Below are 61,445 nucleotides of genomic sequence, written 5' to 3' on the forward strand. Positions count from 1 at the left end.
TAGTCCTTGGTCTGAGCCTCCCAAGCTAGTGCTCACATCAAAGCAATTACCTGAGGTGTGCAAGGTATATTAACGCCCAAGACGAAGTCAGGAACACTTGTACAGCGCTTCATATATATGGCGTAAGTGTTAATAACTTTCTGGAAATTCGGACGCGTTCTGGATGCGCCATTGGCAATCGGTATTCGGACAATACTGGGTCATGATTGGCTATTGAGTCCAAACTTTCGACCAATCAGATCTCGGTTTGATGCCGTACCGGCAAGCGTTCCGAAGTTGTGGCCAATCTTGCATGGGATGTACTTTCCGGCCGTAGCAGCACCTAACTGCGAGCGGTAAAGAGGGATCCGTGTAGAATTCCGCCTAACAAATACTGTTATGGTTTTGTCATAATGTTTAAGTGACATGTTTCTTGTATCGTCCAAACTTGCGTGGGACGGTCCCGCACAACGAAGTTTGGAAGCACTTATTAGTAAACACGACAGTGTTTGTGGCTACGTATCCTCGGGTAAAATAGTGATAGTAATGCTACTAATTATTGTGGCTGGTATCACTGGTATGGCTCATTCAAGCAGCAAATATCATACCTGAACGCGTGTTTTTGTTTGTAGTGTGTACTTGTGCATGTCTGCCACTCATTACAGAAGTAGGATAACTTGAAATCTATGGACTGCTAACGCATTCCAACATGAAGTGAAATCAGCTGCAATGAAACTGGGTTTAGTGGGATCTTCGCGCCTTTCAAGTTAACCACTGCGTGTTTTTCAGACCGCTAATTTGAAAACTCCATAAGACTTAGCGCGAGACCTCCTATTGGAGAGGGATTTTTTGCACAGAATAAACGGCCGGGTGCGGGTTGTTGTAGATAACAAGATGGAAAGATTATAACCGTCTGGACAATCAATTAATTACTACGACAAACGCACTGGTAACCAGAGTTCCGGGGTAGTGTTCAGTTACTTCGATGTTGACTTGCGTAGTTGAGATAATCGGTCCAGCTAAACAAGTGGCCAAATCTAGGTCACCCTGGCGCTTGGTCGCCAACGTTTCCCATATTGCAACAGTGACGTTCTCTATAGTTCCCGTTTAGTGTAGTTCTGTTTCGTGGGCGAGTATAGTCGCAGATCGGCATTAATTGCTTTATCCACATTACCTATACCTCCTGATTTCACTGACATTTGGTAGTTACTTCAGGCATTTGACACGTGCACACTTCTACCTCCATCAGCACTCGCACAACTGGTACACATCTTGCTAAACAGTTGGTTTCTCTCTGTCATTCGGTGACTCGAACAGTATTTCCGGGGTGGATAACGTTCGATTTTACGGACTTGATCACGTGATGCTCGCGCATCAGCTTGTCTTCCGTGTACTGCGGCGTGTGCGTTTGTTCAACACAGCGATATACATGTGTAACGTACTTTACATACAAGCGTGTGTCAAGTATTTGCATAATTTTCCGTGGTCTCATGGTGTACGCTGGTGTCGAGTTCTTCCTTCGTCAGCTTCATCGATCCAAGCAACGGTACTGTGGAACTCACTTTTCACAGGCTATGAATTTCTCCGAGTAGATGGGAGCATTTGCGTCGCTGCTGGTGATTTCGACATTTTTTTAATAGTGGCCTTGAAGAATGTATTAACCTATATATGGGTTAAATTTAGGACTGGATGTTACGGATTTCAAGATACACCTCTTGAAAGCCACGCTTCTACGAATAAACGCCCCCGCCCTAGCGGAAGTGGTTCTTTTGTACAGAAATTCTTGTTATTTTCCCGGGAAACGGAGAGTAGCATGAGTGGCATGGTCTAAGTTGATTGGAATGTGCATTATTTCCGTGCTTGAGATTCTTTGGCTATGTGAACTTTAGATTGTATGCTAGCGCATACTGTCAGAGCACCACTGCTATCTGAGATGTAAAAATCCCATGGCAAGAAACCATGGATTTTCGGTCAAGTCAGTCTTGCAAAACAATACGCTGTACCCTTCAAATCTTTCTGGAATAACATCCAACGAACGGTCCCTCCACTCAGCTTTTTGGGTCAACAGATTGATGAGTGGTAGGTGGAATTCCACACTGATACCGCTTTACCGCTCGCAGTTAGGCGCTGCTACGGCCCAGAAGCCTATCTCGCACGCGACTGGTCAGACCACCGGGCCGCTTGCCAGTGCGACATCAATGTGGGCTTTGATTGACCGAAGGTCTGAACTCAACAGCCAACCGTGATCCAGTAATCGCCGAATGCCAGGTACCAATAACGCATCGGAAGGCGTCGGAATTTCCAGAATGCTTTCGCCGCATACACTCACACGACGCGTTGTACGTGTATTTTTTCCCTGGTTTGCAGCGTTGTACACCTTTAGTGGTTGTTTTAGCGGGAACGCTAGCTTGGAAGTTTCCAACCGAGAACTTCCAAACGGCGCATCGGAGTTACTGGAATATCAATACCAGCACAGTTTTGTTCACGACTGGGTCTTGCTGTAACATACTGGGGGAATTTTCCGTACGACGCAAACAAACAAACAGTCTGCAGGCAAGTTTTAACACGGGCTCATAAAATCGTTCGAAGTAACAGTTTGGTCGGTAGTTCTTGTAGTCCAGTCATCTAGTCACTTTTTGGGCTCGCTAGGTAATTCTGGTACTCCAGTCATCTAGTCACTTTTTGGGCTCGCATGCCGACCGGCCGACGGTGACTGTGAGTGGGTGAACTGAAGCGGGTGACTGAAGTAAGATTTGTATGCGATGAACTAGCATGTGTATTTCACCTGATCCCCTCATCAACCAAAAAAGCGCATTGCGGCGTCGTGGTTGGTTGGCCTGTGTTTTTAAATATGAACTAGCCTGGTTAATAAAGCGTCCGCCAACTTATGAACAATTGAAGCTAATATTTGTTTAGAGTACTCTATGGTTCCTTGACGCTTTTTTGCTGTTCATCAGATACCACTGACCCCACTGCGTCTACATCACAGTTTCACATCCTACCCAAGGCTCAAATGGAAGCCGATGTTCGCTCAGGTGCCTATGTGGAATGGGGTAAAGTCGGCGGTAACTATTATGGAATTCGGTTCTCTGCTATTCGTAAAATCATCGCTTCCGGGAGAACGGCCGTGTTGGATTGTCAGCCACAAGTGAGTGTGCGTAAATCAACACACCACATTTTTGCAGTAGTAGTCCTCCGAAAGAGGGATTTGCTGGTGCGGTGTCGCAGACACTTTTCCCCTTTTGTTTTATCAAACTATCCATTTCTGTTTCTCATCTTCCATCCACAGACTGTTCACCTACTTCACCAGCCGGAATTCAACCCATGCACGGTCTTTATCGCAGCGCCCAATTTTGAAGTTGCGAAACGGATGATGAAAGACGGTCTGGAGAACGGGGTGACGAAGAATAACCGCTCTGTAAGTGTGCGTTTTGTTGATACTCTGAGTCTATGTGAGTGATCACCACCTGACCATGCAATATTATTAAACAGCTGAAGCGTCCACTGCAGTCGACGCGGGTCCAATTTGTCACTATTAAATTTCTCTCCAAACATAAATTTCGATAGCCAACACCGAGAAACATAGAAGACACTCATTCCGATTTCCACCAATCTCTTAATGTTTTTGAGGCGATTTTGGACAAACTTTCGGATTCCAATCTTTTTGAACAATTCTTATTACCCTTCAGATGCATGCTCCTCACAGCGGTTGTATCCATTTCATGCAGAAAGTGCGTCTTTGGAACTGGAGGTCTTTAAGACATGCACTTGTTTACACCATTGTATTCACTGGTCCCAGCTGTTATTGGCATAATGGACGTCGATTTCTGGGAATCCTGGTATTTTACTCAAGGTGCCTCTTTTTCGCTTACTAGTGGCCATGGGACTTCAGTGGTTTGTTGTATCGGGGCACGTAGTCATGCCAAATGAGTCATTTCAAATCATTTACCGCGTGCCAAATCGACTATTAGTATCTATTCAACGACGTTGCTTGTCAACGGCCGAGACAGTCGCTATACGCCTGCGAAACCCGGTACTGTGCTGTCAAAGACGTTTCGTACGAACGCTGAGTCTGCCTTAGTCGTGTGACACGAATCAACCGGCCAAGTCACTCAACAGCCCTCTTCACTGTCTCACAGCACCCAACTAGATGCGAACTGGGGGGGGGGGGGCGCAGACAACCAATCGTTCGTGTCTCCACGTTTTTGCGTTTCACTAACCAACCTTCGTAGCGTACTTCGTTTTTCGCTCTTATTTAAACCATTAGATATGTGCTGACCTGATGACGAGATCCCGAAAACATTAATGTTCGTCACTGTGTTATTTTTCAAACCATGGGAATATTCAAGCAGTTTGTTGTATCGTATTCGCATGTATCATATCAGACGCATTGATTCGTTGATATTTGTGCAAACAGCTGGACAAGTTAACAGATCGTTAGTTGTGGGACAGTATACTGTAACTCGTGAACTGAAAGCTAGTTCGAGGAGGCTAGTTCGCGCGGTGAGGCTTGGATGGCATTTTTGTAGAGTTTACTGTTATGTCTTTTTAAGGTGATGTTCCCTGATGCAATTGCTGTGTTTTCACGATGAGTTTTGCGGAACGAAGTTTCCGCCCTCTTTTCATAAAAAAGCGGTGTGGTCTCTTCTCCCCGTTGCTAGTTTCCGTCAGCCACTCCAGCAATCATGTTTGGAGTGTCTTGCCTGAACAGCCTGGGCCCCGTCCACCATATGATGTCGTCCCATATGACTACAAGGTAACTCTCCTAACTCGGCAAATGGGTCTGCGTAGACCTGGAATGCTTTTACGCAAGCCAGGTGGAGCTGCACAGATGTGGTCAGCAGAGCAGTTGATTAATCACTCTGAGCGGATCTACCTTTTTCAAAATAATTCGATCGCTGTAGTGGGCAATTTATTCCCCATGTTACCCACGTAATATTGACCTTAGGACTCGTGGCATTTTTTTAGTCATGCTCAACATAGGTGTTGGGTGGGTTTTATGTTACTTTGGCGGGAAAGCGCAAAAAACTACTCAGATGCAAATTTACCTCAAACAGTACATCTTGTTGCTGTGTACACTATTTCGAAGCACATTTTCTTGTTGTCCTTCTGAACTTTGGGGACCTCATTCTTTAATGCTCTTAATGTCCTGTAATGACCAGACCGATCAAAATCGCTTGTGCAACTGCTTCTCTGTAAGGGGACACAGAAGATGGGTTTTCGACCTAAAGCTTCCACCTGACCTAAAGCTGTCACCCTGACGTGGTGATCACGCTTGAGTACTGCGACGATCCGGCGGGCTGCATTGGCTGTAACTTCGTCCCATAAGGAATATGCCAGGATGGCCAAAGAGGAGCAGTCAAATCAAGAACAGCGAGAGTAATCGTGCTGCAATGCGATCTGGGATAAAGTTATACTGTCTTTTACGACAAGAAGGCACAAAGCTGTTTCCCCTAGACAACCAGTATCTCCATATTCATGGAAGCAGCGACGCTGCCTTCCCCCGAGGATGGACGGGTCAGAAAACACTAGCCCTAATCACTACACAGCGGTTGACCGTGACCGCCGGCGCATTATTCATTACGGTCCACATACTTTTAAAACCAAAGCGTTTGTTGCTGGTTCAAAGGCACCTGCTGTGCGCGGCCGCAATAGGAGTGAGACATTAGTGAGTTACTTCCTGCGCTCCCGGGTTAGGTCAACTCCCTTCAGCCAAACAGGTTAGACTTTTGAGTCATCATCTACGGGCGGGGCCCCCAGAGACATCAGCTTATCCGTCAAGGGTCGATTTTAGAATGCTGCGGTGCGCTCCATATTATTATGCGAGTCAGACACCTGGCCGCTTCATGCTGAAGGCATCAAAATACTTTCAATGTTCGATCGTCGATGTCCTCGGAGCATTGCCCGAGTTCGGTGGGAATACTGGGTCAGTAGTGCTGCGGTACGGCGAATGGTATTTCCGATAACTCACCCAAGATAGGTGAACGGATCACACTTCACAAATTGTGCTGGCTCTCCCACGTGCTCCGTACGCCAGTCGACCGACTTCTCCGAAGGGCTCTTTTCGGTCATCCACGCGAAGGGTTGAAACGAGCCAGTAAAGATCAAACAATAGCCTGGCAATCAAGTATGAAAACCATTGCCAGCAAATTCAGCTGCGCTGGTCATTTCTGTCCCCCTCGATGGGGACACGAGACATCATCAGATATGGCTCAATCAATTCATAGCTTCCCTCCTATTCCCTCCAATTAAAAGTCCACCGACAACCCTGTATTTACGCACCAATTATAATTATATATTACCGCTTCCAATACGCACCTGTCTACCCCACTTCCTGATAATGATTTGCGCAGTCAGGAGCCAGGGCACGTGGATGCCCTATCACATTTTTGATTGTGGTGTGCAAAACAAGTTGACCGGATCTCGAAAAGCTCAGCGCATTGGTGAACTTTTCTGTTAGACTTCGGATGACCGGTTACGTCACCCTTTGGCTGCCATTTATGGAAACCACAGATTTGTCTAACAGTCTTTGACAGTTGGTAGTCTGATGTAGACACTTTGAGCCTCCATTTGCGAGCTACCTTGGTGTCGCTTGTGAGTGACCAGTTTGTGAAAAACTGATGATTATGGAAATCGGAATTCATTCGAGTATCGTTGAGATAGATGTGGCCGGATACTGAAAGGCTTAGTCCAGTCGTCGATGTAATGGAACAACTAGCTAGACGATTCAATCTTCCTGACGAAACTGGGATAATTCGCGCGCTGCAAATTTATTCAGATTCTTTAATTTAGACTAAATTAGCCGATGGACTCCGTCTCTGGAAACCTCTCATAATAACTTCGGCTTTGGTTGCGTTTCGTGCGATTGAAGCAGGCTCGTGTTTTTTGCGAATCACCGGACTAGATGAATCCATCGATGTTTTGACTATCGTAAACCCAAAACTGTAGAAGTCATCGACTGGATTTTGAACTACAAGTGATCCATGTCGACAACAGATTGGTCTCGTTTATTCGCTATATTTCCCCCAAAGTAATCGCTTAAATGTCAAAATGTTACCTTAGCTCTGCCGTTTACTTCACTATCGTATATGTATACGTATATATGTGTATCACCAGGATGAAGAACTACGCTGTTTGATTGAAGAATCGCAGACGTTTGCCCGCGACCATCGCCATCTGTATTTCCACAGCCTAACGAACTCCGACATGCGTGAGACCGTGGCCAGACTGAGTCGTCTGATCTCTCGCCTTGAACGACACCCAAGTTGGATACCGTCCGGATGGGCCTACGAACTGAGTGTACCTGGTGGACCAGGTGTGTAAAAGAATTTGTTATGTGCTATCTGTTTTTCATGCTAATTTGTACGTGCAAGTTGTACGGCGTTGGCGCCCTAGTGTCTTCATGCTGATTTTGTGCCCGTAATGGTTTAGCCTGCAAATAGCGTACCTGTCAGCTCGGGTTTTTGAGCTTTAAAAATGCTACAGCAAAACCTGTGTCACCTAGATAATTTGCACAACGTACTAACTTCCACCTTGCTTCGCTTACCTCTTTCAGTAGTCCTTTCACCCTAAATTCAATCTCGTGATCTCCCTCGAATTCCACCCACCAATGGTGCGTTTTTTAATGTTATTATAATTCACTAATACATGGGGGAAGCATTTTTTGTCGAGGTTATGCATTTGACAAGTGAATTCCCCGCTCAGCATGGGATTTTTCCTTTATCACCATTTGGGAGTGAAATCGCCAGTAGATATTGGTGTAGTGGCAGGTCTGGGTTTAAGAATTCAGCAGTGTTGCAACGTTTCTCAATGCTTTCTGCTTGTTGGAGAGTGACCCTCAGTTATGGTTCATTGTTACGTTGTGGATCCTATTAATTGACTGCTTGGCTGGTGCTATGTTTGGCCTGCTCTCCCCCCATTCAGAACTCGTCACTTTTGTTTCGTTGTTTGGTCAAGTTCGGCAAACAACTTTTGGACACTGCAGACTTTTATAAACATCGGTAAATTTTCCAGGAAAGATTCCGTTCACGTTTGCTGTAGCAACATTATGTTTAACATCATAACAATGCTGTGGTGCGCTTCGACCAGAATAATACGGAGGGAGAAATTCTCCTGTCTGTTAAACATGAAACAGTCCATCACACACTTCGTCACTATCCGAAACACTCGCGCGAAAACGAAATATAGTCGTCACTCTGGTGCGATACGTACTGAGAAACATCCCACTCCATCCTCCTTTAGACTAAACTACCTGCTTCGACTCACCACACATTTTCATGGTCAGGAAAATAACCTGTTAGCCTAGTGTTGATGTGTTCTCGTGAACGTTGTCTTCTAGCAGTACCACAAACCACTTGATTAACTTCTCAATGGAAGTCCGTCCAATAGAAAAGCTCCTTCTTAGATATGTTCAACACCACTGTTTCCCGTAAATGATGATTGTACCCCTGTTTGCAAGTTTGGTTCGATCGGCAAACTCCATGGAGCCAAGCGTTCAATGAAATATTTAATAGTTCCGACCCTATCCTTCAAAGTTCTTTTTCGGGAACTTCAAGTTTTCGGAACCGAGCTTCCAAGTTTGATTTTCGGATAGTCTGCATTCAACTTGCTGAGGCTGACTACTGCGAGGAGACGGACCACTTTCGGCTTGACCATCAACTGTTGGATTCGCGCAGACCCTAACCAAGCCTTGTCTCCAGCGGTGAGAACCGTAGACCAGAAATTTTTTAAAGCAGATTCTCCTGCATTGGATAACTTCGTCAGTTAACTCTCACGGTGGCAGGCTGTTGGGTTAAAGGTCTCGCTTACTCGTCGCCTTATGGTCCGCTTCTTAAAAATGGGCCCATGCCTCTGTACTTGACGTTTACAAATATTCTAACTCATACCATTTGTCAAATGATAACTCGGGAGAACGGTGTGGTCGTAAATGTTTGTTGATAGAACTCAAGTGTCCGGAAGCAAGTCCCGAACTAGGTGGTGATAGAACTACCATGATTTCATCTCACTGTCCGATCGCTGGCCCATTTGGCTGACCCATTAGAGTGAAGTCTCCAGATTCCAAGAAGACGCTGGAAATACCAATGATGAGGCTCCTCCTGCATATACAAAGCTGCCACACAGATAGATCACATGATTATTATTTCTTTTACATCGGATGATTTTGCCGGCCCCTAAAATGATTTCAACCGGCTTTTATGTTAAGTATGATGCTGGGAACATGTAGTGTTCCACTGTTCCTGGGAATGATATTCCTGGTTGAACACCAGCAAGCTCGGTCTACGGGGTCGATAGCTCATTTTCGCCGTTTATTCTTGTCAACCTTGTTATCAGCCTACGTTCTGAGGGTGAATACGCTGGGAGTACGGGGCAATTCTGGAACAACAACATGTGTGTTTGCATCGGCTTTCATTAACTTTAGCGGGTTCATTCAGGTTCGAATGACGGAAACGCTCGATCAGGCTGTTGCCCTCGAGCTCGGTCTCTCAGTATCAGTAAACGGAGTTTATTTTCTCATTTATGTTGAACATTAATGGTTCTTTTCCTCGCACTCTGGGGATACTTTGTTTTCAAAACTTTTTGATGAATTTGCGCGTCACTTGAAACAATATGAATACTAAGAACGGGGCATTGTAGTTGCCTTGGCGCCGTTGTTTTTGTGCCGCTCTTCAGTGACTTTTTATTCAAGCCTCTACACTAAAAGGAAAGCATTCAAAGTCCATTTCCCATCTTCAAATGTGATTATCTTGTCGCGTGCTTGCGTATCGATTGTACATCCTATTCCCCACTGGAAGATTCGATCGTTCATATGGGGAAAAGGCGTAAGTTGTAAACGAATTGTAAACGTGGATAGAGAGCGTCTTCGTTGCTCGTAAGCCGCGGTGCATGCTTGAGTTGGTCCTTCTGTGAATCAACGGAAGGGCGAATGCCACGTTTGATAGGTTTACGAAACTGATAAAGCTGTACCGAGGAGGACAAAATTCAGAGGTTTTCTTTTGTCCATGGATAGGGCGGAGTTGAGTTATACAGCGTACTGTTGGAGATTGACCGAAAAATATGAAGCATCGGGAAATTAGATACAATATTAGTTTCACGATTATTCAGCATAGTCGATCTAATTCTAACAGCAATCATTTAATCTCATTGTGATGTGGAGAACAGAAGCGTAAAGATTAAATCAGTGGCTGGTAGAGTGGGCAATCAGATCGCACTGAAAGCTGCTATGATGTTTTAGATGTTGCCTGAGTTGGCCAACTGCTTACTAAATGACCGTGTCTTTGTTTGTTTCCCTCATACGTAAGCTAAGCTTTAGTATCATGGCTACTCAGAAAACTTTCCCAAAATCGTACGACGCACCTGAGGTTTATTCTCTTCGATTTACACCTAGAAGTACGCGAGTTGTCAGTTATGTGTAGAAGTGTTCCTCAAAACGAAACCCCCTTGTAGTTACCGGTGTTTCACACAATATTGGCACCTTAGTCACCTTTTCCCAGGGTTTAACATGGTGTTGTTACGTTTCGCCCGGTCAATATCAATAGCAACTAGTTCAGTGTGCAACTCATTGTCTGTCACAGTATCTCTCAACGTTTCTCTCGCCTCATATCATTTCATCATCCCTTGGATTCGCTGTTCGAGGGAGGTTATTATAGATCCAGGTTTCCACTTGATGGAAAACTCTGTTGGTCTTTAATTCTGCTAGTCTCGAATTTTTCGGCCGAAGTGGCACTGACTTTTCTGAAAGTATTTTAGTTTCGTGTGTTAGCTTGCCACCGACGATTTTCAGTGGTTCAGTAATTCACATAAGACGCCGCTGTTTTGCGCCGGACTCGCATCACGACCTGGACAGTGGATGAATAATTTACCACAATCCACTGTGAACAGTATTTAAATGATTTTTTTTATTTAAACGGTATTTAAACGGTTAGGTAGGACTGCTCTACCCATGCGAATACAGTCACCCACTTTCCTAGTGTGCTTGTATAGCGCCGAGCTCAATGCCATTCGAATTTTGATGACTTGAACACCGGAGTTAAAAGGTAATGGCCATCAGGTACCTAGGCCTTTTCATATTTGCCGCATGATCGTTTGCTATAGCCATGGTGTTGTAAAATTTCACTGCGTTTCAAACAAAGAATTGTAGCAACTCGAATTCGGCAGTCATTTGAAAGTCCGGAGTTGCTGGTATTCACACTGGAAGATGAATAATCACAGATAATCGCAGGATCGGTGTCTCATTCTTTGGTTCCAGTAAAATGCTATCGTTTTATCCAATTGATGAAGGGCTGCATATTCTGGCATTGTAGTAAGGTTCAAACACACGTGCTGTTTCCGGCAACTAATTGCGAAAGTTAAAACCTGTTTGTTGAGCTTGGAACTACTCCCAGTCACTCTGTCACTCCTTATCATTCCGTCGAGTAGCTGGCGTTTGCTGTATAATTATTTCAAACAATATTTGATGAGAGAAGAATGTGCCCAGCACCAAAAGCTGCGGTGATTTCGTCACGCATAGCACACGCTGAGTCTCCATTTTCATGTGCCTATTCTTGTGTCCACTTGAGGGTGGCACAAGCATAGAGAAAGCTCTCTTCTGAGTTCACCACACCAAGTGGTGTCAGACAGGCCTTTCCTCCTTCACCTTTCCTTTTCAACTTCGTCACTGATACGATCATTGAGGACTCACTATCAGCCTCTAATGCCTGTGGGGTCGAAGGGCTCCATGGGCCTCCGCTCACAGATATCGAGTACGCAGACGACATAGCTCTTCTGGGATCTGATCCCGTTGTAATGTAAACAATATTAAATAATCTAAATAATTCTGCCTCGCGGTTCGGCATGCGCTTCACACCTGCAAAGTGTAAAGTGCTGCTACAAGACTGAGTGGGCTCAAACCCTAATCGCATGCTTGTGGATGAGCCGATTGAGGTAGTAGACAAATTTGTTAACCTGGGTAGCTGTACCAGTTCCGGTGGTCTCGCGAAAGATGATGTTTCTATCGGGATTTGGAAGGCCAGAGCAGCTTTTATACATCTGCCTCATCTGTGGCGTAGGCGTGACATCACCTTAACCGTTATGGTTCGAGTTTACGATGCTGCGCTGCGCTCCATACGGATCAGAAACCCGGTCACTGCGCGCCAAGGACGTAAAAGGCTTTCAATGTTTTGCCATCGATTTCTTCGGAGCATTGCCCGGATCTGGTGGGAAAACCGGATCAGCAATGTTGAAGCACGTCGAATGGTATTCAGAAGAAATAACTCTCCCACGCTAACTGAACTGATCGCTCTCCACAGGTTGCGCTGGCTTGGCCACGTATGCCAGTCGACTGAATTCCTCGAGAGGTTCTTTACGCACAACCACATGAAGGGTCGAAACGAGCCAGAGGAGGTCAAACAATGATTTGGCAGCAAACTATGAAAGCCGTTATCAGTAAGCTCAGCCACACTGTCATTGCCGTCTCCCTGGATGGGGACATCGAGCTGGGCCACATTAATGGTTAAAGACATTGCCAGACATGGTCCAGTGGCACCATCACCGGCGTTCGTGCACCAAACTATTTCCTTCAATTCCCAACTCCCTTCCTAATCCTCCACTTAACAGACCACCTACAGTGCTGTATTTGCGCACTGATTTATCAGCTGCTGCCTCCAATGTGTAGCTGCCTACCCCTCCTCCCCGAATCATCGGTGAACGAAGCTGTGTCAAATACAACCACTGTACAGCAAGTACGCGGTTCTTACAGCTGCCAATGATGATGGTAATGAAGCATAGGATTGGGTCAAGTTTGGACTTGGTATAGGTCTATGAAATCTATTGCAAAACGTTTGGGTAGTCACGGTGCTACTCGCCTTTTGAGATAGCGTCTGCGTAATCTACCCCGTGAATGGCTGGAGACGCTGCAAGGTATGGCCACCAATCGATGTCAGTGGCTTTCTTGTTTCCCCATTTCTATCCAGATTGCCTAAGTAAGTGTCTGGAGGTGCAGGTGCCTCGGACTGACTGGATAGACAACTAGAATTAAGTTCCTTCTCCGTTTACTTTTATTGCTTTCTTCCCAATAGAATATTCAGATAAACTATGACTGTATGACAGCGAAGCACCAGCGTTGTGCTGTAATGGTATCGATGATAATAATGCATTATGCTTCTTCCTGGGACACCACGCTTGACATTTGCGAGCACGGTTTTGCTAATCCCATGAGTCAATTGGCCTGGGGCCAAAACTTGCCAGTTGACGAGGCTGGTCGTAATTGGTCGTCAGGACTGGGGTAATAAATTCAAGCAAGAAAAATCAGATCTCAAAGTTTCACTCAATTGCATTACGATTGATGCGTAACCTTCAAAATAGAACTCTCGCACCGTAAACGTACTCCGTTTCCAGTTGCTGCTGTCCAAAACTAGGCAACTCGCTACTCTTTCCTCCTTCGAATTGCATAGCATCTGAACAATGTAGCGGTTCGGCTCCGCAACAGTGGTTGGTAGCACTCAGGAAAATTCGTTACAGACGGCATCGCGATCCGTCCGGGAAAGCCCTTTGAGGACGAGGATGTGCAATATCCTCAGTCTTCCAGCCTTTTTTCATTGATATGGGTGAGACAAACTTCCCCTGGTACTTCAGTTCGGGTGCGGATCATCTGTCGGTGCTGACCCTAAAATCTAGATTAGCCTGCAAATGTTATATTTGAAGACCATAATCGTCCTCCCACGCCTTCTCGGGCGCTCTAGCACTTACTCAGCTGTCACGCGCAAGTTACTCCACACGAATTTCACGTGATAGCGACTGACTGGTTGCACATGGTGCGGCAGACAACCAGCACTGCGACAGCTGATGCTTCTCACCTCTCCATCATTATTACCCTTTGAGTTTCCCCCGATACCGGCTAGTGATGGTTGCATTCGGTATTTCATTCAAGTGGTCGGAAACACCGTTCGTGAACTGCCGTGCATAGTGTGACTGAGGATGAAGGTAATTTGCTTACATGATTTATCTTTATCCAGGGCTGTGCCACTAATCTTTCAAAAGGTTAGAGGAGTAACGTATACTACAAGTGATAAAGTTCCAACTATTATCCCCCTGTTTCACTCTTCCAATACATATAACTGCAATCCATCTTGGAGTGATGTAAAATTTGTCCCACGTTTTCAAATTGAGGAAAGAATAATGAATGGAAGTTCTTCATCTCCTTGTACAGCCTCCTGAAAGAACGTTTTCTAGCTCACTTATTACCTTCAAATTTTATACCATTCTACACACCAGCAGTTACAGATTGACGTGTTTTACAGCTCTCAATTGCTGTTCATTCCGTATCCTTTTGGTAACCACTCAGTCATGCATACCGTAAAACTGCACATGGCCCGGGTCACCGTTGTGAGGACCCACGTTGGAACTCAGTTTTGGAGCGAAGCTAATCGTGGTCTCTTCTCGTCGCAACTTAGTTCGTACGGTTGCTTTAAAGATCAATAAATACAACCTTCTCGCTCCGTAACGGAGGTGCCCGGTTTCTGTCTCGCATTAATGGGTTCGTTATCTCGCTAAGATAAAAACCTAATTGGAAAAGTGCTTTTTTGCGACGCCAATTTGAAACGACTGATAGTCATATAACCGGTTTACCTTAGTACGTCCCATAAACGCATTGTCTTCTCGTTTCCTCGTGTGTGTGTGTGTACCTTTCATTTTGCTGTAGCTGTTGAGAGCTGAACGTGTCCTCCATCCATCAGCTCGCTTTGTTTGATTTCGTCAGATGGCACGTCGAATGCCCTCAGATAAGATACTCCTAAACTCTAACGAAGTCTTGTTCCATTTGTGACCCCACTGGTGTATCTGGCCAACTTATTTGAACTCCGGGTCTCGCTTTGCTTTGTATCAATGGGACATGCATGTCGTACTTCAGATTTATCCGGAAAACTTTTTAGCTTTCTAGGTCCGCGTAACTCAGCGCAAATGTAGCCTCCTCGTCTTATCCATTTCTCTACCTGTAGCTCCGAACTTTGTGCCTGGTTCCAGCAGCCTAAGTGCCCTTGGCATACCAACTCTTCCTCCGGCTCACTCATCCACAATCGCTCGATCAGTTTTGTCCGGAATATCCGAAGCTTCATCCGAATCTGCCAACCGCTTGGCCCGTCCACCCAGTATCTGCAGTGAAAGTGTGTTGAGTGAACGGCAGCCCGGCGGTTTGCGTTCCCCATGCAATCGACCTAACGCTGCTGCTAGCCCGATAACGCCCAGACAGCGTTTGTACGAGCGAAGGCGGAAACCACAGCACGATTTTCAACCCCTGTCACCTGCGATCCCCGAGCAGGATACGCCGTCCGAGTCAGGTGTCAGTCATTCGGTGGTAGGAAATCGTGTCATTGAAACACGCCACCATACAAAAAGATCGCACTCCGAACAGCCCAGTGCACCAAAACGATTTGGCGGAAGGGAATCAGTTCCCTCCATCGATCAGGTGAGTTTTACTTTGTTACCCTCCCGAACTTTATTGTTTGGGCGTTTACTCCGTTCAATAATCTCTTTATCTCCTCTTAACCACCTTTGGGCCATTTTAGCCATCGTGGCCAGGAAAAGTAATTGTGTTGGCGATCGCATTCTCTCGGTCGCTAACCTGAGCTGATGCCCCAGAAGTCAGTAGTATTGACGGACGTGGTCATTCCCTTTGTTAGTATCTATCCTGCTTCTAAGCGTAACAGCTCCACTCTCTTAGACAAGCAAACTTCAGTAGAGTGGTTGCACCTTGTTTACAGTCCACACTTGATAACCGATCGGTTAGTATCCTCTGTTGTGGTTGAAACAAACCTACCTCAGAGGAGCGGTCTATTGCTACTGAGCGCAGAAAAAACTGAACCGGCACCCGCGTGACAACGGGCTTCACCTTCTGGATCCAACTTACTGTTTATTTGTGGCGGTAACCACACCCCCGGATTATCACCTGTTCCACAACCCACGATCTGTTTCGCTCTTCTTGAGGCTTCTCAAAAAGGAGGCTATCATAAACGGAAGCTTCCGCTGGATTCAGTTGAGTCTCCCATCAAAACCATATGACAGTAGTTGGCGAATGTTTTAAACTTGTCCAGCAAACATTAGGTCTTATGAGTTCTATGCGTAGTAAATCAAAATTGATGGTAGGTTTTCCGGATGTCTGCCTTAAGAGGTTGCTCGTAAGCCGCGGTGCATGCTTGAGTTGGTCCTTCTGTGAATCAACGGAAGGGCGAATGCCACGTTTGATAGGTTTACGAAACTGATAAAGCTGTACCGAGGAGGACAAAATTCAGAGGTTTTCTTTTGTCCATGGATAGGGTGGAGTTGAGTTATACAGCGTACTGTTGGAGATTGACCGAAAAATATGAAGCATCGGGAAATTAGATACAATATTAGTTTCACGATTATTCAGCATAGTCGATCTAATTCTAACAGCAATCATTTAATCTCATTGTGATGTGGAGAACAGAAGCGTAAAGATTAAATCAGTGGCTGGTAGAGTGGGCAATCAGATCGCACTGAAAGCTGCTATGATGTTTTAGATGTTGCCTGAGTTGGCCAACTGCTTACTAAATGACCGTGTCTTTGTTTGTTTCCCTCATACGTAAGCTAAGCTTTAGTATCATGGCTACTCAGAAAACTTTCCCAAAATCGTACGACGCACCTGAGGTTTATTCTCTTCGATTTACACCTAGAAGTACGCGAGTTGTCAGTTATGTGTAGAAGTGTTCCTCAAAACGAAACCCCCTTGTAGTTACCGGTGTTTCACACAATATTGGCACCTTAGTCACCTTTTCCCAGGGTTTAACATGGTGTTGTTACGTTTCGCCCGGTCAATATCAATAGCAACTAGTTCAGTGTGCAACTCATTGTCTGTCACAGTATCTCTCAACGTTTCTCTCGCCTCATATCATTTCATCATCCCTTGGATTCGCTGTTCGAGGGAGGTTATTATAGATCCAGGTTTCCACTTGATGGAAAACTCTGTTGGTCTTTAATTCTGCTAGTCTCGAAGTTTTCGGCCGAAGTGGCACTGACTTTTCTGAAAGTATTTTAGTTTCGTGTGTTAGCTTGCCACCGACGATTTTCAGTGGTTCAGTAATTCACATAAGACGCCGCTGTTTTGCGCCGGACTCGCATCACGACCTGGACAGTGGATGAATAATTTACCACAATCCACTGTGAACAGTATTTAAATGATTTTTTTTATTTAAACGGTATTTAAACGGTTAGGTAGGACTGCTCTACCCATGCGAATACAGTCACCCACTTTCCTAGTGTGCTTGTATAGCGCCGAGCTCAATGCCATTCGAATTTTGATGACTTGAACACCGGAGTTAAAAGGTAATGGCCATCAGGTACCTAGGCCTTTTCATATTTGCCGCATGATCGTTTGCTATAGCCATGGTGTTGTAAAATTTCACTGCGTTTCAAACAAAGAATTGTAGCAACTCGAATTCGGCAATCATTTGAAAGTCCGGAGTTGCTGGTATTCACACTGGAAGATGAATAATCACAGATAATCGCAGGATCGGTGTCTCATTCTTTGGTTCCAGTAAAATGCTATCGTTTTATCCAATTGATGAAGGGCTGCTTATTCTGACATTGTAGTAAGGTTCAAACACACGTGCTGTTTCCGGCAACTAATTGCGAAAGTTAAAACCTGTTTGTTGAGCTTGGAACTACTCCCAGTCACTCTGTCACTCCTTATCATTCCGTCGAGTAGCTGGCGTTTGCTGTATAATTATTTCAAACAATATTTGATGAGAGAAGAATGTGCCCAGCACCAAAAGCTGCGGTGATTTCGTCACGCATAGCACACGCTGAGTCTCCATTTTCATGTGCCTATTCTTGTGTCCACTTGAGGGTGGCACAAGCATAGAGAAAGCTCTCTTCTGAGTTCACCACACCAAGTGGTGTCAGACAGGCCTTTCCTCCTTCACCTTTCCTTTTCAACTTCGTCACTGATACGATCATTGAGGACTCACTATCAGCCTCTAATGCCTGTGGGGTCGAAGGGCTCCATGGGCCTCCGCTCACAGATATCGAGTACGCAGACGACATAGCTCTTCTGGGATCTGATCCCGTTGTAATGTAAACAATATTAAATAATCTAAATAATTCTGCCTCGCGGTTCGGCATGCGCTTCACACCTGCAAAGTGTAAAGTGCTGCTACAAGACTGAATGGGCTCAAACCCTAATCGCATGCTTGTGGATGAGCCGATTGAGGTAGTAGACAAATTTGTTAACCTGGGTAGCTGTACCAGTTCCGGTGGTCTCGCGAAAGATGATGTTTCTATCGGGATTTGGAAGGCCAGAGCAGCTTTTATACATCTGCCTCATCTGTGGCGTAGGCGTGACATCACCTTAACCGTTATGGTTCGAGTTTACGATGCTGCGCTGCGCTCCATACGGATCAGAAACCCGGTCACTGCGCGCCAAGGACGTAAAAGGCTTTCAATGTTTTGCCATCGATTTCTTCGGAGCATTGCCCGGATCTGGTGGGAAAACCGGATCAGCAATGTTGAAGCACGTCGAATGGTATTCAGAAGAAATAACTCTCCCACGCTAACTGAACTGATCGCTCTCCACAGGTTGCGCTGGCTTGGCCACGTATGCCAGTCGACTGAATTCCTCGAGAGGTTCTTTACGCACAACCACATGAAGGGTCGAAACGAGCCAGAGGAGGTCAAACAATGATTTGGCAGCAAACTATGAAAGCCGTTATCAGTAAGCTCAGCCACACTGTCATTGCCGTCTCCCTGGATGGGGACATCGAGCTGGGCCACATTAATGGTTAAAGACATTGCCAGACATGGTCCAGTGGCACCATCACTGGCGTTCGTGCACCCAAACTATTTCCTTCAATTCCCAACTCCCTTCCTAATCCTCCACTTAACAGACCACCTACAGTGCTGTATTTGCGCACTGATTTATCAGCTGCTGCCTCCAATGTGTAGCTGCCTACCCCTCCTCCCCGAATCATCGGTGAACGAAGCTGTGTCAAATACAACCACTGTACTGCAAGTACGCGGTTCTTACAGCTGCCAATGATGATGGTAATGAAGCATAGGATTGGGTCAAGTTTGGACTTGGTATAGGTCTATGAAATCTATTGCAAAACGTTTGGGTAGTCACGGTGCTACTCGCCTTTTGAGATAGCGTCTGCGTAATCTACCCCGTGAATGGCTGGAGACGCTGCAAGGTATGGCCACCAATCGATGTCAGTGGCTTTCTTGTTTCCCCATTTCTATCCAGATTGCCTAAGTAAGTGTCTGGAGGTGCAGGTGCCTCGGACTGACTGGATAGACAACTAGAATTAAGTTCCTTCTCCGTTTACTTTTATTGTTTTCTTCCCAATAGAATATTCAGATAAACTATGACTTTATGACAGCGAAGCACCAGCGTTGTGCTGTAATGGTATCGATGATAATAATGCATTATGCTTCTTCCTGGGACACCACGCTTGACATTTGCGAGCACGGTTTTGCTAATCCCATGAGTCAATTGGCCTGGGGCCAAAACTTGCCAGTTGACGAGGCTGGTCGTAATTGGTCGTCAGGACTGGGGTAATAAATTCAAGCAAGAAAAATCAGATCTCAAAGTTTCACTCAATTGCATTACGATTGATGCGTAACCTTCAAAATAGAACTCTCGCACCGTAAACGTACTCCGTTTCCAGTTGCTGCTGTCCAAATCTAGGCAACTCGCTACTCTTTCCTCCTTCGAATTGCATAGCATCTGAACAATGTAGCGGTTCGGCTCCGCAACAGTGGTTGGTAGCACTCAGGAAAATTCGTTACAGACGGCATCGCGATCCGTCCGGGAAAGCCCTTTGAGGACGAGGATGTGCAATATCCTCAGTCTTCCAGCCTTTTTTCATTGATATGGGTGAGACAAACTTCCCCTGGTACTTCAGTTCGGGTGCGGATCATCTGTCGGTGCTGACCCTAAAATCTAGATTAGCCTGCAAATGTTATATTTGAAGACCATAATCGTCCTCCCACGCCTTCTCGGGCGCTCTAGCACTTACTCAGCTGTCACGCGCAAGTTACTCCACACGAATTTCACGTGATAGCGACTGACTGGTTGCACATGGTGCGGCAGACAACCAGCACTGCGACAGCTGATGCTTCTCACCTCTCCATCATTATTACCCTTTGAGTTTCCCCCGATACCGGCTAGTGATGGTTGCATTCGGTATTTCATTCAAGTGGTCGGAAACACCGTTCGTGAACTGCCGTGCATAGTGTGACTGAGGATGAAGGTAATTTGCTTACATGATTTATCTTTATCCAGGGCTGTGCCACTAATCTTTCAAAAGGTTAGAGGAGTAACGTATACTACAAGTGATAAAGTTCCAACTATTATCCCCCTGTTTCACTCTTCCAATACATATAACTGCAATCCATCTTGGAGTGATGTAAAATTTGTCCCCCGTTTTCAAATTGAGGAAAGAATAATGAATGGAAGTTCTTCATCTCCTTGTACAGCCTCCTGAAAGAACGTTTTCTCGCTCACGTATTACCTTCAAATTTTATACCATTCTACACACCAGCAGTTACAGATTGACGTGTTTTACAGCTCTCAATTGCTGTTCGTTCCGTATTCTTTTGATAACCACTCAGTCATGCACACCGTAAAACTGCACATGGCCTGGGTCACCGTTGGAACTCAGTATTGGAGCGAAGCTAATCGTGGTCTCTTATTGTCGCAACTTAGTTCGTACTGTTGCTTTAAAGATCAATAAATACAACTTTCTCGCTCCGTAACGGAAGTGCCCGGTTTTTGCCTCGCATTGATGGGTTCGTTATCTCGCTAAGATAAAAACCTACCTAAAAAAGTGCTTTTTTGCGACGCCAATTTGAAACGACTGATAGTCATATAACCGGTTTACCTTAGTACGTCCCATAAACGCATTGTCTTCTCGTTTCCTCGTGTGTGTGTGTGTACCTTTCATTTTGCTGTAGCTGTTGAGAGCTGAACGTGTCCTCCATCCATCAGCTCGCTTTGTTTGATTTCGTCAGATGGCACGTCGAATGCCCTCAGATACTCCTACAACAAACTCTAACGAAGTCTTGTTCCATTTGTGACCCCACTGGTGTATCTGGCCAACTTATTTGAACTCCGGGTCTCGCTTTGTACATTATCAATGGGACATGCATGTCGTACTTCAGATTTATCCGGAAAACTTTTTAGCTTTCTAGGTCCGCGTAACTCAGCGCAAATGTAGCCTCCTCGTCTTATCCATTTCTCTACCTGTAGCTCCGAACTTTGTGCCTGGTTCCAGCAGCCTAAGTGCCCTTGGCATACCAACTCTTCCTCCGGCTCACTCATCCACAATCGCTCGATCAGTTTTGTCCGGAATATCCGAAGCTTCATCCGAATCTGCCAACCGCTTGGCCCGTCCACCCAGTATCTGCAGTGAAAGTGTGTTGAGTGAACGGCAGCCCGGCGGTTTGCGTTCCCCATGCAATCGACCTAACGCTGCTGCTAGCCCGATAACGCCCAGACAGCGTTTGTACGAGCGAAGGCGGAAACCACAGCACGATTTTCAACCCCTGTCACCTGCAATCCCCGAGCAGGATACGCCGTCCGAGTCAGGTGTCAGTCATTCGGTGGTAGGAAATCGTGTCATTGAAACACGCCACCATACAAAAAGATCGCACTCCGAACAGCCCAGTGCACCAAAACGATTTGGCGGAAGGGAATCAGTTCCCTCCATCGATCAGGTGAGTTTTACTTTGTTACCCTCCCGAACTTTATTGTTTGGGCGTTTACTCCGTTCAATAATCTCTTTATCTCCTCTTAACCACCTTTGGGCCATTTTAGCCATCGTGGCCAGGAAAAGTAATTGTGTTGGCGATCGCATTCTCTCGGTCGCTAACCTGAGCTGTTGCCCCAGAAGTCAGTAGTATTGACGGACGTGGTCAGTCCCTTTGTTAGTATCTATCCTGCTTCTAAGCGTAATAGCTCCACTCTCTTAGACAAGCAAACTTCAGTAGAGTGGTTGCACCTTGTTTACAGTCCACACTTGATAACCGATCGGTTAGTATCCTCTGTTGTGGTTGAAACAAACCTACCTCAGAGGAGCGGTCTATTGCTACTGAGCGCAGAAAAAACTGAACCGGCACCCGCGTGACAACGGGCTTCACCTTCTGGATCCAATTTGCTGTTTATTTGTGGCGGTAACCACACCCCCGGATTATCACCTGTTCCACAACCCACGATCTGTTTCGCTCTTCTTGAGGCTTCTCAAAAAGGAGGCTATCATAAACGGAAGCTTCCGCTGGATTCAGTTGAGTCTCCCATCAAAACCATATGACAGTAGTTGGCGAATGTTTTAAACTTGTCCAGCAAACATTAGGTCTTATGAGTTCTATGCGTAGTAAATCAAAATTGATGGTAGGTTTTCCGGATGTCTGCCTTAAGAGAGTGGAAGCATCGTGAAACAATAGGTGGTCTTAATCTGAGTATTTGTGGCCCGGGTGAGTTGTTCAGCGGAGTGGAGTAAACACCCACCTACTCACGTACTGACGGTTCCATCGCGTTGGGACGAAACGTTTGCAAGCCAGTTGCCAAAGCCCAGCGGTTAGTCTGGATGGCGCTTCTGGAAACTTCGTCTTTTCATTACTTGTTGCTTCTTACACAGGGAGGAAATCCTATCATTCGTTGTTTTAGTAATGCTGTTTTCTCTTATCCCTTCTCTTTATGTCTGACCTTAGTCCGACGCTCGTGAAGCATTGGAACGCGCAGCCTGTGAAAACAGAAATTCAGCAGGTGTCGAGTCTTCCTTCCCACGGGACGTTCATGCTAACACAAGGAGGGATCCGCGTATCGCCCAGCAAAATACAACTCGAACAGGATTGGCTAGACAAGGTCAAACTCCGAAAACGGCAACTAATCCACCGGAAGATGGAGGTGACTTCAGCGAGACGTCATCGGAAGATGACCAAGATAATGCTGTCTAAGTTCCCCACGATTGCCGCCGGGCCCCCTGGATATATAGATGGTCAGCTTTTATGCCAAAATATATACATTATACAAATTATCTGATTCACACGGTCTAACCGATGGCAGCTTTTTGCTCACTATATAACGGACGCTTTTGGAACTGCGTTAATCCGATCAGATTTCCCTGCAACCCCCTATTAGAACGGTTGTACACATTCTCAACTGGCCCTAGTTTTTTTACACAGCTGTATCTATCTATATCAATGTTTACCTCAATTATTTTACTGTTAATTCTGACGCGGATACATATCAGTCAGTTGAACTGCTGTGATTCTTGTGCATTGTACGCGCTACATTTCTTACACCTTTTCGCCTGTTCATTATCCACCGCATTCATTTGCTATATTTTATAATTGCTGTTTTGTATCCTATTTTATGGATTATGATGAAATTCCGATTCCTTCATCCAATACATTAGCAGTCGAGTCTTTTTCTAGCAGCTGAGCGTTCTGTTCTTGGGATAGAAGGGGCCCGGAATGCCTCGCGCCTCTGGTGTGTAGGAGTAGGTATACCTTTAGTGGCCATTCGCAAATCCTATGCATATTTGACTGGATTTCGTTGACATAGTCAGCCGCCGGATAGGCCCGAAGGTCTTGCCACGAGTTCCAGATTGATAGGTCATTGGTCGAAACCCGTACCCTACTTTTGGTTCACCTCTTTGTATGCCTTTTCCATTAGAAAAGTTTGATAAATCTCTCAAGCTGACCTGACATAAACCCTAGAGGGTACCGATATAAACCTAAGGATACTGTTTGATTTACTTTCAGACGGCAGTTCTCTGAGACGGGATTTGTGAGCTTCAGAAATTTCGCGGATGCGAACTGCGTAGGTACGCCTACCGGCTCCCAGATTTGCTCAAACCGACATCCAGTGTAGGCTTAGTGATGGACTCCTTAGGCCACATGGGGACTACTAATCCGTCTTATCTGACCTTACTGGTCCAATTTTTCACTTATCCCTTGAGCCGACTTGATGTCAAGTTCAGTCATCCCGAGGGATGCAACCCTCCGGGTTTCCTGCACGGAGTTAAAGTAATTTGGTATCGAGCCATTCTTGGATTAGCATCGACACACGAAGATTCTTATCGGAGACCTTATAAAAATAACAGTACACCTTAGCAGGTATAGTAATCGAGGGTAAATTGGTGACACCTTGATTTATGTACTTTACCAAGGAGGCTCGGAGGCTACGCACTGAACGCACTTCACAGCTATGCGTTTTGCTTCTGTTAAAGCGTCCTAGAACTCACGTTGCCCTCATAAATGCTACGAGAGATGACATGCCGACGAGACAACGGTATTTACTGTGATTCACAGAGTTCCTCGTACATTTATGGTAGCTAATCCTCAAGAAGACCCAAACGTCATCTTATCGAGAGGAAATTTCGTTTAATAGGGGTGTGCTTGCCTTCGCCCACCTGCAGTTAGCGACAATGTCCGGTTTTCTCGGTCCGTCGTGGTTTCTTTTCACTTGCCTCTGGGCCAACCGGCTCTTGTGTTAAATCACCAAGCCAATGCAAGTCAAACTAATGTATGACAGTAGCGATTGGAAGCAATCAATGTGTGGTTCGGGAAAGGTGACTGAACGCTTAGCTGCAAAAGTACAACAGGCGTCTGGGCCAACCGGCTCTTGTGTTAAATCACCAAGCCAATGCAAGTCAAACTAATGTGTGACAGCGATTGGAAGCAATCAATGTGTGGCTCGGGAAAGGTGGCTGAACGCTTAGCTGCAAAAATACAACAGGCTCACAACGTTGATTACCGATCGGCGATACACATTCTACGTGGTGAGGTGATATCGGTCGGCTATTGTTTGTCAAGCGAACCGCTTCTGTCCTCTCCTCGGAACAGTCCTGAACTCTAGGAACGACAAGAACGTCAGCATCAGCACTCTAAGCATTCCCCTGCAAGTTTTTTAAAACCAGTTATGGCTCTACTGTGGAATATCCAATCGGCCAGGTGATTTTCACATGAGAGTATACTGACTGGTAATCCGTTGGATCATTAGTAGCTTGGGTGCATTCGTTGGTAAGTGATCAAGTGGACGTTGATCTTTTTGCCGAGCTTGGTAAATGATTTCCAGACGTTTCGTCACCATTGGAAGATACAATCAGTATGCTGTTGTGTGGGTAGTTGCTATCTTCGCTTACATAGTTTACAAAGCGCCGCTTTAAGTTGCAGCCTGATCGGCTATTGACACTCATTTCACTTGGAATCTGATTGGTTGTACTATGATGTGTGTTGCGTTCTGGTCTGTATATCATGCGTTCGATTGCTTCACCACATACTAAAGTTGTCGTCCATTGTTTCCTGCTCTGATTGGTCCACTCGTGATTTGTATTACTTCGTGACACATCTTCCAGTTCGCAGCTGGACGCTCATCGCATGGATTACAAGAAGCACAGATCGACCACGCATTAGCATTCCGATCGAAGCGACTTTGGACCCATTGTTATCCCTCGCACTCAAGTGGAGCCTAGGAGGTTGCTTGAACTTTAGACTGGACATGTCAAACACTGGCTCGAAAAAACTGGCTATTTTTTGTTGTTGAATGCCCTGCAGTCGTGATAGATTTTTATCTAATTCAATGTGGAGATATTAGTTTGGATAAAACAGCCAGCTGACCAGAACCTTTCACAGTTCCAACAATTTTCAGTTTGCTTTGGGCCTGACATTCACCTGGCCTCGGCATCGCATCAATAAGTGGCTGATGTTATCTCAAAACATCTGCGTACATAAGAAATTGTCTTGGTTTCAGTATGAAAGTGGCTAGGAAAGCTTCCACCTTCCTGACAGATTGATAGGATCTGTTTGTAAGAACCTCTGCCAAAAAGGATAATTAGCTCTGCATGCTAGAAGTCTCTTACAGATGTTTTGACGGAACACACTACCGCTGTTGTGTTCTAATGATTATAATCACTAATCACATCATCTTGGTTTTCAACAAAATAGGGCCGTTGAACGAAATCTCGTGCTTGCTCTTTAAAAATATGCTGTCAGTTCGACTTCCCAGGTACGATCTCTGTCCCGTGTTCCATCTTCAGCTTCGTTCACGGAGGACAAAGAGAACGGTGGAATAATAGCCATGTGTTGGAGGCGATGGACCGGTCAGTTCGCTGACTTCCAATGGTTCCTTTTTTTCTGGTATGATAGGGATTGGGAGAGCTACACAGTGACTGTGATAGGGTTATAAATACATAAAATAGTCGTTCAGCTACAGCATCCTTTCGGTGCCTGACTGCCATGCCACCAGAAGGAGGCACGAGGGCTGGGATACTGTCAAGTTGCCCAACCCTAGACAGGGGAAGTCGAGAGGCAGAGGTCCGGTTCGAACCACGGTTAGTTTATTCGCGCTCTAACTACTGAACCATCTCGGCGATAGCTTTGTTACAGCAAAGTCAGTGACCGCGTGCCATAAGCGTATCTCTCAGGATCACGGAACAGTTTTTGGTCTTGTCCCGGAGTTTTCATCCTAAGAGACGATATTCACCCATTGTGACTGGATGGACTGGTGGAGATTCTCGTTGCCAAGTTGTGGAGTGACCGCACTAGGTGGCCTGGTAAGTGAAGCAGACTACTCCGCGGGATCATTGACGACAGCTTTCATCGTCGTCGTAAGATCATCCGAACAAGGGCGTCTTCATTGGAGGCCAAGAGGCTGCGCTACCGAATCGGATTTGTGTCGAATTATCTGCTTATGCAACAACTCTTTGCGTACCCGTTGTAGCCAGCTGACTCTCTCTATGCTACGAAGACACCGGTGATCACGTTTGAACCTGCCCAACTTCCTAGGATCGGGGGTTGAAAGTCACAACCATCAATTAGGGCCGCTCTTGCAGTTGCCTTGTACACAACCTCCTAGCTTCAACAGAAATCGTTCTCACTGCCTTAAATGACGTAATTTGTTGAACTCTGATCGTGCCTTCACAATCCATACATGCACTTCATTTGTCATATCACATTCACATTCTTTGCAGCTGCTAAAACGCATGAACGGATCAACAAAATCAAGCTCTTCATTTTGAAGTATCAGATGATGAGAGAACAATGGGAAATCTTCAAATAAAATTGAATTTTTAAGCTGCAAAGGCCGTGCCGAAAACTGGTCTAGATGTTCTGTTTAAAGTCGTATGCAAGGAAAGATAGTCGTCAAACCAAAATACCTTGTCGTACGCAGAATCCAAGTTCACCGATCTGTTGCGAGACATGATTTAAATAGCTAGACTCGTGGTCCCTGGGCGTGTGCACTCCACGACAGGGTCCATGACAAAGTTTTGGACATGAAAAGTGGAGTAGACTGTTCTAACAATCTTCACTAGACGTCAGGAGACTTTCGTACGGTTGAGATATCGAAATATAGGGCGCAAAGATTGTTTACGAACTCCATGGGCAGCCCTTTCTGAACAGTGGTATTTAGAATCTTTCATAATCGAGGAAAACTGCGTTTTTCGGTCGGCGGTTGTCATGCCGCTTTTCAAGCACTTGACGCAACAGTATGTCACAACCAGTTCACCCTCAGTTGGGTTGAAATTATTCCGAGATTCTTGGTCTTACCTCACGTGCCGAAGTTAGACATCACAGTGTATAGCCGTGTTACGACAGGCCTGAGACTCTTATCTCAACAGTTGGGCATTATTCCTGAACACCGGTAGGACAGTTAAGTGGCCGCATTCTCCCGAAATTCTGCCATCCGGCAATCTATATTTTGGTGCTCCTTTTATCCGCTGTTTGCGTTTATTTAAATTAGGGTTCCTGATATCACAACTTCTTGGTCTCATTGGTTTCACTGTATATCTTTTTCATACCTGGTTCCATGTCACTGGCTTTGACAATGATTTAATTTAGGGACCGCATTCTAACTGTTTATTCCAATGTTGCAAACCTTATTATCGAACAGACACAACGCAAATAGTGATTCTGGTCTACTCCGTCCACTCACTTGAATCCGCTATAATTAGCGAGTTACGATCGATTTGAACAGTCTGCGTTATTTACGTCTGGAAACCAGACCTGGCATAAGCTATAGTACAACAAACCCTGCAAAAACCTTTCTTTCAAGCATCCCCAGGACAGTGAGGGGTGACAATTCCACTGAAAGCGAATTGTTCGGAAAAGGGCTTTGTACCCAGAAACGGTTAGAGAATGGAATCAGTCGGCTGAGTGCGAATGGAAACTATGTTACAAATCTATCCGATGAATATGATGATGATCAGTGTGCGCGCTGTCGCCAAAATGTTTGCAGGCTAACTGTCAGGTTTGGCGAGCACACTAACAATCACCTGATGGACCATTGTAAAAATATTACCAGAATTTCCCCATCTGATGAACCACAGTAATTTCCTCTCTGAAAATCGAGTTCAACTGAAGTATGTTTCACGTACATTTTGGGTCAGACAAGGTTTGGGAAATCGTTCCGCCGTGAGACCACTTTATTAATTTCGTCTTTCTTAAGACCACAAATCACAGTTAGATACCAACCGACTGGTCAATTTCAGATAATACTATCCTTGAACTGATGACCGGTTTCGGTGAGCGTCACAGTATCTCCGCACTAGGCAGTGCGCCACAGGGGAATTTGCTTAGAAAAGTATGGAGGGATTATATTGCTTCGCAGAAGCGGAGGGAGAAAGCCTTCTAGCTTGAAAATAACTGAAGTTTAGCAAGATTCTGGGTCAAATTTGGAGGTATTCGACGAAGCATCCGATGTCGTACACGATACAATAGTTGTTCCCCACCCATTTCGCTCAATGTGAGTATTTGCTTTTTTTGTGAATACTCTGTTCGCATGCCTTTGGTATTTGCAAAATCCGTATCAAGACATTGGATCAATGCTGTCTTCACTGTTTAAGCAGTAGACTTATTTTGGCAGTGGAGGGGATACTGTATTTTTAAAAATGTACCCCTCAACAACAGTCAGGGCCCAACATTTTCATATCGTGGTCTGCTTGGTTCTACCTCTGTTTGCTTCAGTTCCCTGAACATTCTCAGTTGTGCAATATGCTTCTGGTAAGTTCTCCCAGTGTACAAAATCCTCCTGAAAACTGAAAGCTTGAGAAAATGTTATTTTACTGGTAATTTTGAGTGAATCACACTGCGGTACAGAAACAAACAATGGAGAATAAGGAACGGTAAAATTTTGAAAGTTCATTGGTTAACAGTAAAATAATCGACCGCATGATCATCTTCCCGAGGATCCCTTATCGGTCTTGTCCAGTTCAACTGTATTGGGCTTTTATCCGCTGTTTGCGTTTATTTAAATCAAGGTTCCTGACATCACAACTTCTTGGTCTCAGTGGTTTCACTGTATATCTTTTTTATACCTTGTTCCATGTCACTGGCTCTGACAATGATTTAGTTTAGGGACCGAATTCCAACTGTTTATTTCAATGTTGCAAACCTCATCATCGAACAGACACAACGCAAATAGTGATTCTGGTCTACTCCGTCCACTCACTTGAATCCGCTATAATTAGCGAGTTACGATCGATTTGAACAGTCTGCGTTATTTACGTCTGGAAACCAGACCTGGCATAAGCTATAGTACAACAAACCCTGCAAAAACCTTTCTTTCAAGCATCCCCAGGACAGTGAGGGGTGACAATTCCACTGAAAGCGAATTGTTCGGAAAAGGGCTTTGTACCCAGAAACGGTTAGAGAATGGAATCAGTCGGCTGAGTGCGAATGGAAACTATGTTACAAATCTATCCGATGAATATGATGATGATCAGTGTGCGCGCTGTCGCCAAAATGTTTGCAGGCTAACTGTCAGGTTTGGCGAGCACACTAACAATCACCTGATGGACCATTGTAAAAATATTACCAGAATTTCCCCATCTGATGAACCACAGTAATTTCCTCTCTGAAAATCGAGTTCAACTGAAGTATGTTTCACGTACATTTTGGGTCAGACAAGGTTTGGGAAATCGTTCCGCCGTGAGACCACTTTATTAATTTCGTCTTTCTTAAGACCACAAATCACAGTTAGATACCAACCGACTGGTCAATTTCAGATAATACTATCCTTGAACTGATGACCGGTTTCGGTGAGCGTCACAGTATCTCCGCACTAGGCAGTGCGCCACAGGGGAATTTGCTTAGAAAAGTATGGAGGGATTATATTGCTTCGCAGAAGCGGAGGGAGAAAGCCTTCTAGCTTGAAAATAACTGAAGTTTAGCAAGATTCTGGGTCAAATTTGGAGGTATTCGACGAAGCATCCGATGTCGTACACGATACAATAGTTGTTCCCCACCCATTTCGCTCAATGTGAGTATTTGCTTTTTTTGTGAATACTCTGTTCGCATGCCTTTGGTATTTGCAAAATCCGTATCAAGACATTGGATCAATGCTGTCTTCACTGTTTAAGCAGTAGACTTATTTTGGCAGTGGAGGGGATACTGTATTTTTAAAAATGTACCCCTCAATAGCAGTCAAGGCCCAACATTTTCATATCGTGGTCTGCTTGGTTCTACCTCTGTTTGCTTCAGTTCCCTGAACATTCTCACTTGTGCAATATGCTTCTGGTACGTTCTCCCAGTGTACAAAATCCTCCTGAAAACTGAAAGCTTGAGAAAATGTTATTTTACTGGTAATTTTGAGTGAATCACACTGCGGTACAGAAACAAACAATGGAGAATAAGGAACGGTAAAATTTTGAAAGTTCATTGGTTAACAGTAAAATAATCGACCGCATGATCATCTTCCCGAGGATCCCTTATCGGTCTTGTCCAGTTCAACTGTATTGGGGGGGTTGAAAGATAAGAAAAAAGACTTTAGTTTCGTTGTGAGGTCTCTGGATTCCTCAAATACATTTCAAGTTCCGTTACCTTTCCAGTATACCTTACGCTCGTCCAACTGACGACACTGGGGCGCTTTGATGCCACTATCCTTGCAGTGGTGTTTCTGTCAATGGTGATGTTTACCGCAGAATCACAACAGCTGCCGTAATTCTAGACTCCCTACTCTTAGCACAACCAACAAGAAGTCAAGACTGCGCCATAAACCTGGAACTCTTGTCTAGAAGTTCTTATCGACACACACAAAACTGGAATAAAAAGTGATTTCGTGTTATGAGCCTTCAACTTGAACGTTCCTACTGACTATTAGAACGTTTTCACATTTTGTGATGGAGTTCGAGTGGAACTCAGTACCTTTGGTCGCATTTTGAGAATTTGATGTGGTAAGCTGTCTGATGTGGTTGCAGGGTGTTGGAGGATTGGTAGCTGGAATGCACTCATTGTTAGTTAACCAAGTGGTTGTTGATATGCCAAGTGAGCTTAGCAGTTCACTTTCACTGCCATCTTGCGAAAACTTTGCTTAATAGAACTCATGGATATTTATCTATCTAGCATAGGAGCCGCCGGAATATTGTTCGACACCATGGACCTGAACGCTTGGCTTGACGCTCACACTGCTGGAATGTGGGCTGCCAGCACGCTTTTTGTGGAAGTCATAAATAACTTACTGCTCACCACTGTTTTTCTTAATAAAATGAACGCTTTTTTACTCCCTCGTTCCCACTCTCCCACTCGTATCTGCCACTAAACCGGAAAATTTTATCAATCAGCACATACAGACACGTTTCCCATAAGCATGTTCACAAGTCCCCGGATTTGGTAGGTGGACATGTTCAGTCGGTGCGTTCAAATCCGTCTATGTATATTTATAACTCGACTTATGCTTACTTAACAGGTTTATGGAAGCACTTTTGGTAATTCAGTAGACTTACACTTCAAAACGGAACCGATAGAGTAAACACAAAATGAAACGAGGAATTCCAGAGGTCGAAGCTGAAGATTCTGATAGGGGATATGGTTTCAAATAGTTAACTCTAGAAAGCAGCCTTAAACGGGTTAAGCGCCTCATTGGCACTCATCAGAATCTTTCTTTGCGGATAGTTATTCTTGCTGCTCGTAGTACAAAGAAAGACAAATGTGTTGTTCTCTGAGTGGGAGAAAATGCCATCAGTTATGAAAGATCAGAAATGGGTCTTATTACGCAAAGACCTCATCTGAGGCTATCGTGCATAGATTGCTACAATTCACGACATAGGAAGGAGCTAATGGCCGTCGCGCTGTCGAGATAAATTAAATTTAATGTACCGAAAGTTTTGGAAGTTTACATAGGAAGCCAAGAGCGATTTCTATCAAGCAGCCCCTAGAAAATGAAGCCAAACACGTGTATATCAACCTGGATCCATACAGAACCGGGCAATCGCAGTGACTGGGGGAGTTGCGCTTCGACAGCTCATTCGAATATTTGACGCCAAGAATTCTTCGGCCACGTGAGCCATGCACGCACGTCCACTGCTGATACACACTAGCACATATTCAGTTTATCCAAATGGCGACAGGAAATTGATACCAATTGTCGTTTTTAGTTAGATAGGACGCTCTACTTATCGGCAGATGAAAGAGCAACTGAATCAAACTCGTCTACCTGTCATTGTTTTTTCTTCTTAACAGAAATTTCGGAGTTTAGCTAAGTGTTACACTGATCTGCCTCACGCAACCATACGCTCATCGGTTGGCCTAAAATACATCAACGGTTTAAGAGCTGACAGAAACAGTAACCATTTTCGGGCAAGTTTGGGAAACAATCGAAACAATCAAGACAAGCGACTAGGCTAAGAGGTTGTTGAGATTTGCAGCGGAAGAAGATTCAGTAAGTGACCAGTAGACATGGTCCAAATGAAATTCAGAGGTGAAATGCCTCGAATATCTGAAGATAACATTAAAGTCACAGCCATCATAGCCGTATAGGATATCATTTGAACACTAATTCTTCATTAATGTTTGCTTTGCAAAAATCGCTTGGTCCCTATGGGCCCGTTAGTGGTAGATCCATTAGTTGCTCAGAGTGCACTAATATATTAAATAAAGCATCTTATGGTGGGAATGTATTTCTGTTAAACGAAATGACTGGTCACATTCTAATGGAATTCCACATTTTGGGCATCTGCGAGAGTTCGCCAACGCACTATTTTCTTTTGAGTGGTGCTTGAGTTTCTTCTCCGTCGCCATAATAGTTTCTTATGTACTAAATAAAAATACCAATACTTTTTGAACCACGTGAATCTAGTTCGATACTTGTAAGCAATTTTTGGGTTGCACAACAAGGAATTCTCGAATACCACGACACTTACGTTTTATCAACGTTCGTGCGGCGAATATTCGCAGTTCCGTCATCGACAGACTGTTCCCATACATCTGATACTTGTGATTACCAAATCGGCACCCTGTACGGAAAAGTCATAAAGAACTGACGGGGAAGCGTACGTTTCACGGGGTTGAATGTGAAGTGATGGATGGAGTGAACAAGAGGGAATCCTCGACTGGTTCGTTGATCAATGAACTCTAGCTGGGAAAGTTTGAGAATTGAACCCATACCCACGGTTTAAACTAACTAAAGGATGTGGATTGACCTCAGGATCTTCAGCGTGCAATGTGCTGAAAAGTAATCCATCCACGTTTGTAGATTTTAAGTGCCGTGAAAGGTACTAATGTTGATATTATCTTTCCTCTTTATAGTTTCTCAAAGATACGCTACAGATGCTCCATCCAAGTGGTCCAGTTTGACCTGAAACTCTCGTGTTCGCTGTCCCGGGAAGTTTGATTGTAAATATTTCCCGACTGAGTCAAATGACATCGTCAGTGCTCACTGTACAAACCAACAAGAATATCCTGAGCTAACAAAGTTCCTCTTAACAGCAATCCTTCCATGTTTCGACCGTGGTGAATCAACTGGTGTCTGACTTTATGAATCTGTACTACTCCATAAATCTTAGTAGAATATCATAAACCAGTGGTTTTAGTCACCTCAAGTGACTACAACTCTTGGAACATCGTAGAAATTCCATTAAGCATATACCGAATTTCTTGTGGTCTTAAGAGTAGCAAACTGCTATGAAAAAATATTTATGCAATATTAAGGTATCACCGTTCTCTGGAGAGCTATGCTGCATGAGGTATTTCGACCTTATTGGTGTTGATCGGGTGGGTGTAGATAGGAACGGGCTGGTGACCCTTTGCCTATCCAGTTATGAAATGTGGACCTCAGTCCATGCGTCCACCGATCACTCTGGGACAGCAAGTGGTTTGATGTGTACAGTGTGAATTTTGGCACGACAATGGTTATAAATACGGTTTCTATGTGCGTACCATATTAGTGATTACTGCAATAAGTAGGTGGGTAGCAAATTGCATGATTTATTGCTTTTCGTCATCCATAGACAGTTGCCCACGTGAGAGCGATTAGCCAGATTACACAACCACGTTGTAGTCGATTAGTCTTCAGCGGCCATTAACCCTGCGTGTGTCCTGTATTAGGTAATATAAGATGGTTTGGAGCACGAATATACCTCACACCACTGCTAGGTTAGATGCATTCATGGGAGACGCGATTCCGAACCAAGCATAAATCTTGGAATTAGAGTCTTACCAGACGGATAGGCAGCAGCTGGTTGAAAAACACTGATAATAAACAGCTGAGTGATGTTACCATGCAAACGGATTACATCAGAGTCAACAAGCATATTGCTTCACAACCTCCTGGAGTTTCTGGAAATCCAATAAATTTGCGTTGACCTTTAGGTCCAAAACTGTCAAGCGAAAATGTTAAACTGTACAGTCCTGGTTTTCAGACGGTGATTTCAATCAACGGATGACTGACAGAAACAGGAATGTTAGTTTGGGCAGTGTGTGTACCAGGGAAAAATCCAAAGCACACAGCATCCGTTAAATAATGGGAAGTCTATTAGGGAACTGATCTATTCACCTTAGCCATCGGTAACCCTGGAATAAAGCAGTGATTGACAGTGAAAAATGCGCGCATTTGTGTGCACGCTGCCCATGACAAAATGGGATAACCTTAGGCTAAAGCTACTTGTCCTATACTCTATCTCGATAGTATACCTCTAGCAACCATGCAGTTGTACGAATCGCCATAGTTTTACAGTTATGCACATCCTATCCAAAGACCATATCACGAAGCTGCCGAATTAGCTCGTTTCTTTGTCCCACAGTAGATGGGCGCTGCGGTTTGATAACCAGAACTGCATGGTTAATGTTTATGTTGATGAAAGTTCTTGTGAATTCTTCATGCACCTCTCGAATGTCCCCTCTTGTCTGACATTAGTTCGGCAGTCGCCCGAATGAGTATGAGCCGACTTCTAAGGTGAACTGAATCACTTCACTTCAATGCATAGTTCCTTTACTCTCTCGCGAGGGTGGTCAGTGGACAGAGGTCTGAAAGATAGTCCCCTGGCCCTCCAAGTCATGGTTTGGAAAAATTGTGGCAGGTTATTTCCCAAAACTTGGGCTAATCAAGTAGTCTGAAGCTAAACATTACTTCCTTGAGGCCAGGCTTTTGAGCCCGAAGCGTTGAGTAAGGATACTAATCGTCTCCTTGTCTAGGTTTGGGCGCCCTGGCAGTATCAGGCCAAAAGAGGCTGTGAATTTTACACATGAAAGTTTCTTCATACCACATCCCCTGTCGTGCGGTGAAATCAGTCAGGTCGCCTTATACGTGGCACGTAACAAAGTGGATAGGCAAAATTAGCGTACTGCTGGCGTCTCCCAACACTGCCTTGTCGTCTCCCAACTTCTGTTATATTGATGGACGTCCCCTGAGGAAGAACGGTTTAGGAAAGGTTGCCCCTAAAACCGCACACTCCGGATGGCCGTGACCGCCGGCACATTATTCACCGAGATCGGGAATATTTTGAAACTAGAGATCCCTATGCTGCTCAAAATGCACCTGCGGTAAGCAGCAGCGTTGAGAGTCAGTCAGTATTGCCTTTCTCTCTGAGCCCTTGTGTTATGTCGACCTTCTTAAGCCGAGCACGTTGGACACTTCAGTCGGTTGGCAACCAATGAAACTCTGAAACTCGAATATACTCCCTATAAGGTTGTTCCGCACAAGACGTCCTCTATCCACGCGCAACTGGCGCTTCCGTTTATGCACCAACGGACTTTAGTTCCAATTCACCGAGAGATACCTTCTTTTGAAGACTGACCACCCTTTTGTCCACCGCGAAGACCTCCGATATGGTCATAGTTCCAGGAGAGTTTAAGTGAGACGCCTCAGTTGATCACAAGCATGACTCAGTGGTATATTTAGCTCGAATGCGAAATACAATTATAGTGGTCAGCATCTTGTGACACTCTACTGATCACCAGCTGTTTCTCAGCAGTGCCGTGTTTATCCACTGTAGGTACCGTTGTGCCACTCGGAATCCCACCACAGTGGGCAGCCATGGAACCGAAATGCACACTTCGTTAATGAATACCTATGGCGTTGCTCAGTCCTTGATTACAGATCCTATTGGAATAAGTAGGTTTACATCCTTATTCGATGCAGATGTCCAATAAACTTTACCAGGACGAGAAACGAGCACCCCATTTAAGAAACGAGCACCCCATTTAGCACTCAAAAGCTTTGTGGACCACAAGTCGGGGAAACATACCAGTATCTGCAATGCAACGCGCTGAAGACAGTCTCCTCATACGGCGTTAACCATGACGGGAGTGAGACAACCACAATTATACGTGACTCCAACAAATCGGCCTCTGTTACACCCGGGCGCGTACAGCGAAGTTATACCTCCCCTCAATCTCAGAGTAAAATTCGGCTAGACGGTCGATTGGATGACAACCTAAACGTAGCCTGTGTTTGGACATAGAGATGTGGGAAACTACAATGTTCAGGGAGTAGAAGACAGTTTGGCTAAGAATATGCGGACATTGTTCACACTACTCCGCAAAACATAGTCAGTCTAGATCACCGGGCAGGATGTTTCAGCAACAGTTTAATTTTCTTGGAGGAACACTACTAATAAGGTTGTTGGAAGCTCTTCAACACCCTACGACCGGTTTTGCCCTTTTTTGGGCCCATCATATAGGCACAGTTTCCCCCGGTTCCGTCAGCCTCATGTTCTACTTGAACGCAAATTGTACTAAATTCTTAAACTACACTTACTTCCACGCCACTCTGGTTTTTGCGATGCACTCAGTTGTGCCTGTGCTCCTGTGCCTGTTTATTTCATTCTACTTGATTATTTTGGGCCATGGTCTGTTAGTTTAGATTCCTCTCAGTTGATAACTATGCTTTCTACCTTGAAGCACCATAGGGCTGCTGGGACATACGAACTTTCCCTAACCTTTTTTAGAGAAGGAAAAGAATCTTTGTGTTCTGCATGGATTATGTTATTCCTAAGTAGTTGGGAACAAGAAAAAGCTTAAGGGGATTGAGATCGTATGCGTGTTAAAAAAGTATCCGAATAAACTGTTCCTACCATAATGACATAGGCCTCATGCTTGTCGTAACATGACCACTGGCTTCCCTTGTATTGTGTAGGCTATCTTCGGCACGTGAGTGACAGGTCGGTGAGCATCAATGAGGGCTCTGACCTGACGGAATGTGAAGCGATCATATCTGTGCATTATGTCAGGTGCCTAAACAGAATCATGTTTACCGCCGAGCAGCAGTGGTGGTTTTCTCCGACTTTGACTCTTCCAAATATTCCTGACCAGAAATGAATGCTCACGAGGTTCATGAACATTGTTTGTGCACTGTATTTACATACCTTTAGTCCAGAAGCCTCCTGATAACTAGTCGAGTTCGTCATATCTATCCCCTGTCTTCTTTATTGCTCAGCTTTGTCACCCAAGCTACCATGGAGTGTGCAATCCAAGGAACACTGAATTTTTGTTTTCATGTCAGCAGAGAAAGATCACCCGAGTGCACTGGCGATCTCTCCTCAACCGGTGAGAAAACGTTTGCAACCCATTTGCCAGATTCAGGAAATAGATCAACGTCTACACGATTATCTATCGTTAAATGCATCCGAGTTACTAATATTCCCAGAAACTCCCGAAACTGGCGTCGATTGTCAGCCATAGGTCTCCCAGGAAGATCGCAATGATCGAGTTTGACGAATTTCCTTATAATATAGTTTTAGCTGATGAAGCCTATTCTGAGGATATGTACGTTTGGTAATTTAGAAATCCCCATGGTGATGGTGGCACTGGAGCATGGGGATTTTTTCAGGCTGGTTTTCCTTCGACGCTTTCGTACTCCAAGGCGTAGCCAATGTGAAATGTTCAGGTGGATTCTCCCGAACAGTGGCTTATATTTGAGGCTGTCTTGAGGATTCTTTTTGGGCTCAGTCATTTCGGGTTTATGGTTAGCAACCGATCAAACCATTCTAATCCAGCTGAAAACCTGACATTTCTCCGGGACTTACTGCTCCGTTTTATGTACATCACGCTTATTAAAACTTCCTGCAACTTAACCTATTCTCTATCGGATCTGTTCCTCATAACTAACAAGCAGATTGAAAAGTGGATAATTTGAATCCAGTGATTCCCCCATGAGTGGGGTGGCGCTGAACGCTCGTTTACATCTTTCAAGAGCATCAACAGTGTTGAGAACGGTCCTTACCAGAAGACTAACTGTGGTCGCTTCCAGCCCAAAGAGCACAAACATTGTGGAACGTTCTTCTACTGGCCATTCTGCCAAACTAAACACACAATACTAAATGATGCTTGCTGTAAAAGATTCAAATTATCAAGAAAGAACTAAAGATAAACCGCCAAGTCAGTGAATACACGACATGGAGTTGTTCAGGCTGTTTGGATTTCATAACAATCAGTTGGAACGTTACACAACTAATGGTGAGATCGGAAAACGGCATCGTGCAGATGACTGGCATAGTGTATTACAAGGTTGCGAAACAAGTAATTCAGTCCTACCCGGATACGCTAGTTTAAACCGGAATTTTCAGTCGGTCATTCATGGAGGGCAGTAGTTGTATCTGTAGCGGTAGCCGAGTACCGTTTACTGAGTTTTTACTACATAAAATACTGAACAGTTTTTGATAAGACTGTTTTCAGTCCATAAATCGCATTACCTCTGGTTCAAGATGGCCTTAGAGACAGTTCTTTTAAAGTATTATCGGGTGTATGTAAAAAAAGTAATCTACTACTAACATGGATATTAAAAAGCGAGAGATTTTCGAAGGGACATCAGGACAGCACGTACCTGCGACCATGTCATCAGTCGCCAATGGGTCCGCAAATTTGGAGAGATACCCCGAGTGTGTCAAATCGTCCACAATAACCCAGTGAATTTTATCCCCAAAGGGTTTGATCACGTTGTCGGATATATCGGTGGCGAGCTTCCGAAGCGCTGATCATCCGGAAGGATGAATAATGAATTAATCACAGAAAACGATGTGGTGACTTGCTACTTGAAGACAGACAAACTTTCCGAGCACAATGAGCTATTAGATGTCTACAAGCATATACAGAAGTACCGTTTATTTTCATCTTCGAGCAACAAAGTGCATGGAAACGGAGAACAGTGGGCAATGGGTTGTAAGGTTTTATGCAAACTAAGGAGAAATTATGGGTGTGCTGTCCATTAGTGAGCAAGTTTGAAAAGCGATCTGTGATCCGTGAAAAGGCGTCAGTAAGTAATTCAGTGATTGCGATAATAACAATATTAATAGAAGTGCACGGCTCCCATGCAAGTCCATGTACGATACTTATATACTGCCGGGTTGCCAAAGCCTAGACAGGAACCATCGAAAAATAGGATTGGGTTCGAACCACGAATCTCCCGGTCAATGGTTTATTGCCTTGGACACTGAGGTATCTGGAGCCAAGACAAGTGGGTTTGCAGAAGTACAGTGCATCTGCGGTCTGTGCTTTTTTGGTTCTTTCAGGGAAATGACGGCGACTGGGGGAAATTGATAATGTGTATTCTTTTTAAAATTATTCCCTTTACTCTGGTCATCTTTCCTTTCCTATGCATTGAACAAACATAGTGGCTGTATGGCACCGAAACAGCGGTTTTTAGAATTGGAGTCATTTCCTGCGTTAGTAAGCAAATACTCTTACTGACCTGTTCAAGGAGCACTTGCTACTCCGACTTACATCGACTTTTTCGCATCGACTTTTTCTGTGCTCTAACAGCATCCAGCCAAACTTTGTACCAAGGCTTCGAAGCCCGTGGTAAAGATTCGGATACATGAGCGCATGGTATAAAAGTCTGTTTTTTCTCTATTACTGCGGCACCAAAATGTGCCGCGGTTCGGTATGCCACAAGAAATTGTGACTGCTAGTCCGGCCAAGCATCGATCATTTCGTGGAGAATTAAAGTTGTTCATGAAACTGCCTGGGAAAGAGTAATCTGCATGGCATAGTGTGTGGCAGATGAACTATAAGGATATACTTTAGCGCAACATTCAGTTTAACACTGAAGTAGTCTGAAGTGAACGGATAGGCGAATTCTCGTGGGTATTTAAATAAATGCGCATGAAAACTAGCTGAAATTAGCTGAAAACCACTGGATTCAAATTGTTTTACCAGTCCCACTCCTTGTTCCACATTCTATCGACTACAAATTTTCCCGTAACAAAAATTCTGGGCTTAAGAACATTCTCTACTGAGTGTCGCCATATTTGTAGTTCGTTAAAGTAACAATATATGGAACTACTCACTTTGTGTTGACAAAAATAGAAAAGAATAATCAGTCATATTAAAAGAAAGCATTTTGCCGATTGGCATAGGTCGTAAACGGACTAATCAGAACCGAGAAAAACTCCCGGAAAGACTCGTAAAAAGCACAAAGTCGCAAGCAGACGAATTAACTTTCGAGCAAACTACTATGTTGGGCAATAATCAGTATCATGTGTTTTTTAAAACTGCATGAACGCAAACGCGAAATGGTGAATTACCCACCCAATCGCAAACAGGTGGCCTCCTTGACTGGTTACCGACGGTTCACAAGCAATCTGGCAATCCACCTAAACAGGTGAACTCTCGGAACAGTGCAACACCTGGTTGCCAACGTCCACGGTAGATCAAAACTCTGGAAATGCTCGCATCCAACTAAAAATATAGAGGAAGCATGGACGAGCCCCGTGACACCCAATGCAACAAGTTGGGTTTTTCGGAGTGTACTGCTCACCGCTTTACTCAAAACCCAAGATCAATAACTGTAAATCTTCGGCGTCCATCTCATGATGATATACCAATAAGACAAAGACTGTTTCCTATGTTGCAATAATACATGCCATACGATGATTTTCCTCTACAGAGACTCGCTATCAGGTGTGGAGAGATAGTTAGCAGCTTTTAGCTGATAACCGTGGATATCTGAACGCGTCGTGCATTTGGCTGTTTTGTTTCGGTCAGAAAGCCATCCTGACCAATTTTCTGTCCCAAGGAGGAAAGAACTGCTCGTTGAGAACGTTACTCGCTCATTTCTATTCAACAAACCATCCATATTTCGATATTCTTCACAAGCCTGAGTGCGAAGAGCCAGAGATGTGGAAAAGAAAACACGGGTACTTTTAGAATTTCATCTTTCTAATTACACATTGCAACTCACCATTGTTGGCCTCCTTGTAAAGACTAAGCGGATACGGAACAACACATAACAATCGGTCTTCGTTCATGTCATACAGAGCATTGGTGGTGCCACTGTACAGACCGATCACGGGTAGTTGTTCGTGTGCCAACTGCTTTGCCAGATTAAGTTCATCAAGGCTGTCATTCAGATACAACTGAATGAAGAGATGGAAACGTCAGTATGAATTTTATCAGGTCGTTCGTACATACCTGTGAATACATCGGCTGATCTCCTGGTAAAAATTTGGTTTAGCGTCGAAATACCTAAGTTTTAAACACTGGAAATTTGTGCTAGTGTGCAATTTCTGTTCTATCCGGAGAAAAGACCTGAATACACCCCAGCATCTTTTCTTAGAGTTTTAGCCTTTTTACTGTTTGAAACACAGCCATCAGACTTTCTGGATAGCTTTAAGACGCTATGCGTCCATCTTTCTCATTAGACTCTACCGATTTCATAGAATTGTACTGAGTGAGCACCTCTAACACCTATTCAGCATCAAATCCGCAGCACAGGCATTTTAGCTACACATGCTTTTTGGGAGTGAAGTGTTCATTTTGTGGAGTAAAAATGAATTCCGTCAAAGTATAAACTGTTGTTCCTTTTATGATTTACCTGTATCCAACTTCACCGTACCAGATTTCTGTGTAATGAGTGATGTAACTCTTTTCTACCAACCTGTCAAGTACCTCGTCAAAAAAGTTAGCTGCTAGCTTCTTGTATGGACGCGAAGACATCACCCAGCAGATGAGATGAACCTAATTTTACGGACGGAATCACCGACAGCAAACTAGGATTATCAACATACAAGTTACAAACGAAGCTGTGGAAGCGGTCATCACCCAGCAGATGAGATGAACCTAATTCTACGGACGGAATCACCGACAGCAAACTAGCATTATCAACATACAAATTACAGACGAAGCTGTGGAAGCGGCTGCTTTTGAGCGCGGTAGAACTGCAAGTACACATTGTTAGAAAACTTCACGGTGCTTCTTAAATGGGAAAACGTCACGTCAATAAACTTCATTGTTTTCTGTGAACACAGTAGTTATAGATAAACAGCACCATCTCGGGAACTTCAGCTAGATAAACTTCATTGTTTTCTGTGAACACAGTAGTTATAGATGAACAGAACCATCCCGGGAACTTCAGCTAGAGATAGTCAGCAAAATACGTTCAGTCTAGTAGTGGATGTAGGTGATCTACTGTATACATCAATCGAAAGAGTTGTCCGGAAGTCGTACTCGTAAAACAAGCATTCTAGTTCTGATTTGGCTCCGAAATGCCACAGCACCCGAAATATAAAAACGGGTACTAAAGCACAAACTTAGAGATCTGAGCAAAATACGTTCAACCTAGTAGTGGATGTAGGTGATCTACTGTATACATCAATCGAAAGAGTTGTCCGGAAGTCGTACTCGTAAAACAAGCATTCTAGTTCTGATTTGGCTCCGAAATGCCACAGCACCCGAAATATAAAACGGGTACTAAAGCACTTTCAGTTTACTGACAAACTTGAGAGATCTGAAAATGTCACATTATCCAGTCCAACAGGATTTCGAACGTTTCACTTTTCAACGCCACAGAATTCCTAATCCAAACCATGTGTTTCCATTACCTATATGTCAAATTCTGGATGCTCGTGAGTAATTTCGACATCCAGGTTCAACCGTGAGACTGAGATCATTGTAACAAAGCATTCTGTGTTTCAAAGCATCTGCACCAGATTCAGGGCGAATGAAGTTTGAGAATTTTGTGTATCTTATTGATTAGTGTAGCAGCCTCAACACAGCTCGCACGCACAAAACTAAATTTCACTAACGTTGACGCCAGTTGATGAACGTTTTGTTTTCATGGCGATTATGACTGTTTTCCGGGGTGACCGAAAAGTGTGTCCGTAAAGCGTCGTTTGTAATCGTAGTTTTATTCGCCAAAGACTAAGTTATTTTTGTCAGTGACCTTGCAATATATTATTGCGTATTATACTTATCACCATGTGCAAGGCACTGTCACGTGAGCAAGCGTAATGGATCTATTTCTACGGGATCTCACTGCATGAAGCTAACTTATCCAGTTATCCATGAAAGTTGTCCAAAATACAAACTGGTGAAAGCGTTTCTTTCTCACGGGTCTTGCTGATCATTTGTTTGTTTCTTCCGCAGTCGTATGAATATACATTTCGCTTAATCATCGTGGTTTCTTTTTATCATCGCAACAAAATGTCAGTAGTAACGCTGGTGCTTAGCTGTTATACAACCATGAGGAACAGTGATCCTGTGAAGGACGGAAGGAAAACTTGAGAGGAGAGGCCTAGTACAAAAAGCCCTGTCCCCATAGAGAAGGCTGAAGACACCTAAACTTAAACACAAGTGGGACAAATGTGTCTCAACCTTGCCGCCTTTGTTTAACATCTCCACGTAACAACCTGCCTACCGTGAACATTTGACATGCAAGGGCCAGAAGTTGAAAATGGTCTTTTCCTTGGCAAACGGTGGTATACCATACACGGTATACGCCCCATCCTTACTGTTCCCGTGAACTCAATTCATCATTCCAACACTTTCCACGGTAAGAGTTCACTAATATTCAGACTACGGAGGTCGTTTTGAAGTCTTCGGTTAAGATGAGCTGAACTCAATTCATCATTCCAACACTTTCCAAGGTAAGAATTCACCGATATTCAGACTACGGACATTCACATTCATAGAGTAAGACTGTCCTCAAAGTCATTTTCTACACATTGAGCTTCCGTGAACTTGTTTTCCGACATAAATGGCACGTGTTTGCAAGAGGTCTTGATAATTTATACATTCAGCTATTCTGTCGCAGTACTGTAATGTGACAGCTTCCGTAAGTATACAGATAAGTAAGCTAATCTACAGACTCAAACTTTTTCCCGGAAATTTCAGTGGGACACAAATCTTTGAGCAATACCTTCCACTGCAGATGCAAAATGTGCACACCATCACAAGTGTTCCATTCAAAAATTTGGTTTATGTTGGTTAATGGTCTTCAGATAATACAAGGTCGCCTACATAGCTCGTGCCTGCTAGCCTTTCCTTAGGGTATGGCTTTAATACCTTCGGTCCCGTGGAATAGGTAATTCATGATAAAATCGATGGCAAGACTGAACATGAGAGAGCAAACCACAAAAACCTGAAAGTGCGGAATATGATCACATGGTATTTGATAGAGGCAAAAAAGTTCATCTCTGTTTCCAGTGTTACTGATACCTCAAGCGGCACTGTTTCCCATAAAGTTCGCTTGAAAATGATCTACTATAATCCATCCGTGGCTTTACTTTGACCAGTCAGGCCATTTTCAAGATGTTCTCGCCTATATTAAAGCGTTTGCGTCACTTTCCGCTGGGTGCTCCCTTTCACTCTTCCAAACCTAACGAGGACGGTAATCTGTCCAGCCCTAACCAGTGAGGCAGCGAACGTGTATTTTGGCTCTGGTTGTGTAAATGGGCTAGGTTCAAATACTGCAGTAACAGCTGTACTTTACTTGAACATCCCAATCAAAAATCCACTAAGTTATCACGGGACGGCGACTGCTTACAAATCCACTGGATGTATTTGTATGACATTCTAAAAACGTGACTGGATATTACGGTTAATATGACAAAAGTGCTATGCGAACTCGTTGCAAGATCATTCATTGTGCCTAAAATACAGACATTCTTGCTAAAACAGATACATTGTCCGAACTCACCAACCCTGTCAAAATAGAAATTATGGTTTCATGGTCGTTGGTTTGTTCACTGAGCTGGGCAATCTTATTGCAAACTTTTCATCACCAATCGAGATGAAAGCATCAGTGCGTTGTTAGACAGCGTAGCAGTCAAATTGTTCAGCTCAGAGAACAAACACCACCATCTATGCTACCTGAGCTATCAAAATTTGCTTCTACGATGATTCCATGATTGTACGTACACAGATGCTTGTATTAACGCCCCTCGGATCCAGTCGAGTAAGGGACATCCCATCCACTCTTTACAACGGAGTTCTACTAATCAGTGCGTTTGGTCACACTGAAATCTGTTGACTTCGTACACTTGGTATCACATGAGCTATTATAATATTTTTAGTGAATCTGAAATATTTCGCTTTCAGCCGAGGTGTGGTACTCAGAACCTGTTATGTGCACTTCCCCCTGATAACCTTGCAGCTAATCGATGGTATCACTTGTGAGATAAGAGAGTCGCGTAGCAGATCTAAACAAGATAGGGCAAAATCAGTTAGCAGATTTTCTAACCGTTCACTCACTCAAAATACTGAGCGGTTATGTCATTCGCCAAACGCTCCATTGTTTGGTAGGAACCTAATTAAACACTGAATGGGATTAATTATTTATCACTTAAGAACGCGGGGAACATAAAAAACGTCCGGCACTGGATTTTATCATCGAAAAAACGAGAGGCGAGACAATTGGAGTGATTGTCACTCAATCTGAAGTATGGGAATAAGTCTATCAGAAGTATTGGATTGCTTTCAACTGGAAACAGTCTGTCATTTCCCTAGTTTCGTCGCCTCGGAGTCCATAAAACGATAAATGGGGTAAACACAATATGGATAGATTTTCCGGTCTCAAGAGAGACGACAGCCCATAAGGCTCCCAGAAAAAACACATCCGGTGTTGTGCCCTGAATTCATTGATTGCTCGTGAGTCAACACTTTTCGTCTATGTGAGACGTAAGTACTAGAAAATTAGATTGTTTACAACGGGAGTTAAGGAAAAACGAATAAGTGATCTCCCACTGCCTGGAACATATTACAGAATGAGCTGCAGTGTTCATTATAGAGAGGGTGTGCATTTTGCACGGTGTGCGGGTAATGGAACTAAGGAGACGATCCACATGCAGTGTATGCTTTGCAGCACAAGTGAATTATTGCCACTCTGAGGATATCACGCCAAGAAAGACCACAGATTTCAGCAGCAAATCAGATGACAGGCGCGGCAGAGAACGAATACCAGACTGCGAAACCATGGCACTACACCATTTGTTAAATTCATATACACACATGTCCTGCGGTTCAAGGCCAGAAATAATCGACAAACTAACTATCTACCTTCTCCTACGTCGCGAAACTATCTGCAGTTGCACACTAGTATGTCAGGCGCAAAAAATAATCAGTATCGTTTTCGAGAAAGTTTGGTGATAATCGGCAGATTTATTGCTGGGCAACGTTTCGCTTTTGACACTAAAGCTTCGCCAGGCCTAGATTCCGAGGGTGACCGAGATTCAAGGCGGAAGGAGAAACAATCAATTAAGTCAAGCTAAATCTCTGTTGGGTGTGGGCCGAGGGATGTTCGTATGTTAGGGTGGGTGAAAAAGTGTTGGATCGACGGAGAAACCTACGTGTGTTTGGATCCAGCCTAGAGTCTAGTTCTTCTGGTTCGGCCAATCTGATGGTCCCTCTTGAACGTCGTCTGAACTTTCTGTCCGTCTGTGTGGATGAGCTAGTGCTAAGGCAGTTGTGTAAGAGGGATGCTGTGACCTCTAGTCGGACTATTATTTTCCACCCTCATCCCCCAGTTTTTGCTAATGATTCTACGTGAATTGACACCCACGAAACGCTTGGGTGCTGTCGGTGCTACTCGCCTTCCAAGATGGAGATCGCGTGATCCTCAGTGTGCCTGGTTGGAGACACTACAAGATATGGCTGCCAACCGATGTCAGTGGCGTTCTTGTCAGTTTCTATCCAGATCGCCTGAGTGACTGTCTGGAGGTATAGGTACCTCGGAATGCTTGTGGTAAGCTGGCACCAAGTCCCTTCCCCGTCCTTTTTTATTCTTACCTTCACAACAAGGCTTTCAAATGAATCATGGTTGTACGGCAGTGAAGCATCGGTGTTGAACACTGATGTCATGCTGTCGATGAGGATGACGATGGTGACACCTTAAATCTCGACCAACCTCGGAACCTGGTCACTTGGCCTGACGAAGCTTTTGTGTCAAAGGCGAAACCTTGCCCAGCAATAAATCTACTGATTGTTACCAAAATTCTTCGAAAACAATGACCACTCAGTCGGTTCCAAGTATTTTTCACCTGATTGAATAATCACTATCCTTGTGTTCTAGTTAATCCGGCCCGTCTCCATCACTCGTATTGGAGAACCTTGAAGTTTAGCTTTATAAGAGTGGCATAAATCGGCATTCAGCGTTCATTCATTTCATCGTGAGGTTTTTGGCTCTTATTTTATGGACGGATTTTATGATATAAAGGACCCAGTTTGATGGAAAGCGCCATACTGACACCACCAAATTTGCGTGGGACGCGAGGGTGAAACTGAGAGCATCGCAGATACCGGAGCATATAGTTACCTTTGTCACATTGATAACCGGTGGTTGTGCTGTTCCAGCGAGCCGTGATGGGCTCAGCAAAAGAGCCGCAAAGTCCATTTCGGTCAGACCAAACGCCTGTCTTACGGATACGGACTTGGTAGCCATTGGCTTGGCGGTAGCTGAGACCACATGAGCTGTTATGAGAGGGTTGTGGACAAATGGCAGAAAGGAAAAGAGAAAGGCCAGAGAGGTAACTTCTTCTGCTTCAGTGAATTCAAATATATTGTGCATAGTGTTTGGATGCAACGAAATACGTCAAACGCAATTACTCGGTAACCACGTCCTCATTTCAGCTTTATGGTGCAAAAAACGTACTAATTCGGCTACGTCTTCGGTTATTTTTGGGCTTTCAGTACCAGTGTAATCTGAAAACTTGACCCCGACCCAAGATACTCGCAACAACGTGGATTTTCTGTAAATTGAAGGACAAATTTTGGCCGTTTGACGAATCGGTTGTGCTCTAAGTAGTGAGGGCGTATGGGATCAAGAAGCAAGTTGCCCAAAGCTACGTACGCATGCAACGATAAAATGAGGTTATTAGGAAACAACAGGACAAATTAATGGAGTATTTGGGTTCTTGTCGAGGGATAGCATTCTTTACCCTGGCTGTTGAAGATCCTCTTCCAATAGGTGACATCTCTCCGTGGTTGTCATTCTAAGAGGATAGCTGTATGTGTTATGAATGTCACCAGGAAAAGAGTAAGCAAACAAACAAGGAAATAAGTAATTAAATAGCATCAGAATGGGATTGGTCAGTAAAACCATTGTGTCCCTGTGCATGGCTAAACTGCCATATACGGTTTGTTGCTGTCTACAAGCTGTTGATACCATTACAGACCTGGGGAAATAAGATCAGCGAGCAACCACAGGCATTTTGGAGGCCATCAGCTAGCCTAAGCATAATGGCTGCCCTTCTGTTGTAAACCTTGAAGCATCTTATTTTTAGCTGTGATTAAGGCCCCATTATATCCGAAGAGCAGTACTCCAACAGTTCTGCCACAGTTCTTGTTTTGTACACACAATCATGTATTTCTCTAGTGCAGCTTCGCGCGGTATGTCAAAAGACCCGTATAGTTTTTAATCTATCGTCCATCTTTGCATAAATGACCAAACTTTTTTCGGTCAAATCCGAACAGTGCGGAAATCCAAGTCAAAATATGTAAGAATGATACTAAGTGCATGTTCACTAAAACATTTCAGGCAAAACGGGAGCAGGCAGGTGACCAGATTCCGTTTTTAACTGCTATACCCGTCTTTTGACTACCTGCCTACCACACTAATCAAAGGGTATGGTATTTTGCATTTCGAAGTATCATCAATTACATTCGGTTCACCTTCAAGCAAGGCTTATTAGACACTAAAACATTTCAGGCAAAACGGGAGCAGGCAGGTGACCAGATTCCGTTTTTAACTGCTATACCCGTCTTTTGACTACCTGCCTACCACATTAATCCAAGGGTATGGTATTTTGCATTTCAAAGTATCATCAATTGCATTCGGTTTACCTTCAAGCAAGTGAGGCTTATTAGAGTGGAATATTATTTTTAATTACAGTTCATTCGTCTTGATCAAAACTCCTTCGCAAGTTGTGCTCTGAGAAAAACCCGTGGTTTATTCAAATTACATCAGGGACGATCAACAAGTCAGTGGACTGGAAAACAAATTTATTGAAGCTAAACTTACCCCATAGAACTTTGCCTGAGCTAGTTCCGGTTGATCCCCATACAGTGCTTCCGACAAAAGTGGAATCCTTCCGTAAATTAAAGCGAATGTGTTGAGGTTCACACCCAACTACTAAAGGGTTCTTTAAATCAGAACCAGTTGTTAGACACATCCAGTCCGAGCTCAGAAGCCATTCTTACGCTTTCTAACGGATTTGCTTGCTTCTGACACATCCAGTCCGAGCTCAGAAGCCATTATTGCTTGCTTCCCGGATAGAGTGTGGTAGATGTCAAATCTTGCGGGATGAAATGGTTTCCGATTTGGATGGTCCCGTTTGCCTGGTTTCCAACTGACCACTTATAGGAAACCAAGAAAGCATTTACAGCAACCATGTCACAATGAAGCGAATTCGATGGTTTAAGATGCGTGCTCTAAACAAGGGAATCCTCTCGACTTCCCCTGTATAGGCCCGAACAACCTGACAGTATCCCAGCCCTCGTGCTTCCTTTGGATGGCATGACAGCTACAGCCGAACGATTTTTCTTATCTAAACATCGCTTGGTCGTGCGAAACAGAGAGGTCGCCTTCGTCTCGCACTGGTGCAAACAGTGATCACAACTTTCCATATTCATATTAGGGAACAGTTGGAAAGGTCATTCCAAGATTTCGACGTCCCATTCCACGCCGTACACTTAACGATAGGCTTCTCTATAAGACTTATGGCTTTGCTTGCATAAAGCTGCGCCAACTAAAGAAACTTTGGATCCATTGAGGTGACTGGGAGCGAATTTTCGGTAGAATTTAATGTGAGTATTGCTGAAATGAGACTATTAACGAGTGGCAGTAAGAAACTGCGCAGACATTACAATTTATCCACTTTCTTGCTTAGCTTCAACCTGTCTTATCGACGTTTTGGGTCCCATTACCAAGCAAGATAATGTCACACGGTTTTTGTCCCAACTAAGCCAAAACGATGCAAAATTTCAATGTGTCGTTGCTGCGGATACAAACGCATTGCAAGTTTCAATGTCCAGATCAAAACAGCAGTGGAAAAGGTTACTAAAAACCTGTGGCCTCACTGGAGTTCAGCATAATATGAGGATGCATCGTTTCAATCACTGGGCTGATGACTTGTTTACACTGTCCGTGTACACATTTACTAGCATCTGCCGTCGATCATACTTGTCCGATTTCGCTCCACTACTTATGAGTCACCCAGTAGCAAAGAAAAATATTAGAAACCTAAAGCCATCGCTTTGGTGCTAATCGAACCCACCGGAACGGAAAAAAGCGAATGCACCCGGATGACTCTCTGACTTGTAGAGCGCCAGGACAATTGTGTCATCTGGTCTTCTTTTGAGTGCAATGTCATCCAGGCTATGCACGATTGTGTACCCAGGAGCTGCTTCTCGCTTCATTGCTTCGATGAACTCTACAAAAGGAAGACACATGATGTAAACTTGTATAAGTGTAAATACTATGACAAAATCTAGAATTCCCCCTTAAATCAACTGGACTGAATACGCTTTTAAAGACGATGAATGCCGCAGTTTAGCTCAATGGCCCGATAAACTGTTGAGCATAGGCCTGACTTGGAGTTCCCAGCCAAACTCGGCTCGCATCTTGTTAAACAGATTGAGTGCAAGATGGTGCAGAGTGCTAACGGCAACCGAAACGTCCCATTATAATTTATTATTCACTACACTGTGTTTTTACTTAATGCTTGCCACAGAGACTCGGTTTTTTTCATTTATTTTGTTGATGCTTAGCGGCGATGTTTTGTAAAGGTTATGGTGACTGCAACTGAATAGTACACTCGTCAATCTGACGAGATAACGGGATTTCAGTTCAAGAGCAGCTTTCATGGACACGGTTAAATTCAGTCGAAAACCGAATTCTCCACTTCAAGGTTTGGAGCACACGTTCTGAGGACAGTGTGTGCTCCTTAAAGCCATGAGAAAGTGGGTTATTCCGCCATTTAATATGTTCCTCCTACAAAATTAACAATTTTTATCGTCCCCGATTAGTTACGATTAATTAAGCCCTCTCCAAATGGGACAACGCTTAAACTAATATGGAATTTCATATGCTTAACTTTGTTCATCCTCCGTCTTGTCCAAATCTGCTGGTGAAATCCAAGAAAGGAAACAGCCCAAAGTAGTGTAAGACAGGTAGAAAGACTTCGACTAATGCACTTACATGCGTATCAATTTGGCTTTGAGGGGCGACGCATCTGAAGCCCGCTTGAATCGTTCGTTCTTCTCCAACTAAATATGCTGCACCAAACCACCTCATGTTTTATTTGGTGCAATATTTGAGAAGAAGCAGTATATCGTATAGACGTAGGAAGAATATCATCTGGGTTCCAGATGAGTTTCCCGTCAAAAGCCAAACTGGTATGTAGATAAGTGTATTAGTCAAATTTCCCTCAATTTACGTTCAAGTAAAACTTCAGGTTGCCGGAGACTAGGGGGCAGCAGCTGACAAGGAACATTGCTTCTAACTCTTCCAAGGAGTAGCTTTTCCTTAGGACTGTCTCCCTTTAAGGATATTGCACTTAGTGTGGGTCGTATTACTTGGTCGAGGTGCGCCAATTTCCGATGAACAATTTCCCTGGACATGAGGAATATGGAGGGATAGGAGTTGACATTGAAATCTTTCACCAAACTTTCCTCTGTCATCCCATTCACTTTAGCCAGTGGTATCGGGGGACTATGTTTGGCCAATTCTTCTGCGGCCAGTTCGTACTCCGGCCACATATCGATACAATGTGTACACCTGCGTTAGATAAAAGAATGATAATTTGGTGTTTGTTTGTCAGTGAAAACGTTTTCATCATAAATGAATTGAAGGTGGGGGTAGACTGACACATTTTGTCCCCTAGATAAAACAATCAATTTGTGCCGAAACCCCACTGACTGAGCAACGTTGACACGGCCTGGCGCCGCTGATCGGCTGGAGCTGTACTAACTGTTCTGAGTAAGGTTTGTATGCAATCCTAGTTCCTTAACAATACAATGAATAAACATGTAAATTGGTTAGCCTGCAGTTAAAAATGACTTGAAGTTGCATATGGCTGAAACAGCGTTGCACTTTCAAGACAAAATTTACGAGAATTAGCGTTAAAAAACAGTTTTTCACCCATATCTAGTGTCAAATTTTTACCGCGCCTTATGTAATAAACTAGTGGAAGCAGCATGTCCAGATTCGTTAGGAAAAGATATCGAGAAATTACAGAAAGATTCCAGACGTTTTAGTGCTTTCATCAGACAACGATTTAAAGTACATTTAGGAAAATAGCACTGCAACAAACCACCGGCGCTGAACCCAGATGGCATGCTGTCGATGATCATGATGATCATGATGATCATGATCATGATGATAACAGTATACAGATACTTCGAGTCAGCAGTTGTTGTCCATCTGCCATTGCTTACTTCGACTTGATCGTTGACACTTCAGCAAAAGCCAGTATTCTGTGGTTTTGACTGTGCATAATAATGCTTCCGTAATTTTGTTGTCGTTCTTGTTTTGCGTGAATTTGTTCTGGTGAAAATTCTAGTTGGCTGATTCGGACCCATGAACTCGTGTGGTGAGACATCCGATGAGTTTTCACACAAATCTTTCAACAGCTTCGAAAAATATGACATAAAAGAGTCAAAAGTAAGCGTTTGGCTGGCCAGTATTCTTGTGGTCAACTTTTGCAGCTGACCAAATGTACGCCCCATCAAGGTCATCAAGTCCCCATCGAGCCTCACACACTCCGGTTGTAGGCTGAAACCCCAGGACATGACTAATTGTCGCTGATGAAATTTACCAGCCTAACTGCTGTTGCTCTGCCACACAAGGCAGAACGCAGGATGTTCTGGAGCCTTCCAAACTGTAATTCGAGTTTTATGAAACGCTACTTGTTGAACGAACAACCACCCTGGCAAACTGCAAAGTATCACACAAAGACATAATCTGTGTGAATGAGAATAGCCATCCAAAATATTCTTGAAAGTAAAGACCGCGGACTGCCTGCATTCACTGAAGCCTTGATCGGTAAATTGGAGATAATCTGGATTATGTACACAGTAGTTGCTCTTTTAGATACCTACTTGTTATATCATAGAACATAACTCAACCATCGCACACGACTGGCCATTTATTCACCGATGCTATCATGTTGGTTTTCTGTGATCATGTTTACCTTAAACTTCTGACTAATGCAAACAGACTGAAGCCTAAGTACATGCGATCTGTTTGAAAATATCATGTAGGCCGCTGGGTTTGAGGGACTGCTCCAAATGTTGATACCCTTACTGATACCCTTTGTGTACGCTGTATACATAACAACGTAGTAAAGTCCAGTGATTGATAAATTGGGAACTATTCTAGCTCGATGGAGCATTATCGCAGCCGAAGCTCCTTTCTTCAGAAGAAAATTGCTGTAACATGAGTAAGCACTCATTGTAGCAAAGCACCAGTGTTGAAATTTGATGTGCTGTCGTTGATGTCTGTGCTGCTGCTGACGGTGATGATGATCGTGCACTTGACTTTGGTAGCTCGAGTGAATTTACATTTTGTGACCTTACCATGACAGAAAATCTCCATTCATCGGTCCAACATCAAGGTTCTACGTGCTCTAAAGCTTAAGAAGCATGGTGCTTGGAAAGCAGATAGTTAAATGTTTTTTTTACCAATCAGTGTGGATCTTAGAATAATCCTCATGTCAATGAACTAGTTGGAATCAATGAATAGCACACAAACGCTTACCAGTCTACTGAAAAAAGGAGCATAAATAGTGGATTTCGATGGCGAAATGAAGTAATATTTTCCCTCGTGAGTACGACGACTTTGGAAGATTCCGTGATCGAACATAATGTAGCCACTGTAAGAGAACGAGGAGCTGTAATGATTATCCAGCTAAGAAACTCATTACTTCGCATTATATTTTCGGCTATGCCAACAATGTGTGTAACAACAGAAAATACGAAAACAGTTTGTGTTGTTTAATCCAACCCCACTCTTAGCTAATAGGGACAGGTATAAAGAATAGGGAAATTTTATTGCAGTCAGTTCTCTGCCACTTTGACAAAAACTAATACAGAAGGGGCCAGCTGATGCATTAGTTCTTGGTAATTTATACGGCACGTTCTTTAGGTATTGCTTCTTTTCGCATAAATTTTATTAGTTTGGAAGCGGTTCTTTTAACGTGGTTGTGCACAACCAACGATCCATTCTCAAGCGCTCTAAAAACGCACCAAAGTTATTCCTCGATCGGTGAGGAAGCTTTTGCAATCAAATTATCCCGCCCAGCGGACAAATGAGTGATCATTTCTGCATTATTTGAACATCATAGTTACCCGAGTACCTCAGTAGGCAAAAGTATGGAGGTACTGAATTTCGGATCTTGGGTGCGAATCAAACGAGTAAAAATTTGGCATAGGTTTATAAGCTGCGGCTTTCGTGTGCGCACACTCTTGTTCAACCGTTTTTATGGGGCAATCTGACCAGCAATTCGGGTAAAATTATACTGCAGGTGAAACTGGTAGGCTTTTGTAGGCTTTTCTTTTATTCTTAAACCCTCGAACGTGCAAGAGTATACACCAAGCTCCACAAGAGCTTACGTATACAAAGCGCTGTCCGTCAGGGATGTCAACTTTCTCCACTTATATTTAAATACATGATTGTTGAAACCATGAGACAAGCGCTGTAAGGTCTCCAAAGCCCCGGTTCTCAAATAGCCGGTGACGAAAACCTTGTCAGTCAGAGTATGCAGAGGCCATCGTTCTCATTTTCGAAGAACAGGAGGCATAGGTATTTTTGGATGAACGGAAAAGAGTCATTCCGTTCTTTGGTATGCATTCTGCATTCAGAAGGCGTGCTTCCAAACGTGCAGTCACTAAACACAACTTCTTACAATCCAGGGAGGGGCACTCAAAGTTGTGGAGCGTCTTACGTATCTTGAAAGTTGTATTAGTTATGGTTGTAGAGTAGCAGATGAGGCCAAAACAGGAATCTACAATACCCGAGTCGCTGTTGCCAAGTTAAGACACCAGTGGTCAGTGGCATATCCCTGAATCTCAAGCGATTTGTGTATCAGTCTACGGTGGGGCTGTTTTGTTGTATGGCCGTAAAACTTGACTTGCTTGAGCAGCGAAACTGGGACGTCTTCAAATGTTCGACAGTCGTTGTCTCACAACTATAGCTCGTGTGGTTTGGTGTCAGCGAATCCGTAACCAGGCAGTTTAAAAGTGCGTTTTCGGTTGTGCAACGAGTATTTCCATTGAAGAACGTATCCAGTACCAGAAGCAGCGTTATTTGGGATGTGTTGCGTGTGCCTAACCATCGTTTGTCGGAGATAGAGCTGTTTTCCACGCTCAAATTAGAATGGCGGGATCGAAGAGGTAATCAACCCCTCACCTGGAAGACTAGTATCAAGATAACAATATGTTTGGGTGCTATCGGTGCTAGGTGTCTTCTGAAATGGGGAAAGCATGATTCTTACTGCGTCTGGTTGGTGAAAGTGCAAGTTATGGCAACCAATATATGTCAGTGATGTTCTTGTTGTCAGCTTCTATACAGACTGTCTGAGTGTCTGCAGGTGTGGGAACCTTGAAATAACTGCAGTAAGCCAGCAACAAGACCCTTCCTTGATCATCTTTATTTTTTTGTTTACAATAAGACTTTCAAATAAATCATGGTTGTACAAGGGTGGCGCATCAGTGTTGGACACTGATATCATACTGTCAATGACAATGATAACTGTTATTCATTTTTGCCTCTTTGAGACCACCAAATCTCTTTTAGGAACACAAACGTTGGCATTTTTCTGTATCCAGTTTGCGAATATGTGTATTGGGCTCAGTCATGGCGGCTAGTGAACAACTTAAAACTTTGTCTTGTGTGGCGGACTTAAATGCTGTGTGTTTTCGTCTGAACTATTTACCCCTCTGTCAGTTTTCATGATCGTTCTACAATAACGGTATGTTTGTATTGAAGATTTTACCCCATAAGTAGAGTCAGTCTGTAATGAAAAGCCTATAGGAAGTGCATGGCTGTCTCATCCTTATTTGGAACCATCAGCGGTGACAGACTCACAAAACTCTGAAGAGTCTCAAAACTGCAACTTCCCGGTTAAAAGCTTGAGTACTTAGCTGTTCATTTACGAGCGGTTGATTGGCAGTTGATCGAGCCGTACGCAGTTGGGATATGGCGCCAACCAACTGTTAATCAAAGATACACATCATATGGTCATACGCGTCCACTTAACAGCAACGTTTTGAACGAAAACTTCATTCACTGGGTGAATTTCATTCTTCCAAAGAGCTACCTATAAATCGCTCGCAGTGTGAGTTCTTTGGGTTTTCGGTGGAATCCATCTTGAAAGCGAAGCCAGTCTATGCTGAAAAGTCAGAAAACAGTATGGCCCTGAGTTCTTGCGTTATGTGTTTTTTGTCGTCCTGCGGCGGAAAGCACAATTTTTATCCTTGTATGTCAAGGTGGATATAACCGTTCAGAGGCTGTATCGACGGCATCATCACACTTCCTCATGAGTTAGGGCGACGTCATATATGCAGGCAGCCCGCAAAGTTAATGTTTCCTAAATTCAAGGGTTTGTTCAATTCTGTCCATCAGTCACCGCTCTCAAACATAGCTGCCCAACGAGGTACCCCCAGAAATTTGTACACATGTTTTCAAACATGTATTCACATACTTCCGACTACTGTTAGCTCTATATAAGCTTTCCTACTAAAAATAGCTTCCATTGAGGATATTTACTTTCTGCATTCTTGTTCGAATTTGCCGCTGACGAACTAATAACTCAGATAATGTGAAACCCTAAAACTCCGCATTTTATGTCGTTTTTGATAAGAAATCTATAGATTCGGATTATTCAGACATAGTATTCATCTCTGAAGCCAAAGGCCAACCGCAATATACGCTAAATAAATGCCATATTAAGCAGGTATATTGCAATATCAGTGTTCAAAGTCATAGTTCAGAAAGAGCAGACTTTGCGCATGCTCTTCGCTTGCTTGGAGTTTTGAATAATTCTCCGCGCCTCGGCCCATGTAACACATGTGTTGGAATGTCTTATCAGCCCAGTACACGTATCCCAAAGACGCAAATCATTTTTGGCGGTTTGTGTTACTTGTGGCAGGTCGGTTTTTTCTGGAGCCTGTAGTGCTAGAAGACAGTGACGGTTTTATTCTTGTATGGCTGAAAGACTTCTTCGAAAATATGATGTAAGGCGTCTTCAGATTTCTGAGGATCAATGCCTTAGAAGTGTAGCTGGTGTCGTATGAGACCAACAAACTCGTAACAAGAAAATTAGTAGACAGGCATTTGGTCGTATGCATGTTAAAATGTCGTCCACCGATATGAGTATTGTTTTTCGCGCTCACTTTAGAATGGAGCGATCCATAAGATGGGCAATGTATGACTAAGAAGAATAGTATGAAATATATTGCAAAAAGTGAGTGTTTTTGAAGTGTTCGTCTTTTCAGATGGGATCCTCAGGACGCCTCATAAGCTTGAAGGGAGATATTACAAAATGGCGGCTAATCGATGTCTGTAGTGCTTGTGCCGTTCAGTTTACTTCGATGTTGTTTTCTTAAATTGTTTGAAGTGTAGGCACCTCAGAATGCTCACGATCGTCCAGTAGCAGGCCACCTCCAACGATTACCAACTCTGCCCTCCTTTTTCAATGCAAGGCTTTAAATAAAACCTTATAAAACAATATATAAAACTTTCGTTTTATATTTTGGGTCGTTCTCCGATAGAGGCCTAATTTGCATTAATTTTCACCACAGCATAAAAATCACCAGCTACGGCTTCTCAATAAACTAGCTGGTGTGCCACTCGAGAGGTTTGGACCAGCCAAATCGCAAACACGATTTCACAACGGCTGAAATGCCATTTGAGTGCCACAGTAAACCAAATAAATCAAGAAGCAAAGATGCGACCCAGAGTTTGTCCAATGTTTTCATATGAATTACAAACAAATCTGGCATTAAGAAATCGAGGGATATTTTACCAGCTGGTTTACAGAGGCTCATAAACAAGGAAACTAACGAAAGTAACTACAGTCTTTTTTAATTCTGTAGCAACCGTTCTTTACCTCCAATTTATTTGGCAAGTTCCCTTACGCGTTTTTCTTCATTTATTACGAGCGCGTGAGTATGATCTGTGTTGTATTCAATTTGGAGAGGAAACGAGGCAACATCTGCGAAAATGGGAGGTATGTTCTTATATGTCTACAAGGTGTGACTATTAGGTCCACTACCACAGAATGACAAGTACTGCTACACCAGGCTCAAAAACTGTCGACCTGTTTCCATCCTTAAGAAAAATTTGCTAATACTCACGCCGATGTCATATTGATAGATACTGGCTAAGTCGTGCTACGCCATTTAAGTTTGAAGGAATCTGCAGCATAACTTTTGGTATACCCGGTCAGATTTTTAGCAGATGAGTCCAGATTTATGTAGAAAATAATGTTTATAAACGGTAGACATAGCTAACTGCAAATGTGAATTAAAAATTGCTTTAGATTTTCATACGTTCACAGGCGATTGGGCTTAAAGTTATCCTTGTGATTGATGAAAAGAGTATAGACACATAGGTTACCCAACATAAATACAACCATAAAACAAATCCACGAAAATATAATGGACAATTGATTATGGGGTTTTATGCGGTTGTTTTCAGCGCAAGACCTGTTGTTCTATTCACTGCTAGGGTACCCAGGGAGACATGCACCGCACATTTGCTGCGGTTGGAAGCCATCATCACTTAATACACTCTTTCGACCTGCATGATTATTTCACCCCCGAGAATGCCGCTGTGATCCGGGAAAACAATTGATTCGAGCAACTCACACTCATGAAGTATACGAAATGGATGATTAAACCTCGGATCGATATAAGTGAAGCGTCAACAGATGAGAAATTTAGGGAGAAGAAAGAGAAGGGCTAATTGCATAACTACACATCTTCAAAGGTCGATTCGATGCCGGCGACGCCTGTTCCTTTAATTCTTCTCTTTTTCGTCTAAATTGAGACAGCCAGGTGCCGTCTGATTCTTTGAGAGAACTCATATTGATCGAGCGTCTCGTGCTGCTGGGTATATGAAACTGCCATTCGAACCGTAACACCATGGATAAAAGACACTTTTAAGGTATAGAATAGATAGTGAACAGAGAGTTCCGTCACCCTCTGCCTGATTATGAATGATATATGCTTTTCTATTTCTGTCTTCAGTTTGAAACCGGACCACCCTAAAATATAAGATTATTTCGAGCGTTAAAACTCCGTCTCCGTGGGAAAATTTATTTAAAAAATCATTGCCCAGCCTCGCCGTCTTTTCATAGCTCTTAAATACTGCACAGGTTACTTACATAATGCAAACAGCTGCCAAGTGTCAATCATTCGCGCGGTAACACAGACGTGAGCCTGAAAGATCTTCAAGGTCGAACGGGAAATGACCTTGATGCATTCAAATAGTTTCGGTAGGTCCTCAGTCAGATTACGATGCAGTAGTAGTAGTAGCAGTAGTTGCAGCAGCTGTTATTGGACTGAGAACTCCTAAGGCCACGGTCAGTGATTTGTGTTTTCTTGATATTGTGAGTTCTCTCCGTACTTATGGCACTTTTATGCGTGGCACATGGCGCTGAATGGACATTGTTGCCATTTAATCTCACACCAGACCAGTATGACGGACACTGTGCCTGATGTGCGAGTCTTGACTGTGCTAGGGCCTACCGCGCCCTGAAGAGCACCCAACGGTGTTTGTCCTTTCTTTGGTTGTTGGTCTTTAGATGCGTGTTTCCATAGCAAATTTTTTACATTCGTTGGGATTCACCTCATTTGACTGGGAGTGTTGTTGGAATGAATTCGAATGAGGAGGTTCTCTCTTTTCTCCCCTATTCTCCTGTTACCACTTCGCATTCGTCGTTTGCAGTCACCTTTTATATTTGTGACCACGTTCTTTATGAATAAATGATACGACTAGCAGTGGTAGACGCACGTTCGCGTACCGGAAATTTTACGTACGTTGGGATTCACCTGTGGCGTTTTGTGCCTTTATTTTACTTCCATCATAACACTACGTATTTCATCATAATCGCATATTCGTTTTTTGTTTAAATACGAAAAACTACAAAAACGCACACTTCTACGATTTCACAGAATACAAGCGTGGTCACGTGCTTCAACTCTCTCCTCTGTTTTCGCTCGCGCTTGTAGCGGTCATTCGCGAGTCTCATGTACTAACTCGGGTACCAAAACATTTCAGACCATCTTCGGAATCTATTATATATGGGGACTGTTCAGAAGAGGACCTCTGGGCCAACACAAGTGGATTATTGTTTATTCGCTGACCTGGGCCAACAACGAACTATTTCAAAGAGAGCAATCGTTAGTCTGTTCCATTTGACCTCTTTATTTTTGTATACCTAACCTAGCGCTATTATTTTTGTTTCTTTGCCACACACTCCTAGTAAACTAACTTATTGGGTAGCCGGAACACCACACACCTCATCTGCTAACCTCCCTGGAGTTTGCTAAACATCCCGGTGTCTGCCAACCTCCCCAGAGTCTGCTGGTCACCTATCTTTCGGATCCTCATCCTCGAAGGCAAGACATACAGTGATGAAATGCTTGTCCTCAAGCTGTCACAGCCTTCTCAACAAACTCGGCCATAGTAAAATGTCAGCTTGCCTTGAACAACCGTCTATAATCGCACCTACAGAGACCTAACTAACACCAGATATCTCTGACGCGGAGATCTCGATAAACGGCTACCCTATTTTTTACGAGCTGACTCAAAACGAGGGACGCCTGTTGAGGGTGGTCTATACTGAAATGCAGCCTTACCAATACCGATTGTCCTCTTCGATACAACTCTCGCACCTTATTGCGATGTTCCGCATATCCAAACCCCGCTGCGCGGGTCAGATTCTCTCCTTTTCGGTGTGGTATACCGTAGCACCTCCAGTCCCACTGAAGAGGACCGATTCATCATATGAACCATTGAGCGACTCTCCTCAAACTACCGCTTCACCCGTAGCCTT

The 61,445-nt window shown here is 43.9% G+C and overlaps 2 protein-coding genes across 2 annotated transcripts in view; one reads left to right on the forward strand and one right to left on the reverse strand.

The window, feature by feature from the left end:
- The window catches only part of T265_04755 (hypothetical protein), a gene marked incomplete at both ends in the record, with an annotated part of 33,123 nt that extends 15,080 nt beyond the window's left edge, over window positions 1-18,043 (forward strand). The window contains 6 exons of the mRNA XM_009169568.1: window positions 2,937-3,127; window positions 3,269-3,397; window positions 7,096-7,294; window positions 11,855-12,019; window positions 14,949-15,415; window positions 17,828-18,043. Of these exons, the coding sequence (XP_009167832.1) occupies window positions 2,937-3,127; window positions 3,269-3,397; window positions 7,096-7,294; window positions 11,855-12,019; window positions 14,949-15,415; window positions 17,828-18,043 (1,367 nt within the window). The remainder of the gene's footprint in view (window positions 1-2,936; window positions 3,128-3,268; window positions 3,398-7,095; window positions 7,295-11,854; window positions 12,020-14,948; window positions 15,416-17,827) is intronic.
- A 10,970-nt stretch (window positions 18,044-29,013) lies between these two features.
- Window positions 29,014-59,825, reverse strand: T265_04756 (hypothetical protein; the record flags this gene model as incomplete). The annotated part of the gene is made up of 7 exons (XM_009169569.1): window positions 29,014-29,178; window positions 33,102-33,194; window positions 38,999-39,145; window positions 41,354-41,528; window positions 47,702-47,856; window positions 50,661-50,873; window positions 59,772-59,825. 7 exons carry the CDS (start codon window positions 59,800-59,802, stop codon window positions 29,138-29,140), a joined length of 855 nt encoding a protein of 284 aa, XP_009167833.1.
- Between the last annotated feature and the right edge of the window lie 1,620 nt (window positions 59,826-61,445).

This window comes from Opisthorchis viverrini (assembly GCF_000715545.1).
Source record: "Opisthorchis viverrini unplaced genomic scaffold opera_v5_79, whole genome shotgun sequence".
Taxonomy (NCBI): domain Eukaryota; kingdom Metazoa; phylum Platyhelminthes; class Trematoda; order Opisthorchiida; family Opisthorchiidae; genus Opisthorchis; species Opisthorchis viverrini.